This window comes from Aquarana catesbeiana, linkage group LG01, assembly GCF_042186555.1.
Source record: "Aquarana catesbeiana isolate 2022-GZ linkage group LG01, ASM4218655v1, whole genome shotgun sequence".
NCBI classification, from domain to species: domain Eukaryota; kingdom Metazoa; phylum Chordata; class Amphibia; order Anura; family Ranidae; genus Aquarana; species Aquarana catesbeiana.
Window position 1 is genome coordinate 65,450,594 of NC_133324.1, and position 72,089 is coordinate 65,522,682.

General features: G+C 45.0%; 1 protein-coding gene across 1 annotated transcript; it reads right to left on the reverse strand.

Annotated features, from left to right (window-relative positions):
- Positions 1–32,236: 32,236 nt before the first annotated feature.
- On the reverse strand, positions 32,237–49,401 carry MEX3C (mex-3 RNA binding family member C). Its single transcript, XM_073619826.1, has 2 exons — positions 48,998–49,401; positions 32,237–35,166 (listed from the first exon to the last, which is right to left on the reverse strand). Exons 1-2 carry the CDS (start codon positions 49,209–49,211, stop codon positions 33,971–33,973), a joined length of 1,410 nt encoding a protein of 469 aa, XP_073475927.1. The 5' UTR covers positions 49,212–49,401; the 3' UTR covers positions 32,237–33,970.
- Between the last annotated feature and the right edge of the window lie 22,688 nt (positions 49,402–72,089).

Sequence of the window (72,089 nt, forward strand, 5' to 3'; positions counted from 1 at the left end):
GTGAAGGTGCAGGAATTGGGGTGATCTGAGATGTGAAGGTGCAGGAATTGGGGTGATCAGAGGTGTGAAGGTGCAGGAATTGGGGTGATCAGAGGTGTAAAGATGCATTAATTGGGGTGATCTGAGGTGTGAAGATGCATGAATTGAGGTGATCAGAGGTGTGAAGATGCATGAATTGGGGTGATCTGAGGTGTGAAGGTGCAGGAATTGGGGTGATCAGAGGTGTGAAGGTGCAGGAATTGGGGTGATCAGAGGTGTTAAGGTGTATGAACTGGGGTGATTAAGGTGTGAAGGTGCAGGGATTGGGGCTGATCTGAGGTGTAAAGGTGCAGGAATTGGCGTGATCAGAGGTGTGAAGGTGCAGGAATTGGGGTGATCTGAGGTGTGAAGGTGCAGGAATTGGCGTGATCAGAGGTGTGAAGATGCATGAATTGGGGTGATCAGAGGTGTGAAGGGGCAGGAATTGGGGTGATCTGAGGTGTGAAAGTGCAGGAATTGGGGTGGTCAGAGGTGTGAAGGTGCAGGAATTGGGGTGGTCAGAGGTGTGAAGGTGCAGGAATTGGGATGATCAGAGGTGTGAAGGTGCAGGAATTGGGGTGATCTGAGATGTGAAGGTGCAGGAATTGGGGTGATCTGAGATGTGAAGGTGCAGGAATTGGGGTGATCAGAGGTGTGAAGGTGCAGGAATTGGGGTGATCAGAGGTGTGAAGGTGCAGGAAATGGGGTGATCTGAGGTGTGAAAGTGCAGGAATTGGGGTGATCTGAGGTGTGAAGGTACAGGAATTGGGGTGATCAGAGATGTGAAGTGCAGGAATTGGGGCTCATCAGAGGTGTGAAGGTGCCGGAATTGGGGCTTATCAGAGGTGTGAAGGTGCAGGAATTGGGGTGATCAGAGGTGTGAAGGTACAGGAATTGGGGTGGTCAGAGGTGTGAAGGTGCAGGAATTGGGGTGGTCAGAGGTGTGAAGGTGCAGGAATTGGGGCTGATCTGAGGTGTGAAGGTGAGGAATTGGGGTGGTCAGAGGTGTGAAGGTGCAGGAATTGGGGTGGTCAGAGGTGTGAAGGTGCAGGAATTGGGGTGATCTGAGGTGTGAAGGTGCAGGAATTGGGGTGATCTGAGGTGTGAAGGTGCAGGAATTGGGGTGGTCAGAGGTGTGAAGGTGCAGGAATTGGGGTGATCTGAGGTGTGAAGGTGCAGGAATTGGGTTGGTCAGAGATGTGAAGGTGCAGGAATTGGGGTGATCTGAGGTTTGAAGGTGCAGGAATTGGGGTGGTCAGAGGTGTGAAGGTGCAGGAATTGGGGTGATCTGAGGTGTGAAGGTGCAGGAATTGGGGTGGTCAGAGATGTGAAGGTGCAGGAATTGGGGTGGCCAGAGGTGTGAAGGTGCAGGAATTGGGGTGATCTGAGGTTTGAAGGTGCAGGAATTGGGGTGGTCAGAGGTGTGAAGGTGCAGGAATTCGGGTGGTCAGAGGTGAGAAGGTGCAGGAATTGGGGTGGTCAGAGGTGTGAAGGGTGCAGGAATTGGGGTGGTCAGAGGTGAGAAGGTGCAGGAATTGGGGTGGTCAGAGGTGTGAAGGTGCAGGAATTGGGGTGGTCAGAGGTGTGAAGGTGCAGGAATTGGGGTGGTCAGAGGTGTGAAGGTGCAGGAATTCGGGTGGTCAGAGGTGAGAAGGTGCAGGAATTGGGGTGGTCAGAGGTGTGAAGGTGCAGGAATTGGGGTGATCTGAGGTGTGAAGGTGCAGGAATTGGGGTGGTCAGAGGTGTGAAGGGTGCAGGATGCTAATTTCTCACTACTACTCAAGTAGTTTAAAGCGGTTATAAACGTTATAAAAAATCCTATTTGTGATTGAGAGTGTGAAGTTGACATTTCTTTTGTTATAAAATCGGCACGCTCAAGTTCTTTGGAAACATTTTTTGGCACACTTTGCTCAAAAGGTTGCCCACCTCTGACATAACAAGTCCAGTTGCATGGTATTATTTACCATTTGCTGTAGAAATACTATATTCAGCCCTTTTACTCTCATCTCCAAGGGGAATGGGTCAGTAATGACGTAATATTTCCTCAGGTTGGTTCCTCCATCTCAGGAAAGGCGCTCCCTCCAGCCATCGATGTTACGCCTTGTCCTGACACGCAATCCTTTCGTTACTCTTGTTACTGCTGCATTCAGCACTTTAGACACTGGGGGAAGTCGATAGCTACAGATTTTTTTTTTTTCTTCAGGGCTTTAATAGTGAGAGGTACATGAATTATTGATAGGCGTTGTTTTATGAAACAAGCAGCATTGAACAGTTTACTGAGCACACTGCCCTGATCTCAATGCAAAATACGCCAATAAATGCACAGTTGGCCGAGGTCCAGCTGTGCATTAGAAGCAAATAAAACTGGGTCAGCAAATCGGAGTGTCGAAATGTGAGAATAGAATGTACAGCAGTGACCTAATGATGGAAAGGGAGTTCAGGCAGAGGGCTGTTTACAATCACATCTGCGTTATACTCACTACCTCTATTAAAGGGACACCATGATATAAGACAAACTACAGAGGTCTACTGACAGGTGGATGCTCAAGCGGAGGTTCTAGTGATCTTACAAATGTGGACATGTGACACTCGCTATTAGTTGTCTAGTGCTGAATCAAGTCTACTGCCTGATGCTTTACTGATCCAGCACCGCTTCCTCCTCCAGTATATAGTGCCTTGAAAAAGTATTCACACCCCTTGAAATTTTCCACATTTTGTCATGTTACAACCAAAAATGTAAATGTATTTTATTGGGATTTTATGTGATAGACCAACACAAAGTGGCAACAAAACAACACAATTGTAAAGTGAAGGAAAATGATAAATGGTTTTCAAATTAAAAAAAAAAAAAAAAATATATGAAAAGTGTGGGGTACATTTGTATTCAGCCCCCCTGAGTCAATACTTTGTAGAACCTCCTTTCACTGCAATTACAGATGCAAGTCTTTTTGGGGATGTCTCTACCAGCTTTGCACATCTAGAGAGTGACATTTTTGCCCATTCTTCTTTGAAAAATATCTCAATCTCTGTCAGATTGGATGGAGAGCGTCTGTGAACAGAAATTTTCAAGTCTTGTCACAGATTCTCAATTGGATTTAGGTCTGACTGGGCCATTCTTACACATGAATATGCTTTGATCTAAACCATTCCATTGTAGCTCTGGCTGTATGTTTAGGGTCGTTGTCCTGCTGGAAGGTGAACCTCCGCCCCAGTCTCAAGTCTTTTAAAGACTCTAATGCCCCGTACACACGGTAGGACTTTGTTCGGACATTCCGACAACGAAATCCTAGGATTTTTTCCGACGGATGTTGGCTCAAAATTGTCTTGCATACACACGGTCACACAAAGTTGTTGGAAAATCCGATCGTTCTAAACGCGGTGACGTAAAACACGTACGTCGGGACTATAAACGGGGCAGTGGCCAATAGCTTTCATCTCTTTATTTATTCTGAGCATGCGTGGCACTTTGTCCGTCGGATTTGTGTACACACGATCGGAATTTCCGACAACGGATTTTGTTGTCGGAAAATTTTATATCCTGCTCTCAAACTTTGTGTGTCGGAAAATCTGATGGAAGATGTGTGATGGAGCCTACACACGGTCAGAATTTCCGACAACAAGGTCCTATCACACATTTTCCATCGGAAAATCCGACCGTGTGTACGGGGCATAAGGCTCCATGTACACAGGACGCTGAGGCAAAGTCCTCAGAATTATTTTTTTTGACACCTTGAAACCGGCATTTAAAACGCTCGTTTAGCCATGTTTGCATGCCGCGTTTATCCGTGTTTTTCCGCGTTTGCGTCTAGAAGCATTTAGTTAAGATAACATCATAAGACCCTCCCCAAGCTCAAAAACAGTATTATTTAACTATTTCAGCCATTTTGTGAGACCAGAGTGAGTAGCAGCAGCTGAGAGAGCAGCAGTGTACTTGTATTTAGCGTGTCACTTGCCACGTCACCTGCCACAAGTTACGGATTGTCACTTGCCACGATACTTGCCACACGTTGCGGATTGTCCACTTGCCACGATACTTGCCACAAGTTGCGAAATGTCCACTTGCCAGGTCACCTGCCACAAGTTGCGGATTGTCATTTGCCACGTCACCTGCCACAAGTTGCAGATTGTCCACTTGCCACGTCACCTGCCAAAAGTTGCAGATTGTCATTTGCCACATCACCTCCCACAAGTTGTGGATTGTCCACTTGCCACAAGTTGTGGATTGTCCACTTGCCACGTCACCTGCCACAAGTTGCAGATTGTCATTTGCCATGTCACCTGCCACAAGTTGTGGATTGTCCACTTGCCACGTCACGTGCCACAAGTTGCGGATTGTCCACTTGCCAGGTCACCTGCCACAAGTTGCTTGTTCTAATCTAACAACATATGGGTCAAATTCCAATAATACTTCGGATAACAGCAATGCTAGTGGTGTATTGGATTGGATCAAGGGCTCATTAGGGTATATAAATGGTCTACGAATCATTGCAAGCAATTACAAGTTTTTACATTTTTTTTTAATGTTTTTTCATCATTTGCCATTATTTTTGAGATTTTTAATGTCAAAAAAATAGGACACCTTTAAAAACGCTTATAAACGAAAACACGGCTAAACGCCGGTACCGCGTTTAGTCGCGTTTGGCTTCTGAAACGTGGAAATCTTCGGCGCCTGAACCCATTTTTTTTCTTTCAAAGAAATGCTGTTAAACGCAACTGCCTAAAAACAGCAATAAAGGAGACTGTGTACATGGTCGCATAGGATAACATTGAATGAGTTCAGGGGCAGTTGAAAAAAGCGTCCAACTGCCTCTGAACGTATGTTTAGCAGCGCCCCGTGTACATGGGGCCTTAAGGGTTTTCTTCTAAGATTGCCCTGTATTTGGCTCCATCCATCTTCCCATCAACTCTGACCAGCTTCCCAGTCCCTGCTGAAGAAAAGCATCCCCACAACATGATTCTGCCCCCACCATGGGGACGGTGTGTTCAGGGTGATGTGCAGTGTTAGTTTTCTGACACATAGCGTTTTGCTTTTAGGCCAAAAAGTTCAATTTTGCTCTCATCTGTCCAGAGCACTTTCTTCCACATGTTTGCTGTGTCCCCCACATGGCTTCTCACAAACTGCAAACGGGACTTCGTATGGCTTCCTTTAACAATGACTTTCTTCATGCCACTCTTCCATAAAGGCCAGATTTGTGGAGTGCACAACTAATAGTTGTCCTGTGGACAGATTCTCCCACCTGAGCTGTGGATCTCTGCAGCTTCTCCAGAGTTACCATGGCCCTCTTCGCTGCTTCTCTGATATATGCTCTCCTTCCCCGGCTTGTCAGTTTAGGTGGAAGGCCATGTCTTGGTAGGTTTGCAGTTGTGCCATACTTTTTCCATTTTCGGATGATGGATTGAACAGTGCTCTGTGAGATGTTCAAAGCTTTGGATATTTTTTATAACCGAACCCTGCTTTAAATTCACAACTTTATCCCTAACCTGTCTGGTGTGTTCCTTGGCCTTCATGGTGCTGTTTGTTCACTGAGGTTCTCTAACAAACCTCTGAGGGCTTCATAGAACAGGTGAATGAATATGCTTTGATCTAAACCATTCCATTATAGCTCTGGCTGTATGTTTAGGGTCGTTGTCCCGCTGGAAGGTGAACCTCCGCCCCAGTCTCAAGTGTTTTGCAGACTCTAACAGGTTTTCTTCTAAGATTGCCCTGTATTTGGCTCCATCTATCTTCCCATCAACTCTGACCAGCTTCCCTGTCCCTGCTGAAGAAAAGTTTCCCCACAACATGATGCTGCCACCACCATGTTTCACTGTGGGGATAGTGTGTTCAAAGTAAAGTGCAATGTTTTCTACCACACATAGCGTTTTGCTTTTAGGCCAAAAAGTAAAATTTTTCCACATGTTTGCTGTGTCCCCCACATGACTTCTCACAAACTGCAAATGGGACTTCTTATGGCTTTCTTTCTACAATGGTCAGGGACCAGCACTGCTGGAGCTGAGGGACTCTCCTAGCTGCCAGGTGAAGAACTCCCCCAGTGAGAGTGGGGGGGGGGGGGAGAGAAAAGGTAATAGATAGGCAGATTCTGGTGGTAGGGGACTTAATTTTTAGAAGGACAGAAAGGGCAATCTGTGACAAAGACCTGAATTGCCAAACTGTATGCTGTCTACCGGGCACTTGGGTTCGGCACATCATGGATCTGGTGGACAGATTACTGGGAGAGGCTGGGGAAGACCCGGCTGTCATGGTGCACGCTTGCACCAATGACAAAGTCAGAGGCAGATGGAGTGTCCTAAAGAACGATTTTAGGGACTTAGGAGCTAAATTGAGGAAAAGGACCTCCAAGGTAGTATTCTCAGTAATACTACCGGTATCTCGAGCCACACCAGAAAGGCAGAGGGAGATTAGGGAAGTAAAGAAGTGGCTGAGGAGCTAGTGTAGTAAGAAGGGGTTTGGGTTCCTGGAGAACTGGGCCGATTTCTAAGTCGGTCACCAGTTCTATAGAAGGGACGGACTGCACCTAAATGAGGAGGGTGCAGATCTGCTGGGAATGAAGATGGCCGAAAAGTTAGAGGGGTTTTTAAACTAGGCGACGGGGGGAGGGTCCAGAGGTAGAGCTAGTCAGCAATGAACATATTCAAGAGGGTAGTATTGGGGGCATTAGTGGTAGGTTGACTAAAGCACATAAACCCGAGGTAAGTATAGTAACAAGTCCTATTTGCAATCTCGGAACACCCAATAAGAGGACAGTATGCAACAGGTCTAAACTACGTGGCATGTTCACCAATGCCAGGAGCCTAGTGGACAAGATGGGTGAACTAGAGATACTGTTGAACGAGGAGGATTTATATTTTGTGGGAATTTCAGAGACCTGGTTCAACAGCTCTCATGATTGGCTGGCAACCATTCAAGGGTATTCCCTTTATCGCAGGGATAGAGAGGGTAAAAAAGGGGGAGGGGTATGCCCATATATCAAGAATAATGTACAAGTGAATGTGAGAGATTATATCAATAAGGGAGCTAGGGAGGAGGTGGAATCCTTATGGGTAGAGCTCCAAAGGGATGAAGCTAAGGGGAAAATAATACTGGGAGTATGCTATAGACCCCCTAACCTATAGGAGAAGGGGGAGACGAACCTCCTATCACAATTTGGATTAGCAGCAATGGGGGATTTTAATTATCCAGACATAGACTGGGCGGAGGGAATTACGCATTCATCTAAGGCTCGTCAGTTCCTAATTGTCTTGCAGGACAATTTCATGGGTCACATGGTAGAAGCACCAACTAGAAACAAGGCGTTACTAGATCTACTGATTACCAACAATACAGACCTGATCGCAGATGTGGAAATACGGGGCAATTTAGCAAACAGCGATCACAGGTCAATTGGATTCAGTATAAGTCACACAAATAGGAAACACAAGGGGAACACAAAGACAATGAATTTCAAAAGAGCCAACTTCCCAACTACAAACCTTGCTAGAAGATATAAATTGGGATAAAATCTTAGAAACAAAGAACACGGAAGAGAGATGGGTTTGCTTTAAATAAGGGCATTAGCCAGTGCATCCCATTGGGAAATAAATTTAAAAGCGCAAACAAAAGTCCTGACTGGCTTAACTCAAATGTAAAAATGCATATAAAAGCAAAGGAGAAGGCCTTCAAAAAATACAAGGCTGAGGGATCATCATCAGCATTCAGACTTTACAAAGAATGCAACAAGATATGTAAGGGTGAAATAAGGACGGCTAAGATAGAACATGAAAGACACATAGTGGAGGAAAGCAAAAAAAAATCCCAAGAAATTCTTTAAGTATATAAACAGTAAAAAAGCAAGGACAGACCATATTGGCCCCATAAAGAATGAGGAAGGACATCTGGTTACAAAGGATGGGGAGATGGTGAAGGCATTGAATTTATTCTTCTCCTCAGTCTTCACGAGGGAATTGGGGGGGCTTCAGTAACCAAAACTGCAGTGTTTGTCCTCATGACACATCACAGGAAGTACCCTCATGGCTAACAGAGGACAGAATTAGAAATAGACTTGGGAAACTTAACATTAATAAATCACCGGGACCAGATGGCTTGCACCCGAGGGTACTTGGGGAACTCAGTCAAGAAATTGCCAGACCATTCTTCCTAATTTTTACTGACAGTCTACTGACTGGAATGGTACCAGCTGATTGGAGAAATGCCAATGTAGCACCAATATTTAAAAAAAGGCCAAAATACATCCCTGGGAATTACAGATCAGTTAGCCTAACATCAGTAGTATGCAAGCTCTTGGAGGGGATGATAAGGGACTATATACAAGATTTTAGTAATGAGAACGGTATCATTAGCAGTAATCAGCATGGATTCATGAAGAATCGTTCTTGCCAAACCAATCTATTAACCTTCTATGAGGAGGTGAGCTACCATCTAGATAAAGGAAGGCCCGTAGACGTGGCGTATCCGGATTTTGCAAAAGTATTTGACATAGTTCCCCATAAACCTTTACTGTACAAAGTAAGGTCCATTGGCATGGATCATAGGGTGAGTACATGGATTGAAAACTGGCTAGAAGGGCGAGTTCAGAGGGTGGTGATAAATCTGGAATACTCCGAATGGTCAGGGGTGGGAAATTAGATCCCCCAGGGTTCTGTGCTGGGACCAATTCTGTTTAATTTGTTCTTAAACGACCCGGAGGATGGGTTAAACAGTTCAATCTCTGTATTTGCGAATGACACTAAGCTAAGCAGGGCAATAACTTCTCCGCAGGATGTGGAAACCTTGCAAGAAGATCTGAACAAATTAATGGGGTGGGCAATTACATGGCAAATGAGGGTTAATGTAGAAAAATGTAAAATAATGCATTTGGGTGGCAAAAATATGAATGCAATCTATACACTGGGGGGAGAACCTCTGGGGGAATCTAGGATGGAGAAGGACCTGGGGGTCCTAGTAGATGATAGGCTCAGCAATGGCATGTAATGCCAAGCTGCTGCTAACAAAGCAAACAAAATATTGGAATGCAGTAAAAAGGGGATTAACTCCAGAGATAAAACGATAATTCTCCCGCTCTACGAGACTCTGGTCCGGCCGCACCTGGAGTATGCTGTCCAGTTCCGGGCACCAGTCCCCAGGAAGGATGTGCTTGAAATGGAGCGAGTACAAAGAAGGGCAACAAAGCTAATAAAGGGTCTTGAGATTGTGTCCCCAATGAGGAGAACTGGTTTTCCTGTAACCAGATAATTTTTTTTTTTTTTTTTTTTTTTTTTATATATTTCTCCTTTTTCACAAAACTGCCTGGCAGCAACTAAAGGATTTCATTCATCTGTGCTTTTGTGTTAAAACTGTGAATGCATCTAGCTCCTGCCTCTGAACTCAAGTGAGGTAACGCCACGTTTCAGTCTCCAAGATCAAGAACAACTTATGAATATTATTTTTTTTAATCATACCTTTTATTTGCTTTTCTGCTTTATCCCTCTTATATTTGCTAAGCACTGTTAGTGTAGGCAGAGCTTGTATATATGACACATTTGGGCTCCTGTCACTGAAGTTGCTATTCGTACAACTATATACTGTACTTTTGGGGCTTATAACAGAAGCTGCCCTGCTCTACCCACCCTGTAGAAAGTAGAAAGTTTGGATGATTTGAAAAATGGGAATTAAAAAGCAACTGAACCCCATGTTTCAAAACCATTTGTCGTCCTTTGGTGCAGACAGATTTCTTAGGGGGATTTCATTCACACTTATTTTTTTATTGGACTATCATGCCGAGCCAGCTGCCACTCGTCGGTCAATTTCAAGTTAGTACATGCTCTCAGAAATTCCGAGGTACAAATGACATGTTCTACAGGACTGAAGGGTCTAAAGAGGAAGACTTTGAAGCACTTCTCATTGCATCTTCATTGCAGAGGCGTAACTAGAACCTTCAGGGCCCCGGTGCAAGAAACCATGATGGGCCCCCCTTCCATCCGTGCCCCGGGCTTCCAATTTTGGGAGAGTGTCCATGGACATCCTCCCAAAACCGTGCTTCCCACATGCCCCCTGGGACGTGCATCCAGCGCAATCACATCGGCCCTTTACCATGTGATCAGCTGATCACATATAAACAGACTTGCCGGTTATCCACAGCCCTTTCCTCACACGCTGTGTCTGTGTGAGGAAAGGACTGCCGTTAACTGTCAAGAATCACAGTAAATTGTTTACACTTATAATCAGTGCCCCAAACATCAGTGCCATCTATCAGTGCCCATCAGTGCTGCCTATCAGTGCCTTCTATCAGTGCTCATCAGTGCCTTCTATCAGTGCCTTCTATCAGTGCTCATCAGTGCCTTCTATCAGTGCTCATCAGTGCCTTCTATCAGTGCTCATCAGTGCCGTCTATCAGTGCTCATCAGTGCCTTCTATCAGTGCTCATCAGTGCCCATCGGTGCCTTCCATCAGTGCTCATCAGTGCCTTCTATCAGTTGCCATCAGTGCCTTCTATCAGTTGCCATCAGTGCCTTCTATCAGTGCTCATCAGTGCCGTCTATCAGTGCCTTCTATCAGTGCTCATCAGTACCTTCTATCAGTGCTCATCAGTCAGTGCCTTCTATCAGTGCTCATCAGTGCCCATCAGTGCCTTCTATCAGTGCTCATCAGTGCCTTCTATCAGTGCTCAGTGCCCATCAGTGCCTTCTATCAGTGCCCATCAGTGCCTTCTATCAGTGCTCATCAGTGCCGTCTATCAGTGCTCATCAGTGCCGTCTATCAGTGCTCATCAGTGCCTTCTATCAGTGCCCATCAGTGCCTTCTATCAGTGCTCATCAGTGCCATCTATCAGTGCTCATCAGTGCCTTCTATCAGTGCCTTCTATCAGTGCTCATCAGTGCCTTCTATCAGTGCTCATCAGTACCTTCTATCAGTGCCTTCTATTAGTGCTCATCAGTCAGTGCCTTCTATCAGTGCTCATCAGTGCCCATCAGTGCCTTCTATCAGTGCTCATCAGTGCCGTCTATCAGTGCTCATCAGTGCCCATCAGTGCCTTCTATTAGTGCTCATCAGTGCCTTCTATCAGTGCTCATCAGTGCCTTCTATCAGTGCTCATCAGTGCCTTCTATCAGTGCTCATCAGTGCCTTCTATCAGTGCCCATTAGTGCCTTCTATCAGTGCTCATCAGTGCCCATCAGTGCCTTCTATCAGTGCTCATCAGTGCCGTCTATCAGTGCTCATCAGTGCCTTCTATCAGTGCTCATCAGTGCCTTCTATCAGTGCCTTCTATCAGTGCCCATCAGTGCCTTCTATCAGTGCTCATCAGTGCCATCTATCAGTGCTCATCAGTGCCTTCTATCAGTGCCTTCTATCAGTGCTCATCGGTGCCTTCTATCAGTGCTCATCAGTACCTTCTATCAGTGCTCATCAGTGCCCATCAGTGCCTTCTATTAGTGCTCATCAGTCAGTGCCTTCTATCAGTGCTCATCAGTGCCCATCAGTGCCTTCTATCAGTGCCTTCTATCAGTGCTCATCAGTGCCGTCTATCAGTGCTCATCAGTGCCTTCTATCAGTGCTCATCAGTACCGTCTATCAGTGCTCATCAGTGCCTTCTATCAGTGCTCATCAGTGCCTTCTATCAGTGCTCATCAGTGCCCATCAGTGCCATCTATCAGTGCTCATTAGTGCCATCTATCAGTGCTCATCAGTGCCTTCTATCAGTGCTCATCGGTGCCTTCTATAAGTGCTCATCAGTACCTTCTATCAGTGCTCATCAGTGCCCATCAGTGCCTTCTATTAGTGCTCATCAGTCATTGCCTTCTATCAGTGCTCATCAGTGCCCATCAGTGCCTTCTATCAGTGCTCATCAGTGCCGTCTATCAGTGCTCATCAGTGCCTTCTATCAGTGCCCATCAGTGCCCATCAGTGCCTTCTATCAGTGCTCATCAGTGCCATCTATCAGTGCTCATCAGTGCCGTCTATCAGTGCTCATCAGTCAGTGCCTTCTATCAGTGCCCATCAGTGCCTTCTATCAGTGCTCATCAGTGCCTTCTATCAGTGCTCATCAGTGCCCATCAGTGCCTTCTATCAGTGCTCATCAGTGCCTTCTATCAGTGCTCATCAGTGCCGTCTATCAGTGCCCATCAGTGCCGTCTATCAGTGCCCATCAGTGCCTTCTATCAGTGCTCATCAGTGCCTTCTATCAGTGCTCATCAGTGCCGTCTATCAGTGCTCATCAGTGCCTTCTATCAGTGCTCATCAGTGCCCATCAGTGCCTTCTATCAGTGCTCATCAGTGCCGTCTATCAGTGCTCATCAGTGCCTTCTATTAGTGCTCATCAGTCAGTGCCTTCTATCAGTGCTCATCAGTGCCCATCAGCGCCTTCTATCAGTGCTCATCAGTGCCGTCTATCAGTGCTCATCAGTGCCGTCTATCAGTGCTCATCAGTGCCTTCTATCAATGCTCATCAGTGCAGTCTATCAGTGCTCATCAGTGCCTTCTATCAGTGCTAATCAGTGCCCATCAGTGCCTTCTATCAGTGCTCATCAGTGCCATCTATCAGTGTTCATCAGTGCCTTCTATCAGTGCTCATCAGTGCCTTTTATCAGTGCTCATCGGTGCCATCTATCAGTGCTCATCAGTGCCTTCTATCAGTGCTCATCAGTGCCTTCCATCAGTGCCTTCTATCAGTGCTCATCAGTGCCTTCTATCAGTGCTCATCAGTGCAGTCTATCAGTGCTCATCAGTGCCTTCTATCAGTGCTAATCAGTGCCCATCAGTGCCTTCTATCAGTGCTCATCAGTGCCATCTATCAGTGTTCATCAGTGCCTTCTATCAGTGCTCATCAGTGCCTTCTATCAGTGCTCATCGGTGCCATCTATCAGTGCTCATCAGTGCCTTCTATCAGTGCTCATCAGTGCCGTCTATCAGTGCTCATCAGTGCCTTCTATTAGTGCTCATCAGTCAGTGCCTTCTATCAGTGCTCATCAGTGCCCATCAGCGCCTTCTATCAGTGCTCATCAGTGCCGTCTATCAGTGCTCATCAGTGCCGTCTATCAGTGCTCATCAGTGCCTTCTATCAGTGCAGTCTATCAGTGCTCATCAGTGCCTTCTATCAGTGCTAATCAGTGCCCATCAGTGCCTTCTATCAGTGCTCATCAGTGCCATCTATCAGTGTTCATCAGTGCCTTCTATCAGTGCTCATCAGTGCCTTCTATCAGTGCTCATCAGTGCCTTCTATCAGTGCTCATCAGTGCCTTCTATCAGTGCTCATCGGTGCCATCTATCAGTGCTCATCAGTGCCTTCTATCAGTGCTCATCAGTGCCTTCTATCAGTGCTCATCAGTGCCTTCTATCAGTGCTCATCGGTGCCATCTATCAGTGTTCATCAGTGCCTTCTATCAGTGCTCATCAGTGCCTTCTATCAGTGCTCATCGGTGCCATCTATCAGTGCTCATCAGTGCCTTCTATCAGTGCTCATCAGTGCCTTCCATCAGTGCCTTCTATCAGTGCTCATCAGTGCCTTCTATCAGTGCTCATCAGTGCCTTCTATCAGTGCTCATCAGTACCTTCTATCAGTGCTCATCAGTGCCTTCTATTAGTGCTCATCAGTCAGTGCCTTCTATCAGTGCTGATCAGTGCCCATCAGTGCCTTTTATCAGTGCCTTCTATCAGTGCCTTCTATCAGTGAATGCTATCAGTGCCCATCACAGTGAATGCTATTAGATCCTATCAGTGCCGGACAGCACGGCTCTGAGCGGAGATCGTGTGTCATATAACAATAGCACAGAAAGACACTGGCGGTGGCATTAATGTTCTATTTGTCGGTCCTCTCTGGCACAGATGAGAGAGGACACACAGCTGATCTCACGGCTCCCCCTTCTCCCCCCTCCCCTCTCCTGTGTGCTCCGCGGGCAGTCTAGTGTGAAGCTAAAGAGCTCACATTTCCCGCGGAGCACACAGGAGAGGGGAGGGGGGAGAAGGGGGAGCCGTGAGATCAGCTGTGTGTCCTCTCTCATCTGTGCCAGAGAGGACCGACAAATAGAACATTAATGCCGCCGCCGGTGTCTCTCTGTGCTATTGTTATATGACACACGATCTCCGCTCAGAGCGTGTGTGAAGAGCAACCCCGCTGCCCCCCCCCCCACAGTGGCGGAATGCCGGGCCCGGTCGCAACTGCAACTGTTGCGACCCCGGTAATTCCGCCACTGCTTCATTGTATTCATTTGCAACAATTGCATACCTACATTTCTAAAGAGGAATGTGTAATTTGGACAAGCCACAAATTACCAAAGCTCTGTGGGCATCGATTGTTTCTTTATGTACTGTACCTCCTAAATGTCAAATCCCTATCACCAGCACCCTTTGTGGATTATTTGGCTCCACCGATGTATATATGAGGAGAAAATAGCTTTGTTTTGTTTCTTTTTCTTCACTCCCTGTGCTTGAATTTGGAAATTGAAATTGTGCAACATGGGCTTTTATCACTTTTAAAATGGTCATATTGTTAAGAGCCTGGTTGCACTTAAGAGTTGTGTGGCCATTCTATTGGCATCTATACACAGCTACATTTAAAAAACAGCTTACTTTGTGTTTGGGATTTGTTGGTCTTGTAAAACATTTTATGTTGAGTAGAATTATCATGTACATCATGTATCATGTTTGAAATACATTTTGTATTTTAAAACTAAAAAAAAAAAAAAAAAAAAAAAAAAAAAAACTAAACTAAACTAAAAGTGTCTGGAGGATCTTAGTTATGAGGAAAGGTTGTGAGCACTGAACTTATTCTCTCTGGAGAAGAGACGCTTGAGAGGGGATATGATTTCAATTTACAAATACCGTACTGATGACCCTACAATACGGATAAAACTTTTTCACGGAAGGGAGTTTAATAAGACTCGTGGCCACTCATTAAAATTAAAAGAAAAGAGGTTTAACCTTAACCTGTGTAGAGAATTATTTACTGTAAGGGCGTCAAGGGTGTGGAATTCCCAACCACAGGCGGTGGTCTCAGCGGGGAGCATTGATAGCTTCAAGAAACTATTAGATAATCACCTGAATGACCACAACATACAGGGATATACAATGTAATACTGACACATAATCACACACATAGGTTGGACTTGATGGACTTGTGTCTTTTTTCAACCTCACCTACTATGTAGCTATGTAATGACTTTCTTCTTGCCACTCTTCCATAAAGACCAGATTTGTGGAGTGCACGACTAATAGTTGTCCTGTGAACAGGTGGACTCTATTTACTAATTAGGTAACTTCTGAAGGCAATTGGTTCCACTAGATTTTAGTTAGGGGTATCGGAGTAAAGGGGGGCTGAATACAAATGCACTTCGCACTTTTCACATATTTATTTGTAAAAAAGTTTGAAAACCATTTATCATTTTCCTTCCACTTCACAATTATGTGCCACTTTGTGTTGGTCTATCACATAAAATCGAAACATAATACATTCACATTTTGGTTGTAATATGACAAAATGTGGAAAGTTTCACGGGGTATGAATACTTTTTAACCACTTCAGCCCCGGACCATTTGGCTGGCCAAAGACCAGAGCACTTTTTTCGATTCGGCACTGCGCTGCTTTAACTGGCAATTGCGCAGTCGTGCGACATGGCTCCCAAACAAAATTGACATCCTTTTTTCCCCACAAATAGAGTTTTCTTTTGGTGGTATTTGATCACCTCTGCGGTTTTTATTTTTTGCACTATAAACAAACAAAAAAAAAAAGTTTAGGCCGATACGTATTCTTCTACATATTTTTGGTAAAAAAAAAAAAAAAAAATCACAATAAAGCTTTATTGATTTGAGTTATTGCATCTACAAAGTAGGAGATAGTTTTATGGCATTTATATTAATTTTTTTTTTCTTTACTAGTAATGGCGGCGATCTGCGATTTTTATCGCGACTGCGAAATTAGGGCGGACAGATCGGACACTTTTGGCGCTATTTTGGGACCATTGGCATTTATACAGCAATCAATGCAATTACAAATGCACGGATTACTGTGTAAATGTGACTGGCAGTGAAGGGGTTAACCAGTAGGGGGCGCTGCAGGAGTTAAGTGTGTCCTAGGGATGTGCTCTAACTGTAGGGGGGAGGGGCTATGTGTGACACGACACTGATCACCGCAGGGAGATGTGATCAGTGTCCTGTCACTAGGCAGAACGGGGAGATGCTTGTCTACATCAGCATTTCCCAGTTCTTCCTCACCGTGAGACGGGCATCCCCGTGGACATCGAATGCGCGGGACCAGCGATCACACTCGCCGAGCGCGCGCCCACAATGCCGTGTCTTAAAGGGCAACGTACAGGTACGTTAATATGCCTGTACGTGCCATTCTGCCAACATATATCGGCGTGAGCCGGTCGGCAAGGGGTTAAGGCACTGTATGAAAAGACACACACTGTCACCTTACATCCTACCAACGTGGTACTGCTTCTATTGGTTGCAGTAGTTTTCCCTTTTCAGGCTTTTACCTCTTTGTTGTGTGCTTTCTTTTTAGCTCGCAAGAAGTGCCAAGATCATTTTTGGTAATGTCAACAGGTATTTTCTATACTTGCTAAAATTGTTTTGAAAAATGCACCTGAAAAAAAACAGATGCAGTCATCACATCTAAGAATTGGTAAGCTACTAAATATTATGTTTTTCTTTTTAGACACTATTATGCCACGTACACACGGGCGGATTTTTCGACCGGACTGGTCCGACGTGACGAATCCGTTGGACAATCCGACCGTGTGTGGGTTTCATCGGACCTGCAGCGGACTTTTTCGGTCGAAAATCAGACAGACTTTAGATTTGGAACATGCTTCAAATCTTTACGCCGTAACTCCGCCGGACCCAGAAATCCGCTCGTCTGTATGCTAGTCCGACGGACAAAAAACGATGCTAGGGCAGCTATTGGCTATCAACTTCCTTATTTTAGTCCGGTGTACCTCATCACGTACGAATCCGTCGGACTTTGGTGTGATCGTGTGTGTGCAAGTCCATTCGTTTGTTCGTAAGTCCATCAAAAGTCCCTCGAAAGTCCGTCGGAAAGACCGTCTGACCTTTGATGCCGAAAAGTCCATGCATGTGTACACGACATTAGAATGTAAGCTCTTATGAGCAGGGTCCTCCTAACCCTCTTGTAATTTATTGTATTGTACCTCTGCTGTCTTCTATCGGTGTTGAATATGATTGCAGCATCCATTCAGACGTTCGCGATTCTGCATCGATGCTGCCAGTCGGCCGAATCGATCTCCGATGACGGCATCTGTCGCTCCGTGCAGAGCTCTGCCATTCCTAGAAAAACACGGAAGCAGAGCCTGTATGGTGAATAAAGCCCCTCCCCTTTCCTGCCCACATAGATGGACACTGAAGCAGAAAGTCAGCTGATGAGCTAACAGCCAGTAGAGTGAAGGGGGAGGAGCTCGAGGAGACCCAACATCAGGAGAGGCATCACTGGAGGCACCAGAAGGGAGAAGACACACTGAGCAGCATGGAGGAGGGGGAATCGACTGTCACTGAGAGCTGGTGACTACCAGTGTCACTGATACCATCCCTCCACCACCATCTCTCTGCCTGATCCTATCCATCCCACCATCCCTCTGCCACTGATCCCACCCATCCCACCATCCCTCTGCCACTGATCCCATCCAATTTTACCAAGTATAGAAAATACCTCTGCCACTGATCCCACCATCCTTCTGCTACTGATCTTTTTCATCCCACCATCCCTCTTTCCCTAATCCCCTCCATCCCTCTTCCCCTGATCCCATCCATCCCACTTCCCCTGATCCCATCCATCCCTCTGCCACTGATTCCTTCCATCCCACCATCCCTCTTTCCCTGATCCCATCCATCCCTCTTCCCCTGATCCCATCCATCCCACTTTCCCTGATCCCATCCATCCCTCTGCCACTGATCCCTTCCATCCCACCATCCCTCTGCCACTGATCCCTTCCATCCCACCATCCCTCTGCCACTGATCCCTTCCATCCCACCTTCCCTCTGCCACTGATCCTTTCCATCCCACCATCCTTCTGCCACTGATCTCTTCCATCCCATCCATCCCTCTGCCACTGATCTTTTCCATCCCTCTGCCACTGATCCCTTCCATCCCACCATCCCTCTGCCACTGATCTCTTCCATCCCTCTGTCACTGATCCCATCCATCCCACCATCCCTCTGCCACTGATCTCTTCCATCCCACCATCCCTCTGATCCCATTCATCCCACCATCCCTCTGCTACTGATCCCATCCATCCCTCTGCCCCTGATCCCATCCATCCCACAATCCCTCCCTCTGCCTGATCCCATCCCCCACCACCATCCCTCTGTCACCATCACTTATATTTTATGCATTTAGGATAGGAATGCATTCCAGGTCTTTGTTAAAACAATCTACTGAGCAGCCCAGAACTAGTTTGTGACAGAGTCAGTCTATTCCGCATTTTCACAGCTCTTATGCCAAAGAAGCCTTTCTGTTTTTTCTCTAGATGTAAAGAATGCCCCTTTGTTCTCTGTACTGAAATGAAAGTGAATAACTTGTAGCCCTCTTTTGGGATGGTTATGAGAATTACCCTCCCCAAATAGGATATTGCGCTAAGGGCAAATGAAAATAAAAAAAAGAAACGTGAAAATAACTGCGCATCAAAAAAGTATAAGTAGATTATAAAAACATATGCTGCGAAATCCTATATGTGACACAAACACACAACATGAATAATGGTAAACTGGTGAGTGGAGCCCTCCCCTTTTCTCTTTTTATGATGATACTACTCTGCTGAGGGCTAAGCCTCTTCCCTGAGGATCCATCCATCTGCACTACAGTTCCTGATGTCCCATTCCAGCTCCCATCTTGACTCCTTGGTGGTCTGGAATAGCAGGATATAACAGCCCACTCAGACCCTCTGTAACGGGGGGGGGGGGGGGGGTCATGGGTTTCTGGTAAGCGGCCAGGCACTCTATTTATGGTGGTGGACCCATACACCTATGATTCCATATAACTGGACCCTTCTTGGATTGTTACATCACACTTGGGTGTTTTTTACATGGACTATTATTCACAAATTTTTTTAAATGTTGTTGTATCACGCACTGCAGTTTTTTATGTTAATTTATTTTTCTGCACATTTTTTGGATATATCATTATATGTCTTTTTGCATTTGGTTTAAAGTGAGGTCTGATCACTTTTTCAGCTTTGTACACTGCAGTTTGTCATATATCATCATATGTCCTTTTGTATTTGGTTCAAAGTGAGGTTTGATCACTTTCCAGCCATACACATTGTAGTTTGTTAAGCGCGAGTCACCAGTTTACCAAAATGAAAATAAAAAAATGGAGTTCTTCTGACTACTTGAATTTTTGGATAAAAACCATGCGCAGTAATCGTGATGCAACACGGAATCAAATCGAATTGTGGACAGGATAATCGTAATCGAATCGTGAGACCAGTGAAGATGCGCACCCCTACTGTCTTCCTAAAGCGCTGTGCAAACTGTTGGCGCTACATAAATGTTGAATAATAAATCATAATAATAGACATGCTTTAAACTTTATAAGATCAGGTTGTCACTAATATTCCACAGTGGTTGGGTAATTTTGTTTTATCTGACAGATTAATCTGAAACAAAAATGACCATTTCGACAGCTTTAGACAAGTAAGAAGCCAGCACACAAAAAAGTCTTGGTATGAAATATCAGGTAGATTGAGGACTTACCCTAGGTTCACATCTATGCGGTTGATGCAGTTTTCAGGCGCGTTTTGCGTTTTTGAACATGCTTTTTTTTTGTTTTTTTCTTCGACACCCTGTGTATAGCTGGTTGTTAAAGAGCAAGCTGGGAAGCTGGCCGCCACCTCCTTAACAACCAATGAGTCATCAGCTGTCAGCGGGCTTCCCCGCTGACAGCTGAATGTTATACCAAGAATTGGCGGCAAGACAAAAAACGCAGCAAAGAAAAGTCATGGGGTCCCCCCCCCAATCCATACCATGCCCTTCGAGTCTGGTATGGATTTTGATCACAACAAAATAAAAAAAAAAATCCATACCGGACCCTTATCCGAGCCCAGCAAGTCAGGAAAGTAAAGGGGATGAGCGAGCACCCCCCCCCCCCTCCTGAACCATACCAGGCCACTTGCCCTCAGCATGGGGGGGTGGGGGGGTTGAGGGCATATTGATCGGGACAAGGGCCTCTTCCCCACAACCCTGGCCAGTGGTTGTGGCGATCCGCGGGCAGGGGGCTTATTCGCAATCTGGAAGCCCCCATTACCAGCAGAGCGGGCTTATTCAGAATCTGTAAGTCTCCATTAATAGGGGGCTCCCAGATCCCGCCCCATGTGAATCAGTATGGGGTATTCACCAAAAAAAGTGTAAACTGTGAATAAAGTGGAGCTCCATCCAGAAGGAGAAGTTCCACTTTAACCACTTAAGGACCAGGCCTTTTTTTTCAAACTGGTTGTTTACAAGTTAAAATCATTTTTTTTGCTAGAAAATTACTTAGAACCCCCAAACATATATATATATATATATATATATATATATATATATATATATATTTTAGACACCCTAGAGAATAAAATGGCGGTTGTTGCAATACTTTATATCACACTGTATTTGCGCAGCGGTCTTACAAGCGCAATTTTTGGGAAAAAAATACACTTTTTTTTAATTAAAAAATAAGACAACAGTAAAGTTAGCCCAATTTTTTTTTTTTTTACATTGTGAAAAGATGATAAATTGATACCCAACATGTCATGCTTCAAAATTGCGCCCGCCCGTGGAATGGCGACAAACTTTGACCCTTAAAAATCTCCATAGGTGAAGTTTAAAAATGTCTACAAGTTACCGGTTTTGAGTTACAGAGGAGGTCTTTTGCTAGAATTATTGCTCTTGCTCTAATGATCGCGGCCATACCTCAAGTGTGGTTTGAACACTGTTTTCATATGCGGGCGCGACTTACGTATGCGTTCGTTTCTGCACGCAAGCTTAGCGGGACGGGGAGCTTTAAAACATTTTTTATTATTTATTTTACTTTTTATTTTTACACTGTCACATCCCTTGTAATAGAAAAAAAAAGCATGACAGGACCTCTTTAATGTGGGATCTGGGGTCAAAAAGACCTCAGATCTCACATTTACACCTAAAAAAAGCAATAAATTATTTTTTTTAAATAAATAAATGTCTTTTAAAAAAAAAAATAAAAAAATTCCCCTTTAAGACCATTGGGCGAAAGTGACGTTTGACGTCGCTTCCGTCATCCAATTTTTAGGAGCTGAGTGGGGGCCATCTTTCCCTCACTCGGCTTCATGCTAATGAGAGGAAAGAATCAGATTGTTTCGGCCACTACCGGCGGCTCCGGTAAGTGGCGGAGACGACCGCAGTGTCGTGGGAGGAGGGGAGGGGCGGCACCTCTCCCGCTGCCGATAAAAGTGATCTCGTGGTGAATGCGCCGCGGAGACCACTTTTATCTGAAAGAGGACCGCCCGTCGTTTCAGAAAATACCAGGGTTATGGAAGCTATCTGCAGCTTTAGCAGTTATCACAGCCAGGTGCCCACAGTTGAAATGCCGGCTCAGGGGAGGGGAAGAGAAGCGATGGCTCGGGTGAGCACATAGCTGGATTCTGGGACAGGTGAGTGTATGTTTGTTAAAAGTCAGCAGCTACAATTTTTGTAGCTGCTGACTTTTAATAGACACAAAAATGACTGGAGCTCCGCTTTAAAGAGAACCCCCCTCCCCCAAGCAAAACGCATGTCAAAATGTATAAAAAAACGCAACACTTGCGTTTTTGGTGTGGGTCCATTGAAGTCTATTACATGCCAAAAGCAATCTGCTGTGGGAAAAAAAAAAGTCCCTGACCCTTTCCAAAAACGCATCGGCTGAAAAACACATAGATGTGAATGTGTACCATAGGAAACCATGTTAAATGGATTGTAGTGCATTTCTGCAAACTGCAAAATGCACTAAAAAACGCACAGGTGTGAACCTACAGCTAGGCAGGACTTAGTGCTTTGCAGACTCATGGACAGTTCTTCCGTCTTTCTGCAATGAGTATGTAGATTTTCACAAACAACCTTTCCTACTGAGAAAACATAATTTGCAATAATAATAAAAAAAAAAAAAAAAAAAAAAGTCAGATAATACTGAAATGATGCTTCAATGTACTGGAAATATAATGTTCCGGAACTATGTGCATCCATATTGAGTATGATCATTATGCCAGAAAATACATTCCAATCCCAGCGACTGCCGAAGCTAGTTGTAACAAGGATCTGTTTACTGAAAGTTCACGTATTTCCTAAGGCAGGCAACCGAAATCTGAACTTTAGATCTGCTTTCAGTCTTGCACAGTTTGTACCGACTCCTCTCCTGCACTAGAATGGCTTCCTCTGATTTCACTGCACACTGTGAGCTTCTCACAATCTGCATTAGAAGCTGCATCAAGTCAGATAGAGGCCTTCTCACTTCCTGGCTGGATCATATACGATTCCTCCGGGGGAAGTGCTGCTCACCTGTGTCAAAGTTCAAGCCTGATGTGGGGATCTTCAATTACTTGTCAAGCCTACAAAACATTACATATTCTTTCATTTCCATTTTTTTAAGTCGAAGTTTAAAGTGGTTGTAAAGGTGCAAGGTTTGTTTTTACCTTCATGCATTCTATGCATGAAGGTAAAAATACCTTCTGTGTACAGCAGCCCCCCTAATACTTACCTGAGCCCCATCTCGATCCAGCGATGTCCATGAGAGCCTTGCCTCCCCAGGGACTCGCACTCCTGATTGGCCAATGCCTCCCGCTGCTGTCAATCACAGCCACTGAGCCAATCAGGTGACGGAGGGGGCAGGGCCAAGCAGTGGCTGTGTGTGAATAGACACACACAGCCGCGACTTGGGTGCCCTCAGGAGCAAGCTGCTTGTTGTGGGGGCACCCGGCAGGAGGGAGGGGCCAGGAGCGCTAGCGTGGGACACGAGAAGAGGAGGATCCAGGCTGCTCTGTGAAAAACCAACTGCACAGAGTAGGTAAGTATAACATGTTTGTTTAAAAAAAAACAAAAAACAAGGCTTTAATATGTCTACCCCCCCATATCAGCATGCCAATGACACTTTTAAATAAAACCTTTCCATTTTCATTCACTTTATTTTAGATCCAGTGACATCACTGGGTCTGTTTGCTTCTGTCTGCAGTACAGGCAGATCATGGCTGGAGGAGCAGGAAGGTGCTACACAAAGCTTCCTGAAAACATCCCAGCACCCTGACCCAGTACTCTTCTCAAGAGTCCTTAGAACAGGGATATGCAATTAGGGGACCTCCAGCTGTTGCAGAACTACAAGTCCCATGAGGCATAGCAAGACTAACAGCCACAAGCATGACACCCAGAGGCAGAGGCATGATGGGACTTGTAGTTTTGCAACAGCTGGAGGTCCGCTAATTGCATATCCCTGCCTTAGAAGGAGTTATGCAAATATCAAAATCCCTAGATGGGTGGGTGTCAGTTTGGAGGACTGGGCGTTCCTAGGCAGGCTACATTTGCATGCAAGACTGAGCCTCCATGATTGCAAGAACTGAAATGCAATGCGGGACAGGGACAGTAATGCTTGGGAACATGCACACTGTGAGAAACCGTGTGCAGTGAAATTCAGCCCCAGAAGATTTTACCCCCTTCCTGACCAAAGCACTTTTTGCGATTCGGCACTGCGTCGCTTTAGCTGACAATTGCGCGGTCGTGCGATGTTGCACCCAAACAAAATTGACGTCCTTTTTTTTCCCACAAATAGAGCTTTCTTTTGGTGGTATTTGATCACCTCTGCGGTTTTTATTTTTTGCGCTATAAACAAAAATAGGAGCGACAATTTTGAAAAAACAAAAGCAATATTGTTTACTTTTTGCTATAATAAATATCCCCCAAAAATATATATAAAAAACAAATTCTTTCCTCAGTTTAGGCCGATACGTATTCTTCTACATATTTTTAGTAAAAAAAAATAAAAAATTTGCAATAAGCGTATATTGATTGGTTTGCGCAAAAGTTATAGCATCTACAAAATAGGGGATAGTTTTATGGCATTTTTATTATCAATTTTTTTTTTATTAGTAATGGCGGCGATCTTTATCATGACTGCGACATTATGGCGGACACATCGGACACTTTTGACACTATTTTGGGACCATTGTCATTTATACAGCGATCAGTGCTATAAAAATGCATTGATTACTGTGTAAATGACACTGGTAGGGAAGGGGTTAAACACTAGGGGGCAATGAAGGGGTTAAGTGTGTCCTAGGGAGTGATTCTAACTGTGGGGGGGATGGGCTACTACTGACATGACAGCAATCACTGCTCCCGACGACAGGGAGCAGTGATCTCTGTCATGTCACTAGGCAGTTCGCAGAAATGCCTTGTTTACATAGGCATCTCCCCGTTCTGCGGCTCTGTGACACAATCGCCAGGCGTCAGATTAAAATATATAAATGCCTTTTAACCACTTCACGCCCGGCCTATAGCAAAATGACGGCCAGGCGGTGGTTCAGTTATCCTGACTGGGTGTCATATGACGTTCAGCAGGACAACTGCCAGCATGCGCCCGTGGTGGCACGCAGCGATCGGTGGTCTGGTGTGTCAGTCTGACACACTGCCACACCGATCTCGGTAAAGAGCCTCTGACGGAGGCCCTTTACCACGTGATCAGCCGTGTCCAATCAGGGCTGATCACAGTGTAAACAGGAAGAGCCGTTTATTAGCTTTTCCTCACTCGCGTCTGACAGATGCGAGTACAGGAGATTGGCGGCTCTCCTGACGGGGGGGGGGCTGCGCTGATTGTTTATCAGCACAACCCCCCCCTGCGAATGCCCACACTGGACCACCAGGGATGCCAACAGGACCACCATGGATGCCCACCACACATGGATGACCAGGTATATCACACAGTGTCCAAAATATGCCAATCGGTACCCACAAATGGTCAGTCAGTGCCCACTACTAATGCCTGCCAGATGTCTCCTCATCAATGATGCGCAGCAGTGCCTTCTATGCCACCTATCAGTGCCACCCATAAGTACCTATCAGTGCAGCCTTTCAGTGCCCATCAGTCCCACCTATCAGTGCCCATCAGTGCCGCCTATCAATGCCCATCAGTGCTGCATACCAGTGCCACCTATCAGTGGCCATCAGTTCCTATTAGTGCAGCCTATCAGTGCCCATCAGTGTCACATCATCAGTGCAACCTCATTGGTGCCACCTCATCAGTGCCGTCAGTGGAGGAGAAAACTTACTTATTCACAAAATTTTATAACAGAAACAAAAGAAAAGCTTTTTTTTTTTTATTCAAAATTTTCGGTCTTTTTTTGTTGTTGCGCAAAAAATAAAACCCCCAGCAGTGATCAAATACCTTCAAAAGAAAGCTTTATTAGTAGGAACAAAATGATAAAAAATGTGTTTGGGTACAGTGTAGCATGACCGCGCAATTGTCATTCAAAGTGCGTCAGAGCTGAAAGCTGAAAATTGGCCTGGGCAGGAAGGGGGTGAAAGTGCCCGGTATTGAAGTGGTTAAAGATTATGACCAAACACGATGGCAATGGAGCACACAAATTAAGGGGGAATATTTTTTCACTTAAAGTGTTACTAAACCCAGGAGCCTGCATTCACTATATCTGGTCTCCCACAGTACAAAATTGTAAAAAAATAAAAAACTACTACTACAATAAAAGATTGTGTTTTTTTTTACCTTACGGGCTTCACTATTATTGCCTTTTCCTTCTATTGGGTAACATCTTGTTGGTGAATGCATATTCTATTCAACTCTTCCTGGGAGTCCTGATGATTACATGAGATTGGTGAATTTGGAATCCTTACGGTCGTTCTTCAAAGCTTGGAATGTGACACCTTCATCTGGTCCCCTGTGATATATGATTACACTGCGTATTTTTTCATATCCTTCTGCTAAGCAGATTGAAAAGCACTTGGGTGTGGCGTGCTTTTCTGTGCACATTGAAGTCGGTGGAGGTCCCTCATTATACCTATCTCTTCTATAACTGAACTGTTATACGATTAATGTTAAATTGAAGCGCTGCATTCTGGACTTTTATTTTTATTGTTTGATGAATCAACGAACTGTGCTGGCTTCTTCTCCTTTTCCATTTTAGTTAGCGCAGATAATCGTTCACCCTGTTTTTACAGATTAATCTTAGTTTCATCAATCCAAAGAATGCTTTTCCAGAACTTGTTTGGCTTTTTTAGGTTTTTTTTTTTGGCAAAGTCTAATCTGGCTTTTCTATTCTTCAGGCTTATGAATGGTTTGCACCTTGTGGTGAACCCTCTGTATTTGCTCTTGTGAAGTCTTCTCTTGATTGTAGATTTTGACAATGATACACCCATCTCCTGGAGAGAGTGTCCTTCACTTGTCTCGATGTTGTGAATGGGTTTTTCTTTACCATAGAGAGGATCCTGCACTGTTGTCTTCCGTGGACATCCAGGCCCTTTTATGTTGCTGAGCTCACCAGTGCGTTCTTTCCTCAGAATGTTGCTGCTATCTCTCTGATGGATTGGTTTCATTTTTGAAGCCTTACAATGGCCTGTTTCACTTGCATGAACAGGTCCTTTGAACGCATGATGTAGGTTCACAGCAATAGATTCCAAATGCAAATACCACGCTTAAAATCAACTCTAGACCTTTTACCTGCTTAATTGATGAAGAAATAACGAAGGAGTAGCCCACACCTGGCCAGGAAACAGCTTTTGATTCAATTGTCCAATCTTTTGGTCACTTGAAAAAGAGGGGGGGGGGGGGGGGTATTTCTTAAAGCCTTCCTCCGATTTGGATGTACATACCCTCAAATTAAACCTGAGAGTGTGCACTTGCAGCCCATATCCTTTATATAACTATAGCTTAAATATGTTTTGGTAAATACCTGGAAAAACTAAAATTCTGCCTGTGTCCAAATATATATAGACCTAACTGTATATAATAAAAAGATTATATATATATATATATATACATTATATATATATATATATATATATATATATATATATATATATATATATATATATATATATATATTATATAAAAAGGGAAAACATACCTGCAAATAATGAGCACATAAGCATCCAGCATGCATGAGTAGGGAGCTCCACCCTTTGTTGCCCAAAAATGCCATAAAACCATTTAAAACTCACATTTGCCATTAGTGATGATATTTAGTGCCTGAGCATACTCAGATCGTCATCCTGGAAAAGCTCTAGCCAGGAAACTGGTCACAGAGGCCAAATCACTTCCTGCCTCTCATGCTCAGAGTGTACTTGCACTGCTGCCGCCATCTTGGAAATGGCAAACGCCCATAACACAGAGAAAAGAAGTAAAAAGCACATGGAAAGCAAAGGGAAACGCTGTCACTTACATCAAAGCTTGTTTAAAGCTTTCTTTGAGAAGCCTGCACCACCAGAATGGGTCTTCAACCATAAAGCTCATTTAGAGACTGTAGGGGAAGGATTTCCACCCAGGAGAGGCTGCAATATGCCCCCCCAGGACCACCAGAATGGGGCTCCAAACATATAGCTCATTTAGAGACTGTACAGGAAGGACTTCCACCCAGGAGAGGCTTAACCTGGCTGGGGCGACAAATGGTAAGGGATACTTCACGATTCCAGTCCTGATCAGGTGAGGGAAAAAAAAAAAAAAAATGGAGAATGCTGTGAGCCGGGTCTGTCTTTGATTTATAGTTAACCAGTCCTATCAGGTTGTGGGGGCGGAGTCACAACCCATTGTATACTGCCATGATGCACCAGGAAACATATATGAGAAACTAGGGCCTGCCTCAGGCCACATGGCTCCACCTATAAATTCAATTTCTTTTGGGTGGACTGCCCCCCCCAGGGTTCTTTCACAGCACGCTGCACCTAAAATTGCACTGAAAATATAGGTCAAGCTCTTTGCACTGGCACCTCCCACCCCTTTAACGGGTATATGACCATGTGATTACCGGTCACATGAATGGGAGCTTTTAGTTAGCAACCAGTAACTGGGAGCGCACAGCTGTGTCTGCAAATTGGAACGCAAATATGTGGCCTCTCTGCAGCTGGGCCTTGGCACAGAGAGGCCGCATATTTGCATACCGTCAGTGCCTAGGGGTTAAGGTAACATGCATTTGCAGGCATTTTCATGCACGTTGCAGTGCCTTTATCTGCATTATTATTATAAAGTAAATTTATATAGCGCCATCAGTTTGCTCAGTGGTGTACAAAATAGGGATATTGAACTAAAAACATTGACAGGCAGGGGTTTTCTGACCAGAGACCCTTTTGGTCTCTCTGGTCATAAATGCTTCTCCCTGCCCTTCAGCGTTAATGTACACCGAGCCGCACACACACAGCTCAGCGTACATTTATAGCACCTGTTTGCTGTGATGACATCATCACAGCTGATCAGACCAAACCACCGACAATGCAGCACTGAAAGGTTTCATTTGAGAGGAAAGTCTGTCATAATGTGCAAATATGCCGTGCATACTAGCACATTATAGCCAACTGCCCCTAAGGGCCCATTAAATAAAAAAAGAAGAAAAAACAAAACAAAAAGAAGGTTCTCATCCAAGATTTTACAATACATGGCCCCGTCCATTGGGCCCTTGGCGCGGCAAAGAAAGTCGGCATGTACCTTTAGCCCCGAAGCATAACCTCCGTGCTTGACTGTAGGGATGGTGTTCTTAGGGTCATAGTCAGTATTTTCCTTCCTCCAAACACGGCGAATCAAGTTAATGCCAAAGAGCTCAACTTTGGTCTCATCTGACCACAGCACTTTCCCCCAATCCTTCTCTGAATCATTTAAATGTTCATTGGCAAACTTCAGACGGGCCTGTACATGTGCCTTCTTGAGGAGGGGGACCTTGCGGGCACTGCAGGATTTAAATCCATGGTGGCGTATTGTGTTACCAATGATTTGTTTGGCGACTATGGTCCCAACAAGCTCCTCCCGTGTAGTTCTGGGCTGACCCCTCACTTTTCTCATGATCATCCTTACCCCATTAGGCAAAACCTTGCACGGAGCTCCAGACCGAGGGCGATTGATGGTGATTTTGTATTTCTTCCATTAGCGAATAATCATTCCAACAGTTTTCTCCTTCTCACCAAGCTTCTTGCTGATGGTCTTGTAGCCCATTCCAGACTTGTGCAGGTCTACAATCTTGTCCTCTGATATCTTTTGACAGCTCTTTGGTATTGCCCATGATGGTGAGGTTTGACTGGAAGAAAGATTCTGTGGACAGGTGTCTTTTATACACATAAAGAAGGTGCTCCCAACAACAACTTGTTAACTGACAGGACTAATCTGTGTACCACATGAGCATATACTGTAGCCAGTCTGTGGGAGCCACAATTATTGTTGGCTGGTAAGGAATCAACTACTTATTTTACTCATTGAACTGCAGCTCAATTTATAACATTTATATCTTGTGTTTTTTTTTTCTGGATTTTTAGTTGATATTCTGTCTCTATCATTTAAAATACACAGATGATAAAAATTATAGACCCTTCATAATTATTTTCCCCGCTGTAGGTGTTGTAGACAAGACACACAGAAAAACACTATTTTCTATGTGCCCTTGCAATAACCTGCATCTACAGTGGGGGGGAAAAAAAAAGTATTTGATCCCCTGCTGATTTTGTATGTTTGCCCACTGACAAAATGATCAGTCTATGATTTTAATGGTAGGTTTATTTTAACAGTGAGACCGAAAAAAACAAAATCCAGAAAAACACATTTCAAAAAAGTTATGAATTGATTTGCATTTTAATGAGCGAAATAAGTATTTGACCCCTTCGCAAAACAGGACTTAGTACTTGGTGGCAAAACCCTTGTTGGCAATCACAGAGGTCAGACGTTTCTTGTAGTTGGCCACCAGGTTTGCACACATCTCAGGAGGGATTTTGTCCCACTCCTCTTTGCAGATCCAATCCAAGTCATTAAGGTTTTGAGGCGGACGTTTGGCAACTTTCAGCTCCTTCCACATATTTACTATGGAATTAAGGTCTGCAGACTGGCTAGGCCACTCCAGAACCTTAATGTGCTTCTTCTTGAGCCACTACTTTGTTGCCTAAGCCATGTGTTTTGCATCATTGTCATGCTGGAATACCCATCCATGCCCCATTTTCAATGCCTTGGCTGAGGGAAGGAGGTTCTCACCCAAGATTTGACGGTACATGGCCCGGTCCATCATCCCTTTGATGCAGTGAAGTTGTCCTGTCCCCGCAGCAAAAAAAACACCAAAGCATATTGTTTCTACCTCCATGTTTAGCAGTGGGGATGGTGTTCTTGGGGTCATAGGCAGCACTCCTCCTCAAAACACGTTGAGTTGATGCCAAAGAGCTTGATTTTGGTCTCATCTGACCACAACAATTTTGACCCAGTTCTCTCCTGAATCATTCAGATGTTCATTAGCAAACATCAGACGGGCCTGTATATGTGCTTTCTTGAGCAGAGGGACCTTGCGGGCGCTGCAGGATTTCAGTCCTTCATGGCAGAGCGTGTTACAAATTGTTTCCTTGGTGACTATGGTCCCAGCTGCCTTGATATCATTGACAAGATTCTCCCGTGTAGTTCTGGGCTCATTCCTCACCATTCTCATGATCATTGCAACTCCGTGAGATCTTGCATGGAGCCCCAGCCCGATGGAGGAGAGCGAGTTATTTTGTGTTTCTTCCATTTGCAAATAATCGCACCAACTGTTGTCACCCTCTCACCAAGCTGCTTGGCGATGTTCTTGTAGTCCATTGGAATCTGATTGATTGCTTCTTTGGACAGGTGTCTTTTATACAGGTAAAAAGCTGAGATTAGGAGCACTCCCTTTGAGAGTGCTCCTATTCTCAGCTCATTACCTGTATAGCAGACACCTGGGAGCCAGAAATCTTCCAGATTGATAGGGGATCAAATACTTATTTCCCTCATTAAAATGCAAATCAATTCATAACTTTTTTGAAATGCATTTTTCTGGATATTTCTGTCCTTATTCTGTCTCTCACTGTTAAAATAAACCCACCTTTAAAACGTCTAGACTGATCATTTCGTCAGTGGGCAAACATACAAAATCAGCATGGGTATAGGGTGGGGGTTTGGGGCAGATCACTGGTGCAAACAAGCCCTTAAATAAAGCCTGCCCCTGTGTCCAATTCAGTGCAATGTAACAGGTTCTCTTTATTTCCCAACTACTCTACAATTACAGTGGAACGGATTGCGAGTAACGCAGTTAACGAGCACTGTATTTCTAAAAATCCTAACTCGGTTTGCGAGTGTTGTCTTGCAAAACGAGCAGGATTCAGGCCAAAGCGGTGTGCAGTACCGCTTTTGGCCTGGGATGGGGGGGCGTCGGAGACCATCGTCGCTGTTCGGAAATGCACGAGGACAGTTCGGCTGACCTCATAAAGGCTCGTGAACGGAGTCTTTCCGAGGTCAGCTGAAGTGTGCTCGGGCCTTTTCGGCAGTTTCCGAGGCTCTCCGGCATGCCACCCCCCCGCATCCCATTGAAGTCAACGCGGAAATAATTATTTTCGTTTCCATTGACTACAATGGGAAAAAAACTCGCTTTGATATGCGAGTGCTTTGGATTACGAGCATACTCCTGGAACGGACTATGCTCGTAATCTGAGGTTCCACTGTACTTTGCTTCTACATGCAAAGTAACAAGCTTCAGCTTGGACGATAAAATCTACAAGCGGATTGGTTACTATGCACCAGATTCTGTGTGCACTTATTTTACAGGATTTATATAGCACATCGCTTTACAAAATTAAGACAGACATTGGTTACAATACACATGAATATAAGAGGAATCGGGGAGACCAGTTATAGTTAATCTCCCCCACCCCCCCCCAAAGCCTCGTACACATGATGTGATTGTTGGCCAACCGAGTGATTCTTGTCAAAAGGGCATGTGCCAGGATCTTGTCTTTCATACTAACGGTACACAATTGTCGTGCAACAAACACGAACGTAGGGAGGTACTACAAGGAATTTCAGCTCTTAAGCACCACTCTTTGGGCCCCTTCTGCTACTTTCATGTTTGGTGAGTATTGATACTAGCCTGCCATCCAACATGCGTTGGCCGAAAGTTTGACAAAAATTGGCAAAAGAAGCGTACTAACGGTCAGATTTTAAGACAACAGTCTGTCAGACAACCCCCTGCCAACAATCGCATTGTGTGTACGAGGCTTTAGTCTTCTACAAGTTATTCAAACATTCTAGAAATCCATCATGCAAAACGCAATAAATTGTCTCAAGTATAAGTTAATGGAAACATGTCTTTATTAACGTTTAATATCCAAAAAAATAAAACTCTTATAATTCTCTTTACAGCAAATATATATCAGTGCTTTGGCCATAATAAGTTAAAGGCCCTGTATCATAAAATATATGCTTTTTTTTTTGTTTAACCTTTACTCAAACTGAATTTATAATCCCTATGACTTCCCTACATATACATAACAAAAGTGTAGTAAAATTAGCAATACTAAAACTATATTAATAGTTTTTGATACTAACATTTGTAGTTAATATAAATGGTACACGCATCTAAGGTATTAGATTATAACTCCTTGGCTTGTTAGTCGAGGTGTACAATGCAATATTAATATATAAAAATACATGCTTGGCGTTATGTTCGTGCGAACTTTGCTAAGACGGCAGCTAAAAGTTTTCAATACTGACGTAAACTATTCTACAAGCAATGAGCATCTGTTTTTAATTTTTTTTTTTTAATATATAATATAATAATATGCCATCAAGGCAATTTTTTTTATAACGAAAAATAATTAAAAAAAAAAAAAAAAAAAACTACGTTTGTAAACTTTTAATATATATTTACGAAATGTAACTTCAAGTGGAAATAAAAAATAAAGATTTGTCTCTCAGTCAGTACACAGACTTACAGTTTTCAGTTTTGTGTTCTTGTGGAAAAAAAAAAAAAAAAGTGTGTTTTTTTTTTTTTAGAACTCTGAGAAAAAGGTTTCAAAAATATTAGAAAATTCCTTAGGTTTTTTTCCTGCATATTTGATGTGTTTTTAAAAACCAGACTGGAAGATTTAACTAAATAAATCCACAGGTTGAAGATTTGAAATGCAAAAAATAAGGAAAAAAAAAATATATATATAATTAAAACTATACCCCCTCCCCTACCTGCGTGAGATCTAAAATACACGACGATACTTTAAATTACGAGCGTCATCGTACACCCTTCTCAAATTTTGGTAAAATGTAGACCTTTCCCAGCCTTTCCCTTGGTTAACTAAAAAGTTCAAGTCATGGCTGGCTCAATTAAAAAAGTATTTCACATTTACAATATATTTTCCTAAAATAATATATTAATAACTTGATCAGACTAATAGGAATACAAATATTCCTAATTAGCCAGTTTGTGCATTGTAAAGCTTTGTTTTTCTTTAAATAATGAAATTCAGAGTTTTCGAAAAAAAAAAAAAAAAAATACAGACTGACATATGGACAGTTGCAACCTGAAAATAGAATAGATTTTGTGGTAGTGTTTCATATTCTGAACAGTAATGTACAACAAAATCCACCCCGTCTGCCAATACTGCAGGGTTGTTGTTTTTTTATATATGACCCCCCTCCCAAAAACGGGTTTATCGATAACTGAAATTTATATTTTTCTGGGCTAAAAAAGGTAGTGAAAAGAATTCTAGAAAACGGAAAAAAGGTGATTGAATTTCAACCTATGTAAACATAATTTTTCGTTTTCACGTTAACTACCTGTAAAAATTTAAATTCATCATACATTGTATATACCAACATCAGGAAGAATCTTTGCCAACTGACTGAAAATCGGCTAAAGTCAGAAAGGGCATGCAGAATCTTTTAACATTAGTTGGTAGCAGCAAAGTTTATTTTTTTTTTTTATATAGCCAGACTGGCCTTTATATATGCTAAGAGATATATTAGGAGGAAGACTGCTGTAGAGTGCTTGTTGGAAAAAACAAAAAAACAAACACAACAAAAATAGTTTAAGAATGTATTTGTATGGCCTGGTTGACTGGCGTCTGGCAAACCGGGCAGAGTGGCATCTCTTTCTGGCAGATTTTGTTGGCGCACCCCATGCAGAAGAAGTTGTGGCCGCAAGGAACGAGGGCAGCTATGACCTCGTTGTCGAAGCAGATGACGCAGTCGTGTTTGCGCCTCGTCTCCGGTGGGGAACTGGAGGTGGAGCCGCCGCTGGAAGAGGAGTAGCTGTTGGTGCTGTTGGAGAACGCAGGGATGTATATGGGAAGCCCTGCCTCGTTTGTGCTTGAAAGGTCACTTCTAACGCTTCTGCCCACTGGGTATTCCAGACCTTCGAGGAAGGTAGGGGACATGCTGCCCCTGCGCTGAGATTTTGCCGCAACTTCATTTCCGTACCCGGAGAGTGTATTTCCCTGCTCAAAAGTCGCCCATATTGGCTCAGACGGAGATGGTATCGGATCAAAGGCAGAGGCGTCGGCTAGTTCTTCTGAGCCAACGGGGGGCATGGCTTCACCGAACCAAAAATTGCTTGCGCCAAAGGGACTGGTTGGGCTAAAGTCAGCCAGCCGGTTGCTTCCCAAAAAGGAATCAGTTGAACCGCTTCCCAAGGAACTTGAGCTATCGTTTCGGTAGTTGGAAACCATTTTGTTGCGGCCCGAGGCGGATGGATGCGTATGTAACCAGGTTGCAGTTAAGCAGTTTCCTTCAAAGCTGACATCTGTACCGTTATAGTGAAAATCGTTCTCTTCGTTGACCTCGATGTAGTTGCCAGTGCGCATGGCTATGTGCATTTCAATCTCCTCCCGGGCTCGGTCGACATTTTCTGGCATCCCCGTGACTTCAAACACTGGTTCTTTGTCACGACTTGGAGTGACAATGTAGGTGTGGGTTTGCTGCTGTATACGTTTTATGGTAGCTCCCTTCGGCCCGACAACAAGGCCAACCACCCGGTAAGGTACTCTGACTTGTACCGTGGTTTGACCTGGAAGGTTGGGAGTGCACTGAACGCTAGCAGCTGTAGGGCCGTTTTTGTTGCGAGATGCTCGAATCATGGAGAAGTGTTCTGCGGCCGACAAGATTTCCCTTTTTGCCATCGCTACATCTTCTTTCCTTCCAGTAACGACAAATACTGGTTCTTCGCCACGGACTGGGGTCTTTATGTAGGTGTTAGTCTTCGCCCTCAGCGCCTTGATCTTGCATCCTAGATGGATAATACAAAACAAAAAAAAAAAAAAAAAAAAACAAAGAAAAGGGTTAACTAAAAGAAGAAGACAGATACCCTACAAGAGGAGAAAAACTGAAAAATATGTACACATACATATATACACACATACACCGTATTTATCGGCGTATAACACAGGAAAAAAAAAAAAAAAAAAAAAAACCTCTTAAATTTTAAATAAAGAACTTTGAAGCAAAATAAGGGTCAGTGCCCATCTGCAGCCTCACCATTGGCATCAATGCAGCCTGATCGATGCCCATCTGCAGCCTAGAGGGGACGGGGGGGGGGGGGGGGGGGCGGGACGAGCGTCAACAGATTACATACAGTGAGAATCTCCTATGATAGACAGAACAGTGGTCCGATGGCGGCCCAGGAGACGGGACTTCCTATTACAGAGGCCGCCAAGTAAACAGGAGATTCTCACTGTATGTGATCTGACGGCGCTCGTCCTGCCCCCCTCCCGGCAGCTAAAATTGAAGTATTGGCGTATAACACGCATACACTAATTGCACCCGATTTTCATGGTGAAAAAGTGAATATATATATATATATATATATATATATATATATATATATATATATATATATATATATATATATATATATATATATATATATATATATATATATATATATATATATATATATATATATACACACACACATACACATACACAACATGCAAGGAGAGAGGAAAAAAAAAATAACCACACACCTAAGAGAAGCATGTAGGCCACCACTGATGACCTTGGACAAATGCTAGTATCTAGCCGTCTCTGACTTCATTATAACCATTCACTCACCTACAGCAAGAGCAGACAGACAAATTCTGGCTGGCATACGTGATCCTGCTTAGTGAGACAAAGTATTGAAGCTGTTGGATTGGCATAATAGCTAGGCCAAGGCTCGACATATCGCAGGTGCCAGGATGACTAGAAATTGCATCCTGGCACCTGAGCTTTTGTCAGCCCAGTCACCATTGAAAGGATGCACAATTTGTATCACTGGACGCCTGGGACATACAGTTCCAGGCAGGTAGTTTTCTTTTTGTACAATTAGCCCTGCTGCGAGCAAGCAGCAGGGCTCATTTGTGAGGTGTAAGCATTCGGGCGGCTCTGCCGTTACCCGATTGCTTCCACACACGTAGGTAAAATGCCCCCCCTCCGCGCTACATATCCCAGGCTCCGCTTGTCCACCTGTGGACCCAGCACCAGCATAGCGGGTGTTGCAGGGTAGAAGGGAGGGAGGAAAGCGGACACACATTCACTCTGCTTCCCAACTTGTTCCTGATCCAGAAGCGATGTGTAGAACATCACTTTTGAGTCCTTGTTCACAATGCATTACATTCTTCTCTGGGGAAACGGTCAACAAGTACCCGAAAGCGATTTCATACATTGCATGTGGGTCAGGAACAATATGGGAAGGCTGATGCGTGTTCACTCGCCTTCCTCCCAGCTACCTGGCGGTGCCCGCTATGCTGGTCCTGGGATTTTTTTTCAGACCCCGCATGTCTCATTATAGAGGACCTGTCACCAAAACAAATCACACAGGGGACTTTGTCTCCTATGTAATGAAAAAAAAATAAAATAAAATTAATACAAGTTAAAAAAAAATTAAAGTTACAACCATGCATATAAAATCCCCCCCAAATGATGCTGCCACCACCATGTTTCACGGTGGGGATGGTGTGTTCAGGGTGATGTGCAGTGTTAGTTTTCTGCCACACATAGCGTTTCTTTTAGTACAAAAAGTTCAATTTTGGTCTCATCTGACCAGAGCACCTTATTGCACATATTTGCTGTGTCCCCCACTTGGCTTCACACAAACTGCAAATGGGAATTCTTATGGCTTTCCTTTTGCCACTCTTCCATAAAGGTCAGATTTGTGGAGAGCACAACTAATAGTTGTCCTGTGGACAGATTCTCCCACCTGAGCTGTGGATCTCTGCAGCTCCTCCAGAGTTACCATGGGCCTCTTGGCTGCTTCTCTGATTAATGATCTTCTTGCCCGGCCTGTCAGTTTAGGTGGACGGCCATGTCTTGGTAGGTTTGCAGTTGTGCCATACTCTTTCCATTTTTGGATGATGGCTTGAACAGTGCTCCGTGAGTTGTTCAAAGCTTGGGATTATTATTATTATTTTTTTTTTTTAAACCTAACCCTGCTTTAAAAGGGTTTGTTAACCCGTCTATACAAGTCTATGCCAGCCCCTCTATTAGAGGCTGGCATAGCACACAGTCATTCATTTAAAAAAAAAATGAGCACTATAAATACCCAATATCAGCGGTCCTCAGGGCGGTCACATGACTTGTGGACGCTTTCCAGCTCCGATACACTGCTTCTGAGGGAGGCGCCATGATCTCCCTCTGACGTCAGCCGGGGAGATCACGTGGTCGCTTGTCTCCTCCGCAGAAGCAATATATCGTAGCTGTAAAGCGGCCGCGAGTCACATGACCGGCCTGAAGACAGCTGAAATTAGGCATTTACAACACTTGTTTTTTTTTTTTTAAAAACAAATGACGTGTGCTATGCCAGCCTCTGATAGAAAGGCTGGCAGTGACAATTTTGCAAACTTGTTTTACAGGAATAGCGGCAGGGGGCGGGGCCGGAGACAGACAAAGGGGGAATGACCAGCAGGAAGGAGGGGAGAGAGAGGAGTAGGGCAGCTTATCAAAGAGGGAGGCACTTTGACCACGGTGATCAGGGCAGAGCAGCCCTGGTTATCGTGGTCTGTTTAGAGAGGGCATACAGGAAGTGGTAGGTTTAGGGATTTTTTTTTTTTTTTTTTTTTTACAGTTTAGAGGTGGGCAAATACAAAGCACAAGCGCTGTGTAAACTGCTTTAACCACTTCTGGACTGCCGCATGACAATCTACGTCCTTACTTTGAAGGGGGGTATCGTTAGGGCAGCAGCTAGCTGCCATAACCCCAGTATCTTCTTCCGGCGGTCCAGTTTCCGATAAGAGTGGTCTCTGCGGCGGATTCCCTGCAAGATCATTTATTGGCGGCGGAAGAGGCCCCCCGCGCTCCGGTGTCCTCAACCGCTTACCGGATCCGTCGGCAGCAGCCAAGGCCATCGGATCTTCACCCTTGCTGGGCATGGAGACGAGTGAGGGGGAAGATGGCCCCCACCCATCTCCATAACAATGCAGGGCGGAAGCAATGTCAAAACATCACTTCCACCCATAGCTCTTAAAAGGGACATTTTTTTTATTATTGCATTTAAGTGTAAATATGAGATCGGAGGTCTTTTTGACCCCAAATCTCATTTAAGAGTTCCTGTCATGCTTTTTTTTCTGTTACAAGGGATGTTTACATTCCTTGTAATAGGAAGAATAGTGACACAATTTTTTTTTGTATCGTGACTGCGATGTTATGGCGGACACATTGGACACTTTTGGCGCTATTTTGGGACCATTCACATTTATACAGGGATCAGTGCAATTAAAATGCACCTATTACTGTGTAAATGTGACTGGCAGTGAAGGGATTAAACCAGTAGGGGGCACTGCAGGAGTTAGTGTCCTAGGATGTGTTCTAACTGGGGGGGATGGGCTACGTGTGTCACGACACTGATCACCGCTCTCAGCGGTGATTAGTGTCCTGTCACTAGGAAGAATGGGAAAATGCTTGTTTGCATCAGCATTTCCCCGCTCTTCCTCTCCGTGAGACGATCACGGATATCCCCACAGACATAAGTCCGTGGGACCTGCGATCACATTCACGGAGCTCACACCCACAAGCCGCTTCTTAAAAGGGCAACGTACAGGTACGTTAATATGCCTGTACGTGCCCTGCCAACGTATATCGGCATGAGCCAGTCGGCAAGGGGATAATTCTAGCCCTAGACCTCCTCTGTAACTGAAAACATGCAACCTGTAGAATTTTTTTTAAACGTTGCCTATGGAGATTTTTATGGGTCAAAGGTTGTCGCCGTTCCACGAGCGGGCGCAATTTTGAAGCGTTGGGTATCAATTTACTCGGCATAACATTATCTTTTACAATAAAAAAAAAAAAAAAAAAATCACTTTACTGTTCTCTTATTTTTTAATTCCAAACAATGTATTTTTTCCCAAAAAAGTGAGCTGGTAAGGCCGACAAAGTATTGCAACAAACGCAATTTTATTCTCTAGGGCGTTAGAAAAAATGTATAAATGTTTGGGGGTTCTAAGTGATTTTCTAGCAAAAAAAAAAAAAAAAAAAAATGCTTTTAACTTGTAAACAATAGATACAAATTACCCCCAAGGAGGATTTGTGGGACTTTAACGGCAACAACGTAATGTAAAAATAATTTTTTTTTTCGTGGAAGACCATACAAGTATCTCCATCTCTTACATATCAGTACAGCTTTTTATTGTTATATGTGACTTCCCTGTTATGTATATATGATGATGCTTATGGTGTGTGTATAATTACACACACACACACACACACACACACACACACACACACACTTTTTCTACCTAATAAAATTTATTTTTACATTACGTTGTTGCCGTTAAAGTCGAACAATTCCTCCTTGGGGGTAATTTTTATCTATTGATCTAGGGATGTTGGCAACATACATGATCTATCTGGATGGTAATCTCTTTTATTAGTTAACTTGTAAACAAACATCTCAAAAAGAGGCTCGTTCCTTAAGTGGTTAAGGGACCAGAATCCACAAAATGTTTATTTTTTTTTGGGGGGGGGGTTAACAAACGCTTTAAACTTCTCCACAACTTTATCCCTGACCTGTTTGGTGTGTTGCTTGGCCTTCATGATGCCATTTGTTCACTAAGGGCTTCACAGAACAGCTGTATTGATACTGAGATTAAATCACACACAGGTGGACTCTATTTACTAATTAGGTGACTTCTGAAGGCAATTGGTTCCACTAGATTTTAGTTAGGGGTATTGGAGTAAAGGGGGATGAATACAAATGCACGCCACACTTTTCATATATTTGTAAAAAAAAAAAAAAAAACAAACAACATTTATTGAAAACCATTTATCATTTTCCTTCCACTTCACAATTATGTGCCACTTTGTGTTGGTCTATCACATAAAATACAAGTTTTTGGTTGGTTTAACATGACAAAATGTGAAATATTTCAAAAGCCTCTGTATCTCCTTCAACCCGCACAGTATACATCTATACACGTACGGCCAGCTTTATGGTGACAGAAATAAGTGACAATTGTGTCACATGCCTCTATGTCCAGAGATAAGAGGAGCTATTCGTGATTACTCATTAAACCCGCTAATATTTAATGACAAAGCAAACAGTGACATCACACAGGAGGTGAAAAGTTCACTATATTAGTGATCTGGATTGCTAGAATTGCCCAGGAAGGTCTCCATGTTCTGCTTAGTTCAGGATCTAAAGCCCAATCCCCCCCCCCCATAGTTCCTAGTGGTGTCTGTCCACACCTGAGTGTAGTGGAGCTTGAGCCTGGGTTGACACATGCGATGCGGGAACCAGTGCAGGTTCCCACATCGCAGTTCACACTGACATCTGCCAACCGCTGGGGGTGTCACCGGGGGTGGTAAACTACCTTATTGAAATTTGTATTATAGAAATTTATAAAAAATGTATACAAAAAGAAACAGCCATTTAAAGTGGAGCAAATACAAAAAGGCATGCAGGGTGTGGAGAAGCATTTGGGCGACAGGCCCAGGACACAATTTCTAATCACCACGGTGACCCGGCCCCTGACATACAGCTGATCATTGTAAGCACTCCCGCTAGTGTTCAGTGGTATGCTTAATCTAGAAATTTTGGACAGAGATCTGAATGTTTCTGGTGTGTGTGTACAGCCAACTGATCAATTCAAGCAGATAGCCGACAGTCAGCTTGTCAGTATAGCACACAGTTGCTACGGAAGGAAGGAAGGAAGGAAGGAAGGAAGGAAGGAGAAGAAAAGGAAGGAGAAGAAGAAAAGGAAGGAAGGAAGGAGAAGAAAAGGAAGGAGAAGAAGAAAAGGAAGGAAGGAAGGAGAAGAAAGGAAGGAGAAGAAGAAAAGGAAGGAAGGAAGGAGAAGAAAGGAAGGAGAAGAAAGGAAGGAAGGAAGGAAGGAAGGAAGGAAGGAAGGAAGGAAGGAAGGAAGGCAAAAAAGGGAAGAAAGGAAGGCAAAAAAGGGAAGAAAGGAAGGAAGGAAGGAAGGAAGGAAGGCAAAAAAGGGAAGAAAGGAAGGAAGGAAGGGAGGAAGGAAGGAAGGCAAAAAAGGGAAGAAAGGAAGGAAGGAAGGAAGGCAAAAAAGGGAAGAAAGGAAGGAAGGAAGGAAGGCAAAAAAGGGAAGAAAGGAAGGCAGGAAGGAAGGAAGGAAGGAAGGAAGGAAGGCAGGAAGGAAGGAAGGCAGGAAGGAAGGAAGGAAGGAAGGAAGGAAGGAAGGAAGGAAGGAAGGAAGGAAGGAAGGAAGGAAGGAAGGAAGGAAGAGAGAAAACAAATTAAAAAAAAAAAAAAAAAAAAAAAAAAAAGAAGGAAGAAGAAGGAAGAAGGAGTGTCAGTAGAGCCCCCTGCTGACATACACTGGCGGCAACGAATGGGTCAAAGATCAAATCCACGTTTTAGACCATGTTATGCGTTACACCTTAAATATGGGTGTAACAAAGCACGGCCTCATACACCATCCCCGATACCTTTGCTGCAAAAATGATTAAACGCTCATTCATCATAAATCAATGCTGCAGCAGTTATTACTTTTTGTAGACGGTGGACCAATCCTTTCCCTTCTGCACCTGACCCCTGTAAAGGGTGCAGACAGAAAAGCCAATCAAAAGAAAAAAAAAGTGTACTTTAACCTTCTCAAACCATAAAAAAGGGGATCATGTGCATCAGGCTGAGATAAAAAGGGAAGGACAGCCACATTGGGGGGTGGGGGGGGGGGGTGGTTTGGAGACGTGACACTTTGGTATTTTTCCTGCTTACAACAAAACAGCCCCCATGACTGATAATAAGCTCACATCACTGTCACACCCTCCAGTTCCCGAGAACAGTAAATGCTGCCTCAGTATTATGATGTCTCGGTGAGGTATAATTATTATACACCACCTGGGGGAATCCCTCCAAAATAATGACGGCATGTACAAACTCCATGCAAATATCACCCCCCCCGGGGAAAACGAGCTTGGGAGACAACTGCAAAAACACAGCGCTGACCGCAGGGACCACAGTGCAAGGCAAGTGACTATTCCCATATTTTGGGCATGTATTGAAATGCATGAGCCTGAGGAGCCAATCAGATCTTTTATTATACACATCCCTGTCATCCATTTAGCTGTGTTATCTGTTGATCAGTTGCTTAAAGCAGAACTTCATCGAAAAAGGGAAAGTTCCGCTTTTCCTCCTCCCTTGGAAGTATTCTGCTGCTACTAATCAGGAACTATATACTAAAAAAAAAGGTACGTGTTTAATGACACCTACATCACATCCATTCACACATACAAATGTTAAGGACACGGTGTCATTAAACAGTGCAGGACCCGTTCTTGCATGGACAGCAATTTGAATTAAGTGGGGCACTGTATACAAAAGGCTCTTAACCACTTAAGGACCGAGCCTCTTTCTGAGATTTGTTGTTTACAAGTTAAAAACAGTTATTTTTGCTAGAAAATTAATTAGAATAAAAAATGTATAATGTTTGGGTGTTCTAACACCCTAGAGAATAAAATGGCGGTCATTACAATACTCTGTCGCACCGTATTTGCGCAGCGGTCTTACAAGCGCACTTTTTTTGGCGAAAAATACACCATTTTGAATTAAAAAAAAAAAAAAAAAAAAAATATATATAACACAACAGTAAAGTTAGCCCAATTTTTTTTTTATATTGTGAGAGATATTACGCCGTGTAAAATTGATACCCAACATGTCACGCTTCAAAATTGCACCCGCTCGTGGAATGGCGACAAATTTTTACCCTTAAAAATCTCGATGGGCGACGTTTAAAAAAAATCTACAGGTTGCATGTTTTAAGTTACAGAGGAGGTCTAGGGCTAGAATTATTTATCTTGTTCTTCCGATCACGGCGATACCTCATAGGTGTGGTTTGAACACAGTTTTCATATGCGGCCTCTACGCATGTATGCGTTCGCTTCTGCATGCGAGCTTATCGGGACATTTTACAAAAAAAAATTTTAATGTTTCTCTTATTTTACATGATTTTATTTTTTTTTACACTGTTAAAAAAAAAAATTATAATATATATATATATATATATATATATATATACACACACACATACATACACACACACACACACACACACATACACACACAGTTCAAATAATTGCTGTTACAGTGATCACCGTAGCAAGCAGTGTTAAAAAAATAAATAAAATAATTTAAATTTGATGTACTGTACTGGTGACGGTATGTAAAAATTCCTCAGACTGTCTACTTTCCAAAAAGGGGTCATTTGTACTGTCCTTGTGTTTTCGGGCCTCAAGGATTAGAGACAAGATGTCAGTACATTTTCAAATATATATCCCAGTTTGTGGACTGTCACAGAGACCAAATTTACACCGAAGAAATGTAGCAGTATTAGGTGGTGCACCAAAATTTTCAGCCGCCAAAACCTATTGGCTGAAAATTGTGATTTTTTCTTTTTTGCATTCGGCCAAAAGCACAAGAAGGTGCCGATCATGGCACCGAAAAGGGGACGTCCGCCCTGGGTGCCACCCACATTGCAGGAGGTGTCAACCTGGTGCATCCCAGTCAGTCCTCCCCTCCCTCATGCGCCAAGCAGAGCAGCGATGCAATAAAAACCGCAGAGGTGATCAAGTACCACCAAAAGAAAGCTATTTGTGGGGGGGAGGGAAAAAAAGGGAACAATTTTATTTGGGTACAGTGTCGCACGACCACGCAATTGTTAGTTAAAGTAACGCGGTGCTATAGTGCAAAAACTGTATATACCTGCTGTGCAATTTACTTGTCAGCTGTAAAAAGAATGTTCGTGTAATGCAGACCATACGTGGGTCGAATTCTCTGCAAGTTTTCTTTAGAAAATCAGAAACTGCGTGCGTTCTGTAATCCAATTTCGAAATTCGGCCAACCAAGCTTTTAATTGCACCTCATGTTGCTACAAAAAAAAAAAAAAAAAAAAAAAAAAAAAATTCTCTCCTCTTATTTTACCTTTTGTTTTTAATTTTTACACTGTACTTTAAAAAAAATTTATATATATATATATATATATATATATATATATATATATATATATATATATATATATATATATATATATATATATATATATATATATATAAATATAATCTTTTTATTACAAGGAATGTAAACATCCCTTGAAATAGAAAAAAAAAAAAATGCATGACAGGACCTCATAAATATGAGATCTGGGGTCAAAAAGACCTCAGATCTCATATTTACACTAAAATGCAAAAAAGTCCCTTTAAGACCTACGTGATTAAAAAAAAAAAAAAAAACTTCCGCCCTGCAATGATATGGAGACGGGGCCATCTTCTCCTCACTTATCTCCATGTCAGGCTAGGGAAAGGATCCAATCGCCTCTGCCGTTACTGGCTCCGGTAAGCGGCGGAGGGCACCCGAGTGTGGCGGGAGGGGGCCCCTCTTCCACCGCCGATAAAAGCGATGTTGTGGCGAATCCGCTGCAGAGACCACTTTTATCTTGAAGCGGACCGCCCGCTCTTGAAGAGGATCACGGGGGTTATGGTAGCTAGCTGTTGGTGAAAATAGCCCAAATCAGTGTATATTATTTAGTCTGTAGGAAAGTACATAAAGTATTGACAGCCTTTGCTCAATACTTTAGTGAAGCACCTTTGGCACCAATTACAGCCTCAAGTCTTTTGGAGTATGATGCTAAAAGCTTGGCACACCTATTTTTTGGCATTTTCTCTCATTCTTCTTTGCAGGACCTCTCAAGCTCCAACAGGTTGGATGGGGGGGGGGGGGGGGGTCGTTGCACAGCCATTTTTTGATCTCTCTGGAGATGTTCAAATCTGGGCCACTCAAGGACATTCACAGAGTTGTCCCGTAGCCACTCCTTTGTTATCTTGGATGTGTGCTTAGGGTCGTTGTCCTGTTGGAAGATGAACCTTCTGCCCCAGTCTGAGATCCAGAGCGTTCTGGAGCAGGTTTTCAGCAAAGGACTGTACATTGCTGCTTTCATCTTTCCCTCGATCCCGACTAGTCTCCCACTTCCTGCCACTTAAAAACATCTGCACAGCATGATGCTGCCACCGCCATGCTTCACTGTAGGGATGGTATTGGCCAGGTGATGAGCGGTGCCTGGTTTCCTCCAGACATGACACTTGCCATTCAGGCCAAAGAATTTTGTTTCTCATTGTCTGAGAGTCCTTCAGGTGCATGTTGGCAAATGCCAGGTGGGCTGTCATGCGCTTTTTACTGAGGAGTGGCTTCCGTCTGGCCACTCTACCATACAGGCCTGACTGGTGGAGTGCTGCAGAGATGGTTGTTCTTCTGGAAGGTTCTCCTCTCTCCACAGAGAAATACTGGAGCTCTGTCACAATGACCATCAGGTTTTTAGTCACCTCCCTGACTAAGGTCCTTTGCCCCCTATTGCTCAGTTTGGCCGGGCAGCCCGCTCTAGGAAGAGTCCTGGTGGTCCCAAACTTTGTCCATTTACAGATGATGGAGGCCACTGTGCTCATTGGCACCTTCAATGCTGCAGAAATTTTTCTGTACCCTTCCCCAGATCTGTGCCTCAATACAATCCTGTCTCAGAGGTCTACAGACAATTCCTGGGTCTTCATGGCTTGGTTTGTGCTCTGACATGCACGGTTAACTGTGGGACCTTATATAGACAGGTGTGTGCCTTTCCATGTCCAATCAACTGAATTTACCACAGGTGGACTCCAATCAAGTTGTAGAAACATCAGTGGAAATGATCAGTGGAAACAAGAAGCACCTTAGCTCAAACTTTGAGGTCATGGCGAAGGCTGTGAATACTTATGTACGTGGGATTTTTTTGTTTTATTTTTAATACATTTGTAAAGATTGCAAACAAACTTTTCACATTGTCACTATGGGGCATTGTTTGTAGAATTTGGAGGAAAATAATGAATTTAACATACATTTTATTATAAAAAAAACAAAAAAAAAAAAAAAAAAACACCCACACAATCTTGAGGCCCTAAAAATACCAAAACAGTACAAATACCCCCCAAATGACATTTTTTGGAGAGTAGACAGTCTGAGGTATTTAGTAAGAGGCATGGCAAGTTTTTTTTTAAGTTGTAATGGTTTAGAATTTTTTTTGTTTCCACAAAGTTGCCATTTTAATAAGTTATGTCTCACACCCGCCATACTTCTAATTACACACCAAAACACATTCTGCTACTCCTGGGTAAGGGGGGTGGGGTACCACATCTGAGACTTTCAAAGCCCAATCACATTGAGAGGCCCCAAAATCCAAGGAGCACCTTTAGGCGTTCCAGGGGCATAAATTACACATAATTTCCCCGACTACCCGTGACATTTCTGGAGGCCCTGGGAGCACCAGGACAATAAAAACACCCCATAAAATTGACCCCATTTTGGAAAGCAAACTCTTCAAGGTATTTTCTAAACAGGCATGGCGAGTCTTTTGAAGAAGAATTATTTTTATTGCCACAAGTTTTTGGAAAAATCAGAAAGAAAAAAAAATGAATTTTTTTTCATTTTTGGCACACAAAGTTGGCAATAAGATATTTCTCACACACAGCATGGACATACAGAGAATTCCACCCCAAATCACATTCTGCCATGTCTCCCGAGTACGATGATACCACGTGTGAGACTCTCTGGACTGATTACATAGCGGACATAGGGGGGTTGGGTTACTACAACTGGAGCACTCAAAATCTGGGTGGCAGCTGTGGATGGTAGCCAATCAGCTTCTAACGTCAGATAGTGGTATACTGTGGCGCACGGCAGCGTTCGGAGGATACAGTGGCAGTGATCGGGGGACACTGTTGTGGTGATCGAAGGGCCACTGTAGCTCATTGCAGCGGCAATTGAAGGCCACTGTGGCAGCGACTGGGGCACACTGTGGCTTGTGGTATCGGCGATCGGGGGACACTGTTGTGGCAATCAAGGGGGACATTGTGGCTCTTTGTGTCGGCGATCAGGGGCCACTGTGGCGGCTGCAACCAGGGGGGACACTGGCTTTTTACGTCGGAGATCGGGGGACACTGTGGCTCGCGGCAATCAGGGGCCACTGGGGCTCGCGATGTCAGCGATCGTGGGCCACTGTGTCGGCTGCGACCGGAGGGACACTGTGGCACAGGGGGGGAGGCGATCAGGGGTCACTGTTGTGGCGATCAAGGGCAACTGTGGCTTGCGGCGTTGGCGATCGGGGGACACTGTGGCTCTTTGCGTCAGCAATCTGGGGACACTGTGGCTTGCGGTGTTGGTAGTCTGGGGCCACTGTTGCTGCGATCAAGGGCCACTGTGGCTCTTTGCATCGGCGATCAGGGGGCCACTGTGGCTCGCGATGTCGGCGATCGTGGGCCACTGTGTCGGCTGCGACCGGAGGGACACTGTGGCACAGGGGGGAAGGCGATCAGGGGTCACTGTTGTGGCTATCAAGGTCAACTGTGGCTTGCGGCATTGGCGATCGGGGGACACTGTGGCTCTTTGCGTCAGCAATCTGGGGACACTGTGGCTTGCGGTGTTGGTAGTCTGGGGCCACTGTTGCTGCGATCAAGGGCCACTGTGGCTCTTTGCGTCGGCGATCAGGGGGCCACTGTGGCTCGCGATGTCGGCGATCGGGGGACACTGTGGCTCTTTGCGTCAGCAAACCGGGGACACTGTTTTGGTGCTCAAGGGCCACTGTGGCTTGCGGTGTTGGTAGTCTGGGGCCACTGTTGCGGTGATCAAGGGACGCTGTGGCTCTTTGCGGCGGAGGCGATCAGGGGGACACTGTGGCTCTTTGCGGCGGAGGCGATCAGGGGGACGCTGTGGCTCTTTGCGGCGGAGGCGATCAGGGGGGCGCTGTGGCTCTTTGCGGCGGAGGCGATCAGGGGGGCGCTGTGGCTCTTTGCGGCGGAGGCGATCAGGGGGGCGCTGTGGCTCTTTGCGGCGGAGGCGATCAGGGGGGCGCTGTGGCTCTTTGCGGCGGAGGCGATCAGGGGGGCGCTGTGGCTCTTTGCGGCGGAGGCGATCAGGGGGACGCTGTGGCTCTTTGCGGCGGAGGCGATCAGGGGGACGCTGTGGCTCTTTGCGGCGGAGGCGATCAGGGGGACGCTGTGGCTCTTTGCGGCGGAGGCGATCAGGGGGACGCTGTGGCTCTTTGCGGCGGAGGCGATCAGGGGGACGCTGTGGCTCTTTGCGGCGGAGGCGATCAGGGGGACGCTGTGGCTCTTTGCGGCGGAGGCGATCAGGGGGACGCTGTGGCTCTTTGCGGCGGAGGCGATCAGGGGGACGCTGTGGCTCTTTGCGGCGGAGGCGATCAGGGGGACGCTGTGGCTCTTTGCGGCGGAGGCGATCAGGGGGACGCTGTGGCTCTTTGCGGCGGAGGCGATTGGGGCCACTGTTGTGGTGATCAAGGGGGCCATTGTGGCTCGTGGCAGAGGCGATCAGGTGACTCGCGGCGTTGGCGATCGTGGCACACTATTGTGCCGATCAAGGGGGACACTGTGGCTCTTTGCGTCTGCGATGGGGTCACTGGTCTGGTGACATTATACTATAGCGGTGATCAGAGACAATGACTGATATCTTCATTCATCTTCTCCCCAGATACCCCTCCCCCATCACTGCCCCCTACAGGTGGAGAGGACAGTGTGATTATCTCATCCCCCGGCTCCTCTATAGCGCCCCCTCCTGTCAGGACTCATCTCTTCCCCCCCCATACACTCACCCTGCCGGCCCACGATCTCGGCCACATGCTCGGAGCTCGGTACCGGGACCAGCTCGTTGGTGTTGACGCTCTTCCGGCGCACAGCTGGCGGTACCCCGTCCTCTCCCGGCCTGTCATCGTCCTCCTCCTCCTCAGAGCCGAGCGCCGCCAGCCTCACCCGGATCTCCTCCAGCTCGGGGCTCCAGGAGGCCGCGCTCACCCCTCCGCTCGGCATGGCGATGTCAGAGCGGCTCCTCCAGATCACCTCATCGATGTGCCCGCCCGCACCGGCCTCTCCCCAGGCACAGCACAGGCCGCCCGCTCCACTTTTCTCTTCCTTCACACTCCCTCTATTTTTCTTCTTTGTTTCCCCGACCCGGCAGGACACGCCCCTAGTCCCCGCCCCCTTACGGACCGAGCCGGCGGCCGATTGGTCGCGTGACGCGCCGAGGGGAAAAAAAAAACGCTTCCGCGCTGTGATTGGCCGCTCCCGGGGTGACAATAACACGAGGGGCGTGGCCGTCCGCGAAAGCAGGGAGGTATAAGAAAAGGAAGCGTGTGATTGAAGGGGCGGGGCTGGGACGGGCTGACGTCACGGCTGCGGAGTTGAGCCAGGTCACCGGCTGTGCTGGTGCTGCAGGGCGTCTTAGAGGGTCACGTGACCAGACACGGCGGCCCCATCATGGCGGCCTCCTATTGTGTGTAATAAGAACCAACATGGTTGTATGAAAATACAAAGAATAAAGATTCATTCGATAAAGAATCCTGGTCTGCCATAACATTCCTTCACCAATAAAAGCAGAACATACCAATGGAGGGAAATACCACACAGGATATGTACCATAGAGCTCATTCACACACCAGGCCAGCCTGTGTGCGTTATATACCATATACTGGCGCACGTTGTAGAAAAGCCATGCGTTTTGTTGTCACAACACCTCGCACTTTGGTTGAATTATTTTAACTTTATTGAAACGTCACAAAAATGACAATTCATCCGCAGCGAGGTGCGACATAGAGTTGCCACCTCATCCCTTTAAAACCGAACACATAATAATTACACAAGTTCTGTGGCTGATTAAGGTGGTAATTAACTGGTTCCTGACCGACCACCGCAGTTATACTGCAGCAGCTTGGCTCCCCTGGGTGAGCCGTTGTAGCTGTACGTTGGCCCTTTAAGACGCTGTAGGGAGCGTGCGCCCACAGCGTGTGCCCGGAGCCAATGCGAGTGCCTGGCGGGCATAATCGCTCGTGACAGAGCGAGAACCGGGGTCTGTGTGTGTAAACACACAGATCCCTGTTCTCTCAGGGGATGAGGAAACAGATCGTGTGTTCATACTAAGTATGAACACCGATCTCCCTCCTCCCCTTGTCAGTCCCATCCCCCCTACAGTTAGAACATGCTGAGGGAACACAGTTAACCCCTTGATCGTCCCCTAGAGTTAACCCCTTCCCTGCCAGTGACATTTATACAGTAATCACTGCATTTTTATAGCACTGATCACTGTATAATTGTCAATGGTTTCAAAAAAGTGTCCGATGTGTCCGCCATAATGTCGCAGTCCCGATAAAAATCGCAGATTGCCGCCATTACTAGTAAAAAAAATAAAAATGCCATAAATCTATCCCCTATTTTGTAGACGCTATAACTTTTGCACAAACCAATCAATTTACGCTTATTGCAATTTTTTTTTTTTTTTACCAAAAATATATAGAAGAATACATATCGGCCTAAACTGAGGAAAAAATTGGGATATTTATTATAGCAAAAAGTAAAAGATATTGTGTTTTTTTCAGAATTGTCGCTCTTCTTTTGTTTATAGCACAAAAAATAAAAACCGCAGAGGTGATCAAATACCACCAAAATAAAGCACTATTTGTGGGAAAAAAAGGACATAAATTTTATTTGGGTGCAACGACAACAACGCAATTGTCAGTTAAAGCGACGCAGTGCCGAATCGCTAAAAATGGCCTGGTCATTGAGCAGCCAAATCTTCCGGGGCTGAAGTGGTTAAACTCACTTAGTACTTTATCTACATTAAATTAGCCTCAGAACCTGTGTAATTCATATGTGTTCGGGTTTAACCACTTAAAGACCAGCCACTGCAGTTGTACTGTGGCAGGTTGGCTCTCCTGGGCGAACCGCTGTCATGGTACATTGGCCGCTTTAAGACCACTATGAGGCGCGCATGCCCGCGGTGCAACACCGATTGCGTGTGGCCAGCAGCCACGGTGTCCGCTGGCCACCCGCGATCACTCCTGAGAGAGACAGAACGGGGATCTGTCAATGTAAACAGACAGATCTCCGTTCTGTCAGGAGAGAGAAGAAAGATCGTCTGTTCCTAGTGATCAGGAACAGCAATCTCCTCTCATCCTCTAGGCAGTCCCACCCCCCACCCCCACTCCCGCAGTTAGAAACACCTCCCTAGGGAACATTTAACCCCTTGATCACTCCCTAGTGTTAACCCCTTCCCTGCCAGTGACATTTATGCAGTAATCAGTGGCTAGTTTTAGCTCGGATTGCTGTATAAATGTCAATGGTCCCAAAAAAAGTGTCGTAGTCCCGCTAGAAATCGCTGATCACCACCATTACTAGTAAAAAAAAAAAAAAATTATAATAAACATGCCATAAATCTATCCCCTATTTTGTAGATGCTATAACTTTTGCGCAAACCAATCAATATACGCTTATTGTGTTTTTTTTTTTTTTTTTTACCAAAAATATGCAGAAGAATACTAATCGGCCTAAACTGATGAAGAAATTTGTTTTTTTACATTTTTTATGGGATATTTATTATAGCAAAAAGTAAAAAATATTGTTTTTTTTCAAAATTTTCGGTGTTTTTTATTTATAGCGCAAAAAAAACAAAAAAAAAAAACAAAAAAAACCGCAGGGGTGATCACATGCCACCAAAAGAAAGCTCTATTTGTGGGGAAAAAAGGACATCAATTTTGTTTGGGTACAGTGTCGCACGACCGCACAATTGTCAGTTAAAGCGACGCAGTGCCTCAAAAAATGACTTGGTCATTAAGGGAGCAAATCCTTCCGGGGCTGAAGTGGTTAAAGCGATGAGGTGGCAACCCTAGTGCGACATGATGCGTTTTCACTGGGGCTCTCACAGGTCCGTCTCTGCACAGTGAGCGGAGATGGACCTGTCATCCGCCTGCTGAGGGATGAGGCATCAGAGGAGTGGACAAGCCCATGTGAAAGAACCCTTACGGCAGTTTTGCACACATTTAAGGCCTCTTGCACACTGCAGCTTGAAAAAGCTCAGTACAGCTTATTTTTTTACTGAGCTAAAACACAGCTCATTAATTGTAATGTGCCTATGCACACAGGCGTGTAAACAAGCTCCGTGTATTCATCAGTAAAAAAAAAAAAAAAAAAAAAAAATAGAAAACTCTGCATTTTTGGTCAGTAATTTACAGCTTAAATATCCATTTACATATTGTGAACGCAAACGTAAGGTTGAGCGCATGCGCGCTAAAATGTGCGAGATTGTGGGAATGTATATGCACGAAAATACGTGCAAATACATAAAAAAATAAAAACAGCTGAAAAAATAGATGCTCAAACAGGAGTATCGTGTGCAAGAGGCCAAAGGCTTAATTTTTCCCCTTCTTGGCACCTTCTTATCTCTTTAAGGGTTTTAGGATGCAGGGAGGCGGGGTTTATGATTATTTGACCGCTGTAAATTTGCTGTCACGGTGGTCATACGATTGGAAAGCTCACGATCGCAAGCAGCCTTTCCATTAGCTGCCGGTAACTGTGCCAGGAGCACACAGAGCTGTTTTTGCAAAAAAAAACGCCACTTGTCACCAAGGCCCACCTGCCGAGAGGCCACAAATTTGCGTGCAGCCGGTAGCAAGAGCTTACAGGCTTAGTTCACCTGCCCATGCAGATAAGGGGCATCTGTAGATTAAAAAAAAAAACTGCACATCTGACTGAAGTTGCCCTTGCTATAGGTGTAGGCCATTTACATACTGTATCTCCCAAAGCCTATCTGGAATATTCCCAAGATGTTGCTAAGAGAAGCCTAGTCATTGTTGCTCAACTTCTCCATCAACAGACTAGGCCTCACTTAGCAACGTCCTGGGAGTATTCCAGTCAGGCTTTGGGAGTTATGTATGTGGCCTACACCATATACATATACATACCATACTTTAGTCAGAGCTGCACAGTTTATTTTTATCTACAAACACCTCTTATTTGCAGTTTTATGGTAAAGGTGAACTAACCCTTTAAGCCAAAGGAAAGCTAGTTACCAGGTTAGAAAACACATTTTTCAGGCACTCCCATTTAGGGCTGGGTTCACACAAAGATCGCATGTGGCTCACAACAGGTGTCCCATGCACCCTTGTTTCAGGGAAGAATCAGGACTGAATTTGACCTGAAACGGAGCCAAAGACGCACAGGACCCCTGTGCAATTTTCTCTGCAGCCGCCGCGGAGATGTGTGAACTGGCTCCATTGAAAGCGGGCACACTGTCCTGTCATGCAAATTGGATGCGGGGAAACCCGCATCCAATTCACACTAGTGTGAACCCAGCCTAAGGGTTAGTTTACCTTTACCAAGGTAAAGGGTTAGTTTACCAAAACTGCCTATGCAAGTAAGGGGTGCCTGTAGATAAAAATAAACCGTGCAGCTTTGACCAAAGTTGAATAATACCCTTGCTATAGTTGTAGGCCATATATGCACCTCATGAAGCCTCACTGGAAAACTCCCAGGACATTGTTAAGGACATCTATGGCCTTTATTGGTCCCCTGGGGATTTCTGGGTGCCTCTGAGCTCACCCCAACGACAGTTTTAGTGACCATGCTCCTTAGAAGCTACAGTCATTGAAACTAAAGTAGCTCTCCAGTCTATATGTAGCACGGCCCCCTTGGGAACTGCTTGGATTTATCTGCTCATCTGCATTGCCATGACCCTGTGAACATTCCAACCCACCTGACACTCTGGGTTCAGACATTACTGCAACACCTTTAAGTAATAAGACAACACTCAATACGTTTATATTCTACTAACCTTTATTGGAATACTTCAGCTAAGATATGGTTGTACAAAGGAGGTAATGGTTCAACTGAGCTTGAGATAGCAGCACAAACTCAACTGAATGACTCCTCAAGAAAATGCCAGTTGGGACAATTGGCAACAACAGATTATTAAATACACATATGTACAAGGAAGTACCACTTGAACATAACCTGAAAGGATAAGCAGAAGTTAAACATCGATTCTGACAATACTGGTAGAAAGAGAAACCCAGGACGGCCTGTTTAACCTTTGATCCTAATGAGAGATGAAGCTAAACATGGATGGTGTGAGGGCCCTTTAAGTAGCAATGACAGAATGTCCCCGTTTCAGATCTGATGGTCTTCACCGGCAGTCGGAGCTCATTAATTGTATCCAATAAGGTGTAGTAACAGAGTGGTAGTATGTCTTGTGATGACTGTAGCAAAAGATGCTTATGTACAATGTTCGAATAGAAGTGCAGTGAAGTGTTCCACAGGGTAAATCTGTCTATTCACAGTGTCCCAGTAAAACAACCAAGGAAAGGTTTGCAAAGATGGGCAGTGGCCCTCTCACCAATGACCAGGCCAATTCAACGCCTTCCAGCTAGCTACTTCCGGATGGACGTCCAACTGCGGACCTGCTTGTGATGATCACTCGTTGCGGAACACGAAGCATGGGTTGCTGCACTGTCGAGGTAGTGCTGGTCAGATGCCCGAAGAACAGCAGGCAGTGCTGGATCCCCTCTCGGTCAGGTGGGAATACTGTACACTGCGTTTTAGGCCATGGCCTCACTTCTCTCTGCATGAAGGGATCCTTTACACATGAGGAATAGTTCGTGGGGCGGGTCTCTGGTCTCTTTTATAGCTCTTCCCAGCAATCTCTCTGGTGGTTGCAAAGATCCCTGGGATATGTAGTCTGGGTGTATAGTCATGCAGGTGAACAGCCATCTGATGGAACTACCAGTCCCACAATCCCTCTGGTTGGGCTCACAAATATGATGTCAGTCTAGTAACACTGAACACTAGGGGGACAATACGCTACACAGATAGGGAAAGGAATAGCCACTCGTTGCAATTGCAGTCCATATTGCTACATCCTCCCCCCACTTGAAAGTCTTTGGTCCCCGAAGACAGAGCACAACCTGTAGAATCATCTCACTGTATCATAAGAAAGCGGATGGGTAATTATATGACAAACTAGAAGGTGCAACAGCTAACTAACAACTGATCCAAAGAGGGATCTTCTAGCCTTTGGTCCCCGAAGACAGAGCACAACCTGTAGAATCATCTCACTGTATCATAAGAAAGTGGATGGTTAATTATATGACAACTAGAAGGTGCAACAGCTAACAACTGATCCAAAGAGGGATCTTTTAACAAATATTTATGTACATTGTCAGGCAGGGTCATATCAAGTGTATGACAGGCCAGTACCAAATTAGTGGCCCACGCAGTAGTGTCAGGGTGGAATAAGGACATCTTTTACTAAAGGTTCAATAAAGGAGGCAAGTGCTTGACTAGGACGCTGAGCAGTAGGGATAAGTTCATCAGAATTTTCTCCAAAGGTATCATATGTCAGTCTTTTTGGGGGGCATATTTTCTGCCTCAATCTGGAGTAGAGATTTTGCAATGGTTCTGATTCAGGCTCTGATTCGAGCTCTGTTTCAAGTTCTGGTTCCAGCTCTGGTTAAAATTCTGGTTCAGGCTCTAATTCATGAACAGTCTCTCTCTACTTCATTGATGGGAGAACCGGGAGTTTCTGGCACATCAAGTACTTCATTGGGTTCCATCTTGACATCCTCGTTTCCTCTTGGAAATCTAGTACTCCTGGAAGTAGGAGATGTGTCTCCTGATTGTCTTCAAGAGGGGAGGTCCATAACCAATCAATAGCCAATTCCTCCTCATTGCTCCCTTCTTCAGATTGCATGGGTCGGCAAGCTTTCCCGGCCCTAGGCCTCAGCGTAGGGGATTGATAAGTCTCCAGACAGGAAGATGGAGGTACTCGGACAGCCTCGGATATAGGCAGCAGATGGTTTCAGTGCCAGGTCTTCAGGGGCCCAGTCTTTCCCACTGGTCGAATCTGGTATACAGGGAGCCCAGATAACCATATACAGACAATGTAAGGTTGAAAGTGCCATTGATCAGTCGATTTATGCTTCCCAGGCACTCCTATATTGTGTAACAACACTCGATCTCCAGGTTGTAGGTCCTGAACCCTCACTCTGAGATCAAAGTTATTCTTGTTCCTCTGTTTTCTGGTGGTGGATACTTCATTGGCTTTCTCATAGGTCATCTTCAGATTCTTCCGAAGCCTGTCGGCCCGGTAGGAGGCCTGAGAGGTATGATCTAACGATGTTCCAAAAGCCAGGTCCACTGGTAAACAAGCTTCTCTTCTTAACATAAGTCTGTAGGGGAGTACCCAGTAGAATCATTTGAGGTGCTATTATAAGCATGAACTACTGCAGCTATATGGTCTCTCCAATGCTGTTTCTTCTCCAAGGGGAGGGTTCCCAACATATTTAGCAGGGTACGGTTAAAACGCTCGGGTTGCGCATCCCCTTGAGGGTGGTAAGGAGTGGTCCTGGATTTCTTTATAATTAAGAGTTCACATATTCTTCTGATTAACTTGCTCTCTAAATCCCGATCTTGGTCTGAGTGTAAGCATTGTGGCACCCCGTAATGAATGAAGAACTTCTCCAGTAGGGTTTTTGCTACAGTACTGGCTTGCTGAACCCTAGTGGGGAAAGCTTGGGCATAGCAGGTGAAATGATCTGTCACAACCAGGATATTACACCCTTCCCAAAGTCAGGCTCCAGACACAAGAAATCAATGCACACCAAATCCATTGGCCCCTGGCTGTGGAGATGGCCCATTGAGGCTGCCCTGCCGGGTAAAGTCTTCCTCTGAATGCACCTGATGCAAGAGCGACAGTAGCTTTCCACCTCAGCTTTCATGGATGGCCAATAAAATCGATCCCTGACTAACTTGAAGGTTCTGTCCGGGCCTAAGTTGCCATGATCATCATGAAGGGCGGTCAACACTTTTAGTCGGTGTCTCTCAGGGAGGAACAGTTGACGAACACCCTCTGGCTCCTCAGATGGACCTCTCCAGTATATGATTCCATCCTCTAACCGCATTTGTTCCCACTCTATACGGACTATTTTTGCTCCCTCAAAGGAACTATTCAACAGCATCTGAGGGTCTCGAATGGATAGAGAATTCTGCATAAGATTTCCCAACCGGTCTTCCAGTTGATCCAGCCTCATATCTTCTCTTGTCAATTAAGGCAATTCTTGACTGCGTACTTGTGTTAAATCACAGTAATATTTGGGCACTCCAGCAGGAGTGACTCTCACAGATTCAGCTCCTATTGCCCCTCTGTGCTTATGCTCGACTCCTTGACATACAGCCAATATTCCTTCCAGAGGTAAATGGACTCAATTCTTCTGACCAACATTTGTGGTATGGGGTCTTTGGGAAAGGAAATCGGCATCCCGATTTCCCACTCCTGGCCGGTGTTGTGCTGAGAAAGGTCCCCCATCGGATAATGCCCAACCTGTACTGCGCAGGAGTTGCACGAGCATCAGGAGCGTGTGGTACAATGTAGTCTTAATTGCGCAGGTGCCATGTACAGCTGATCAACAGCTGTTCATGTTCGGAGACTTTCGGCGGCTCCTTTGTCCTCCGTACTGCGCAAGCGCTGCGCCTGTGCAGTACAGGGCAGGCATTATCTGACGGGGGACCTTTCTCATCAAACGAAATTCAGGCAGAGCGGCCAACCACCGATGTCCAGTGGCATCCAGCTTGGGAGTGGTTAATAGGTAAGTCAAAGGGTTATTATCCATCTTCACCACAAAGGGGGCCCCGTACAGATAGTCACGTAGCTTATCTACCACTGTCCGTCTGCTTCTGTAAGAGTTCATTCAACGGTCGAGCAATCTGTGAGAAGTTCTTCACGTCTGGTATGGATTTTAAGGGGAACCCCGTGCCAAAATGTAAAAATAAATGGCATGGGGTCCCCTCAAAAATCCATACCAGACCCTTATCCGAGCACGCAACCTGGCAGGCCGCAGAAAAAGAGGGGGGATGAGAGAGCGCCCCCCTCCAGAACCGTACCAGATCTCGAACCCTCCCCCCTGTGTGAAATGGTAAGGGGGGTACAAAAGTACCCCTACCATTTCACAAAAAAAGTTTCAAAAATGTTAAAAATGACAAGAGACAGTTTTTGACAATTCCTTTATTTAAATGCTTCTTCTTCACCCATAACCCCGCCCCTTCTGACGTCACAGGAATGCCACAGGGAAGTCCCCGTCAAGTCCCCGTGCGTCAGAGGGGGGCGGGATCACTGGGTGCCCCCCCGTTATTTAAGAATCGTCAGAAGGGGAGAAGCGTCACACAGCAGGAGCCTCCCTCCATGCCATCATGGATGCGGAGAGGCCCGAGGAGAAGAAGGAAAGAAGACGCCGATACCACGGAGGAAGATGCCGGACGAGAACACCGGAGGGAGAACCAGAATAACCAGGAGAACCAGAAGAAGAAGAAGATGGAGGAAGAAACCGAAGGAAAATAGAAGATAGAAGAAAGAAGATAGAAGATAGAAGAAAGAAGATAGAAGAAAGAAGAAGCATTTAAATAAAGGAATTGTCAAAAACTGTTTCTTGTCATTTTAAACATTTTTTACACTTTTTTTGTGAAATGGTAGGTCTTACCATTTCACACAGGGGGGAGGGCCAGGATCTGGGGGTCCCCTTGTTAAAGGGGGCTTCCAGATTCCGATAAGCTCCCCACCCGCAGACCCCCACAACCACCGGGCAAGGGTTGTGGGGATGAGGCCCTTGTCCCCATCAACATGGGGACAAGGTGTTTTGGGGGGCTACCCCAAAGCACCCTCCCAATGTTGAGGGCATGTAGCCTGGTACGGTTCAGGAGGGGGGGCGCTCTCTCGTCCCCCTTCTTTTCCTGCGGCCTGCCAGGTTGCGTGCTTGGATAAGGGTCTGGTATGGATTTTTGGGGGGGACCCCACGCCATTTTTTTTTATTTTGGCGCGGGATTCCCCTTAAAATCCATACCAGACATGAAGGGTCTGGTACAGATTTTGAGGGGGACCCCACGCCATTTTTTAAAAAAATTTTGGCCGGGGTTCCCCTTAATATCCATACAAGACCTGAAGGGCATGGTATGGAATTTAGGGGATCCCCCCAGGTCATTTTTTTTTTTTAAATTTGGTTCGGGGTTCCCCTGTGGGGAATTCCCATGCCGTTTTTATCAATGAACTTTTATGTGAATTGTCAGACCGGCAATTCATTAATAGCCACGAGTAGTTTTAAATTACTTTTTTTCCTTTGAAATGTCATTTTGCTGTCAGACTGTTCTAAACACGGGAAACATGCGCCCTTTTACAGGCATACTATAGACACCCCCCAGGTATGAAATTTAAAGGGCTATTACACTTTTATTGTTTCACTTTAAGCATTATTAAAATCACTGCTCCCGAAAAAACGGCCGTTTTTAAAACTTTTTTTTGCATTGATCCATGTCCCCTGGGGCAGGACCCAGGTCCCCAAACACTTTTTTATGACAATAACTTGCATATAAGCCTGTAAAATTAGCACTTTTGATTATTCATGTTCGTGTCCCATAGACTTTAACGGTGTTCGAACGAATTTTTTGCCTGTTCGCAAGTTCTGATGCGAACCGAACAGGGGTGTGTTCGGCTCATCCCTAAATACAACTCACTTCTCTTGTCCTTTGGCTTTTCACTTCTAATAAAGCCTCTTCTTCTCATACTTCTTTTATCAATTCAGGGTATGTAGGCACCAGTTTGGTCCTCTTTAGTAACAACTTTAATACAATCAGGTGATTTGGCCTAGCCCCTTGCAGAACACGGTCTAGACGAGCTTGATCAGCATCTTTGGGATCAACACCCCTCTTGAGGGTAATTTGATGCAGCATTCTGTCTACTTGAGATATGTACGCTCCTCTTTCTGCTGGTGGGTGTGGTTGAATTTGTACTTTAGATCTGCGGTAGTTTCAACTCTTCCAAATACAGCATACAGGGGCATCTATGTAGTCCATGGCAACACACGTTTTCTTTCTCATCCTCAGGTTACGAATCACATCAGCTGCCCGGCCTTGAAGACTCTCACTGAGCCGTTGTCATTTCACAGCCTCTGAAACACTCCATTCTTCCTTTGCCTGCAGAGGCTGACTCATCCAGGTTTCAAACTCATCTTGCCCCACAGGAGTCGGAAACTGTCCTAGGAAAAACCTCAGTTTCTGGTAGCTCTGGTTGGCACTTCCAGGGCCGTTCTTCACTGTCCACTAGCCAGCTCATATCAGTGTAAAAAGAAAGAGGAGGGACATTGGCCTCTTGGCAGTCGGCTCCCACTGGTACTGGACCCTTCCCCTGAGTCTTTGATGAAGGCTGCCACTCAGCAGGCTCTCCCTCCTGTTTGAATGGGATTATTCTAGCAATCACTCCTTTGGCTAGACATACCTCTTCCCTCTGGGAGCACACAGGTATCTCTTCTTGCTACTCTAGTAGTACCCTGACTTGATCCAGGTCGTACTCAGCTTTTGTGCCACAATGTAAGCCCAGTGTCCTGGGGCCAGGGCTCTCACCCTTTCTTCCACTTTCTAATCTCTCTCAGTGTGTTCCCTTCCCGAGATCTTTTTTCTAGGTTGGCTAGGGCCCGCTGCAGATGGCATCCAGGACGAGCCCCCAAATGTAGCACGGCCCCCTTGGGGACTGCTTGGATTTACCTGCTCATCTGCATCGCCATGACCCTGTGAACATTCCAACCCACCTGACACTCTGGGTTCAGACATTACTGCAACATCTTTAAAGTGGATGCAAACCCAATGTCATCCTTTCTAAACTACTGCCATAGGGGTTATCCATAAGGATATACATGCCTCCTGCACGTATCTTTACCTGTCAAATGTCTCCCCTCTGTCTGTTATGAGACCCGAAAAACTGCAGATTCTGTGGGTGGGTCTGTTGTCTGGAGCTCGGTGGGTAGAAAAGAAAGCTCATCGGAGAGGCTGCAGAGGGGGACGCAACAAGAGGAAGTCCCAACGCACTCAAAATAAGGAAACTGTGAAGATTTTTAACTTATCTTCTCATATCTTATCTAATGCTGATACCTTACTTTTGAGCAGAGGCCTTAATTTTGCACCCCTCAACAAACCCAATCCCTTTCTGTTATTTAAGGACCTCAACAGATATGTACGGAACCTTACTCTAAAACGCTACTATCACTTAAAAGAAAAAAAGAATACACAGGCCTATCCTACCTCACCCCCATCTTCCCCTCTCCCTTCACCAGATATTTTCTCATTTGACGCAGGTTTAGTGGATGATATGGAAAATGCCTTACCTGACGATGAAATGGATGATGATCAATTGCTTTACCTTCTCACCCAACATACTGCTACCTCCCCTCCTATTATTCATACTACCCTCAAGTCAAAATCTATTTTTTACCCTTCACAGGCCAAAGGCCCATACATTGAGAGTTTTTATAGGGTTGTATTTTCAGATTTTCAGGAGCTTTGTCAATCCTCCAACGCTACCAACACTCAAAACTTGTCACCTGTAGAGATTAAAGCACTCAAATCGCTAATGGAAGCAGAGGATTTGGTTATAAAATCGGCGGACAAGGGTGGAGGAATTGTCCTACAAGACAAGGAAGACTATGTCACAGAGGCCAGAAGGCTGCTCTCTGATACGTCTACCTACCGAAAAATCAGTAAAGACCCTACCTCTGATTATGCTAAGGAGGTCAACAATTTGGTCTCTGAGGCCTTTCAGAATGACATCCTCAACAAATTTTAGAAATCTTTTCTTCTCAAAGATTTTTACCAAATCCCCTATTTTTATCACCTCCCAAAGGTCCACAAAAGCCTAGATAACCCCCCGGCAGACCCATAGTGGCAGCTATGGACAGCGTCACTATGGGTCCCAGCTTATACATTGATCATTTCCTTCAGCCTATTGTCCAAAAATTACAGTCCTATATTAGAGATGGGACTCAATTGATGGAGCTCCTTTCAGCATACAAGTGGGAGCCTACCTACACATGGCTCTCACTTGATGTGAACTCACTGTACACATCGATTCCTCATGCTTTCGGCCTAATAGCACTTGAGCACTTTCTAGCAAAAGACCCCTTCATCAACCCTTGTCAGGCGGCATTTATTTTGGAAGCCACTTCGTACTGTCTCACGCATAATTACTTCCAATTCGATGAAGATTTTTATGTCCAAATACAGGGAACAGCCATGGGGGCCAACTTCGCGCCCTCTTATGCCAACTTGGCCATGGGTTATTGGGAGAATCTACACATTCTCCACAATAACCCATTTGCACGCCACATTGTGTTCTTCGGTCGTTATATCGACGATATCGTTATCATTTGGGATGATGATGTTGATGTGATCAAAGACTTTGTGAAATATTGTAACGACAACCAGTATGGCTTATCCTTCACCGTTGTCGCCAGTCCTGACATCTTGCCCTTTCTCGATCTGGAGTTAGGGGCCGACGTAGCCACCTCCACCATTGTTTCCAATAACTGTGTCAAACCAACTGCGGGCAACTCATTTTTGCACTATAAATTTGCCATCTTCCGCAATGGATCAATAACATTCCAAAGGGACAGTTCTGTCGATTAAGACAGAACTGTACCAGAGAATGTGATTACGTCAACCAGAGTACCCTGCTCAAAAACAAGTTCACAGACAAGGACTACCCTCCAGATCTAACTGATTTAGCTTTTAAGCAAAAAAAAAAGGCAAACCTCCGAAACAATCTCTGGATCTTGACCATCATACAGTACGGTTCACCACCACTTTCCACTACCAATTTAAAAAAATGGAAAAAATTCCAGCGGATCATTGGGATATATTACTACAAGATCCACTGTTAAAACCCTATATTTCCGAAAAACCTAAGGTCACATATCGCAGAGCCCCTAACCTCAAAATGAAAATAGCCCCTAGTAGAATTCGATCGAGACACTACTCTCCCAACAAGCCTGTACTCATCCCACTAGTTGGGATGTTCCAGTGTTGAAAACCGTTGTGTAAAACTTGCAGATTTGTTCACCATGGCCAGAAGTCATTTACCACCAAGGGGGTCACTCACATGTTGAAAGATTTTTACAACTGCTCTTCCGACTTTGTGATCTATAGATTATCCTGCCCTTGTGGCCTACTCTATGTAGGCCGCACGATACGAGCGCTTAGGACTAGGTGAACATCGTAGATCCATCGAGGGTGGGATCGATCCTCTGAAGGTGGCACAAAGTGTGCCCAAACATTTTTCCCAAGCTCATTAAAAATCCACCACAGGGTTACAGGTGTGGGTCACATGATGTGAGGAGCTCCCCCTCACATCAGGTGTCTCTGGCGGAGCTCCCCTCCGGCGGAGCTCCCCCTCACATCAGGTGTCCCCGGCGGAGCTCCCCCTCACATCAGGTGTCCCCGGCGGAGCTCCCCCTCACATCAGGTGTCCCCGGCGGAGCTCCCACTCACATCAGGTGTCCCCGGCGGAGTCCCCCTCACATCAGGAGTCCCCAGCGGAGCTCACCCTCACATCAGGTGTCCCCAGCGGAGCCCCCCTCACATCAGGAGTCCCCGGCGGAGCTCCCCCTCACATCAGGTGTCCCCGGCGGAGCCCCCCTCACATCAGGTGTCCTCGGCGGAGCTCCCCCTCAAATCAGGAGTCCCCAGTGGAGCTCCCCCTCACATCAGGTGTCCCCGGCGGAGCCCCCCCTCACATCAGGAGTCCCCGGCGGAGCTCCCCCTCACATCAGGTGTCCCCGGCGGAGCTCCCCCTCACATCAGGTGTCCCCGGCGGAGCCCCCCTCACATCAGGAGTCCCCGGCAGATCTCCCCCTCACATCAGGTGTCCCCGGCGGAGCCCCCCTCACATCAGGTGTCCTCGGCGGAGCTCCCACTCAAATCAGGAGTCCCCAGTGGAGCTCCCCCTCACATCAGGTGTCCCCGGCGGAGCCCCCCTCACATCAGGAGTCCCCAGCGGAGCTCCCCCTCACATCAGGTGTCCCCGGCGGAGCCCCCCTCACATCAGGTGTCCTCGGCGGAGCTCCCCCTCAAATCAGGAGTCCCCTGTGGAGCTCCCCCTCACATCAGGTGTCCCCGGCGGAGCCCCCCCTCACATCAGGAGTCCCCGGCGGAGCTCCCCCTCACATCAGGTGTCCCCGGCGGAGCTCCCCCTCACATCAGGTGTCCCCGGCGGAGCCCCCCTCACATCAGGAGTCCCCGGCGGAGCCCCCCTCACATCAGGAGTCCCCGGCGGAGCTCCCCCTCACATCAGTTGTCCCCGGCGGAGCTCCCCCTCACATCAGGTGTCCCCGGCGGAACTTCCCCTCACATTAGGTGTCCCCAGCGGAGCCCCCCCTCACATCAGGAGTCCCCGGCAGAGCTCCCCCTCACATCAGGTGTCCCCGGCGGAGCTCCCCCTCACATCACGTGTCCCCGGCGGAGCCCCCCTCACATCAGGTGTCCTCGGCGGAGCCCCCCCTCAAATCAGGAGTCCCCAGCGGAGCTCCCCCTGACATCAGGTGTTCCCGGCGGAGCCCCCCCTCACATCAGGAGTCCCCGGCGGAGCTCCCCCTCACATTAGGTGTCCCCAGTAGAGCTCCCCCTCACATTAGGTGTCCCCAGCGGAGCCCCCCTCACATTAGGTGTCCCCAGTGGAGCCCCCCTTGCATCAGGTGTCCCCGGCAGAGCCCCCCCTCACATCAGGTGTCCCCAGTGGACCCCCCCTCACATCAGGTGTCCCCAGTGGAGCCCCCCTTGCATCAGGTGTCCCCAGTGGAGCCCCCCTTGCATCAGGTGTGTCCCCCCAAAGGAGCCCCCCTCACATCAGGAGTCCCACAGCGGTGCGCCCCCCCCACCTCAGAGGTGTCCTAGTAGTGTTGTCCGCAGCATGGCTAGAACCCCCACCCCTTTTCATATCAGACAGGAAGATGGCTGGGGGGGGCTAGACGGAGCTCCTGCGTTGCCGCCCGCCTTCCGCCCCGCTCCGCCTACCCCCCCGCCCCGCTGCCAGTCTGATATGGGAAGGGGCGGGGGGTAGGCGGGGCGAGGCGGAGTGGGGCGGAGGGTGGGCGGCGACGCAGGAGCTCCGTCTAGCCCCCCCCAGCCGTCTTCCTGAACCTCATCAAAATGGCGGCCGGCGGAGACATTGTCTCTGCCGGCCGCAGACCTCTAGCGGCGGCGGCGAATCGAAGAACCGGATTTCTCGGACCATTTCCCAGGACACCAGAAATTCGGGAATGGCGTCCAAGTCCCGGGAATGTCCCGGGAAATCCAGGACAGTTGGCAAGTATGAAATATGCATTGTCAATGTGCTGACACTATCTGGGATCAGGGGTTAACATCAGGGGCTAGCAAAGGGTTAACTGTGTGCCTAGACTGTGTTTCTATGTACTATGGAAGGGGCTTTCACTAAGGGAGACATGGATCCTTGTCCCTGCTTTGTAGAGACACAGGATCCATACCTTCCCCACTGACCGAATGGCGATCTGCCTTGTATACACAGGCAGACCGCCATTCTCCCTCAGTACCGAAGGACCGGCGGGTCCCGGTGGACATCGAGTCTGCGGTACCCACCGATCAGCTCCCACTGTGTATAATCACAGCAGGAGCGGGCCGCTGGCAGCACGCATGCGCGCCCCAGACTCAGGAGTGGAGGATCACTAGGTACGTGATCCCGCGCAGCAGTGCCACTTTGCTGCTGTATATGTAAGTTATATGGTTGGCAAGTGGTTTGTGTGCAACCCCCCCCAAAAAAAAAACGCTCTGGCAGCAAAAGGGTTAAATATTATATTTTTTTTAAATGCTATAATTAAGTGCATGTATTTTATTGCAATGAGTACCTTAAAAGTCTGTCTGTTATTTTTCATATCGTAATGTACAACAAGCATGCCCTTTACAAATAGAAAAGTGGCACAGACACATTCCTTGTGTGCCAGGAAGGATCCATTGTGAATCCCAAATTGTTATACCACTGAATTCATAGAATTTGAAAATACTTACCATGCCAAGAATACTCCCATGCCAAAAAAAATATTAAGAAACTGTTTTCTAAATTGTCCTTCTGTGACAGCTCAGTGTATTCAAGAATGATATTGAATGTATTAGGCAAAGCTACACTTTAAATATCTTTTTTTTTCTTTTTTTGGGGGGGGAGGGGGGCTTATCAAAATTTGTTCTAGTAATCAAAGCTCAATTTTAGGTTGTGCACAATCCCTTTGGCTTCCCTTCATTGGGCCACCTCCAATTTAATTTTTCGAAATATGCTTTCAAAATTATAATTATTCATATTTTTAATTATTAATTATTTTTTTCCCTGTGGTGTTTCTCTTGGAAGTATTTTGTAGGCATTAGATATGGCATTATATAATAAGCCAATGAAGAGCATGAAAAAGCTAAAATATACCCAACTGATAACTATGCTGGTTTTTGTTTTTATTCTATATTAGTAGTTTAGTTTGGTTCATTACATCTATATTAGAGATTTATCTCAATATACCATATATTGTATTATACATTTGAATATCACCTAGACATGTATATTACCTGTCCAATTATAATCAGTATCACCACGTTTTATTTCCATTGCATAAATATGTAGTATCCTTATAATTAGCTGTATAACTAGGTGGTAATTTTCCATGCTTTGTGTGTGAAAACAATATATTTGAAGTGACACGAATGAAAAATATGCTTTCAATATTATTATTATTAATATTTTAAATTATTAGTTATTTTGTTCTCTGTGGCGTACTTGGAAATATTTTGTAGGCATTAGATATGGTTTTATATAATAAGCCAATGTAGAGCATTAAAAAGCTAAAATATAACCAGCTGATAACTATGTTGGTTTTTGTTTTTATTCTATATTGTTTTAAGTTTCTAACCTTTTTAGTTAATAGCTTTAAAAAAAAAATCATCATTTTGCAATTAAAAATTGTCAGGGATTAGCTCAAAGGTGATCACCTTCCTTGGGAAAAAGGTAGTCTAAACGGCCAGTTTTCTTAAAATCCAGCCAGTTTTATTTTAAAAGGTTGCATGAAAATAACACAAACAAAAACAAAAGATAAATCCTTGCCATCCAGGCACTAACTGAACATTGCAGGTTCCTAACTCGGACCGGATTCCACCTTAGTTTTCTGCAGATGAATGCATGCGAGGTGAAAAATAAGATTCATTAACCACTTCAGCCCCGGACCATTTGGCTGGCCAAAGACCAGAGCACTTTTTGCGATTCGGCACTACATCGTTTGAGCTGACAATTGCGCGGTCGTGCGACGTAGCTCCCAAACAAAACTGACGTCCTTTTTTTCCCCACAAATAGAGCTTTCTTTTGGTGGTATTTGATCACCTCTGCTGTAAACAAAAAAAGAGCGACAATTTTGAAAAAAACGCATTATTTTGTACTCTTTGCTATAATAAATATCCCCAAAAAATACAAAAAAAAACATTTCTTTTCCTCAGTTTAGGCCGATACGTATTCTTTTACATATTTTTGGTAAAAAAAATTGCAATAAGCGTTTATTGATTGGGTTGCGCAAAGGTTATAGCGTCTACAAAATAGGGGATAGTTTTATGGCATTTTTATTAATTTTTTTTTTTTACTAGGCATGGCGGCGATCAGTGATTTTTATCGTGACTGCGACATTATGGCAGACACATCGGACAACTTTGACACATTTTTGGGACCATTCACATTTATACGGCGATCAGTGCGATTAAAAATGCATTGTTTACTGTGTAAATGTGGCTGGCAGTGAAGGGGTTAACACTAGGTGGCACTGTGGGGGTTAAGTGTGTCCTAGGGAGTGATTCCAACTGTGGGGGGGAGGGGCTACGTGTGACACATCACTGATCACCCCTCCCGATTACAGGGATCGGTGATCAGTGACAGTGTCACTAGGCAGAATGGGGAAATGCTTGTTTATATTAGCATTTCCCCGTTCTTCCTCCCCGTGAGACGATTGTGGGTATTCCTACTCACGGAACTTGCGGCGGGTGCGCACGCACGCCGCCGTCGGCGCGCACGCGATGGCACGGCGGCAAATTCAAAGGGACATACAGGTACACCCATTTGCGCAGCCGTGCCATTCTGTCGACGTACACCTACATGCCGCGGTCGGGAACCAGTTAATCACTTTGCCTTTCATAATGTCACAACATTTAATACAGGATGCTTTTACACATCAGTGTGTATTGCATGCTGGGCTGTCTATTAAGAAAGCCCAGCACTAGCCTTGCACTAATCCTGGAGACCGAAGATCTAGCTGAGCTGCCTCTTCTAGGAGAGGAGGACCTGGGAGGATCACCAGGTAAAAAGGAAGAAGGAAAGAATGATGTTCCTAAAATGAAAGGAGGGGAAAATACAGTATTTTAAAATTTTTATTAAGAAAACCCAGCACTAGCCTCGTACATGTTGACTATTCTTGGTGAACCAAGATCTATAAACTGTCTCTTCTAGAGGAGGGCAGGGAAGTGTCATTCAGCTGTGTGTGACCTGAAAACTCATCAAAGTTGTAATTTCTGGAATGCTTTGTGTCATTACATCTCTACAGCTTGGAGTCCACAGGGGTTGTCCATCCTAACGTTGTCACCATAGTACTGGAAAACCGGGAGGATTACCAGGTAAAGAGGAAGAAGGAACGAGTGACAGTCCTATAATGAAAGCAGGGGAAAATACAGTTTTATTCAATTTTTATTAAGAAAACCCAGCACTAGGCTCGTACATGTTGACTATTCTTGTTGAACCAAGATCTAAATAAACTGCCTCTTCTAGAGGAAGAAGATGGAGAAGTGTCATTCATGGTGTGTGACCTGATAACTGATATTCTTTTCTGTATTCTCAGCAACACTGGAGTACTGGGCTTGCACTTACTGGCTGCAGATAGGTAACATTGAAATATGTATTTGCAATAATCTGTAATTATATGAAAAAAAATAAATTGGAAGGATTTCAAAAATTTCATTTTTTACTCTTGAACGTAAAAAATAAAAATATATACAAGCACAGTATACTTTCTCTTTAGTGTTAGTTTTTGCCCTGGCAGGGGGTAAATAACATATGAGGAATTTTCATATACAATGCCTTGAAAAAGTATTCATACCCTTTGACATTTTGCACATTTTGTCATGTTACAACCAAAAACGTAAATCAATTTTATTGGGATTTTATGTGATAGACCAACACAATGTGGCACATAATTGTGATGTGGAAGGAAAATATTAAATGGTCTTCATTTTTTTTTTTACAAATAAATATGTGAAAAGTGTGGCGTGCATTTATATTCAACCCCCTTTACTTTGATACCCCTAACTAAAATCTAGTGGAACCAATTGCCTTCAGAAGTCACCTAATTCGTAAATAGAGTCCCCCTGTGTGTAATTTAATCTCAGTGTAAATACAGCTGTTCTGTGAAGCCCTCAGAGGTTTGTCAGAGAACCTTAGTGAACAAACAGCATCATGAAGGCCAAGGAACACATCAGATAGGTCAGGGATAAAGTTGTGGAGAAGTATAAAGCGGGGTTAGGTTATAAAACAAATCACAAGCTTTGAACAGTTCACGGAGCACTGTTCAATCTATCATCCGAAAATGGAAAGAGTATGGCACAACTACAAACCTACCAAGACATGGCCGTCCACCTAAAACTGACAGGCCGGGCAAGGAGAGCATTAATCAGAGAAGTAGCCAAGAGGCCCATGGTAACTCTGGAGGAGCTGCAGAGATCCACAGCTCAGGTGGGAGAATCTGTCCACAGGACAATTATTAGACGTGCTCTCCACAAATCTGACCTTTATGGAAGAGTGGCAAGAAGAAAGCCGTTGTTGAAAGAAAGCCATACAAAGTGCCATTTGCAGTTTGCGAGAAGCCATGTGGGGGACACAGCAAACATGTGGAAGAAGGTGCTCTGGTCAGATGAGACCAACATTTAACTTTTTGACCTAAAAGCAAAATGCTATGTGTGGCAGAAAACTAACACTGCACATCACTCTGAACACACCATTGCCACCGTGAAACATGGTGGTGGCAGCATCATGTTGTGGGGCTGATTTTCTTCAGCAGGGACAGGGAAGTTGGTCACAGCTGATGGGAAGATGGATGGAGCCAAATACAGGGCAATCTTAGAAGAAAACCTGTAATGCCTGTACACACGGTCGGATTTTCCGTTGGAAAATGTTCGATGGGAGCTTGTTGTCGGAAATTCCGACAGTGTGTAGGCTCCACCGGACATTTTCCATCAGAATTCCCGTCACACAAAATTTGAGATCTGGATCTCAAATTTTCCGACAACAAAATCCGTTGTCGTAAATTCCGATCGTGTATACACAATTCTGACGCACAAAGTTCCACGCATGCTCGGAATCAAGCAGAAGAGCCGCACTGGCTATTGAACTTCATTTTTCTCGGCTCGTCGTACGTGTTGTACGTCACCGGGTTCTTGATGTTGGGAATTTCCGACAAGATGTGTGTGACCGTGTGTCTGCAAGACAAGTTTGAGCCGACATCCATCTGAAAAAATCCATGGATTTTGTTGTCGGAATGTCTGATCATGTGTACGTGGCATTAGAGTCTGCAAAAGACTTGAGACTGGGGAGGAGGTTCACCTTCCAGCAGGACAACGACCCTAAACATACAGCCAGAGCTATAATGGAATGGATATTCATGTGTTAGAATGGCCCAGTCAAAGTCCAGACCTAAATCTAATTAAGAATCTGTGGCAAGACTTGCTGTTCACACACGCTCTCCATCCAATCTGACAGAGCCTGAGCTATTTTGCAAAGAAGAATGGGCAAAAATGTCACTCTGTAGATGTGCAAAGCTGGTAGAGACAGCACCAAAAAGACTTGCAGCTGTAATTGCAGTGAAAGGAGGTTCTACAAAGTATTGACTCCGGGGGGGCTGAATACAAATGTACCCCACACTTTTCACATATTTATTTGTAAAAAAAAATTGAAAACCATTTATCATTTTCCTTCCACTTCACAATTATGTGCCACTTTGTGTTGGTCTATCACATAAAATCCCAATAAAATACATTTACGTTTTTGATTGTAACATGACAAAATGTGAAAAATTTCAAGGGGTATGAATACTTTTTCAAGGCACTGTACGAGGCAATTAGCTGAAGATGCTTCTCACTTTATTTAGGGAGGCTGTGCCACATAGTAAAAAACATATTTGTATATTTTTTATCATATAAAGTCCAAAGTAATTAGAGAGCAAACCAAAAAAAAAAAAAAGATTACACAGTTATAAAATGCAAATGTCTGAAAAGCTTGTAATGTCTTCTTTTATAGATGAAGGGGTTTTATTATGATATTTTCAGTGAGCTGGAGCCATTGCATGGTATAAGAAAGATAATAACTACCAGAGCATGTGCTAGTGTCATTGAATCCCTATAATTATAATACAGAGGAAGGAAGGGGAAATCAGTGGGAATATAACCATCAATAAAAATCTGACAGATCTTCTAACTCTTTTGCATTCTATCTAAAACCAAAAAAAAAAAAAAAGTTGAGCTTTAAATGCTTTGCCAAAAACCCAAATTTTTACAGAGCTAAATAGGTGAAGTCAAATCACATGCACAGCTGAATAATTGACTTAACCCATCCCTTCCTCTTCCGCAAAATTGACGACCCTTGCTAGAAAATTCAATGAGTGCTGGCAAACGGCATGTTCCTTGCGACTGGAGGAATGGTGTGATCGTATGCCCCTCCAAGAAAGAAAATGCTTCTGTCTGCTAAGAACTGGTCGGGTATCACTCTGCTTTCAAGAGGAAGTAAACCCCAGACTTTTTTTCTTTTTTTTTATATATTAACAACTTGCAATGTATTTATAAATTCTACACATTAAGTTGTCACAAAAGCGAGCATTGGAAATATTTTTTTTTTGGTTTGATAAAATATTTCTTCTTCTGGGAATCGGCCGCGCCATCTTAACTATTGATTGCTGGCTCTTGTGTCATTTCCGCCCTTTCTTTCCTTCCCTGTCTAAATCTTGCGCATGCGCGATTGCGTGTAAACCAAGCCTCTATCTC

Coding starts and splice junctions, on each gene's coding strand:
- MEX3C (XM_073619826.1), bottom strand. CDS start 49,211: ATGCCGAGCGGAGGGGTGAGCGCGGCCTCCTGGAGCCCCGAGCTGGAG. Junction 35,167..48,997: donor CGAGATCGTGGGCCGGCAGG/GTGAGTGTATGG, acceptor TTATCCATCTAG/GATGCAAGATCAAGGCGCTG.